The 71139-nt window shown below is 49.6% G+C and overlaps 2 protein-coding genes across 4 annotated transcripts in view; both read left to right on the top strand.

Annotated features, from left to right (window-relative positions):
- LOC139061316 (D-aspartate oxidase-like) overlaps positions 1-2963 on the top strand; it is a 49286-nt gene extending 46323 nt beyond the window's left edge. For both annotated transcript variants that reach the window (XM_070541171.1, XM_070541170.1), the window contains exon 11: positions 2621-2963. In XM_070541171.1, coding sequence (XP_070397272.1) covers positions 2621-2761 — 141 coding nt within the window. In that variant the 3' untranslated portion in view covers positions 2762-2963. The remainder of the gene's footprint in view (positions 1-2620) is intronic.
- Positions 2964-18968: 16005 nt separating this feature from the next.
- LOC139046993 (uncharacterized) lies at positions 18969-60597 on the top strand. 2 transcript variants are annotated; one of them, XM_070520920.1, is made up of 4 exons: positions 18969-19134; positions 55377-56313; positions 58755-59133; positions 60417-60597. In XM_070520920.1, the coding sequence occupies exons 2-4, from the start codon at positions 55474-55476 to the stop codon at positions 60422-60424; spliced, it is 1227 nt and encodes a 408-aa protein (XP_070377021.1). In that variant the 5' UTR covers positions 18969-19134; positions 55377-55473; the 3' UTR covers positions 60425-60597. The 2 variants fall into 2 exon arrangements, with proteins under 2 accessions (XP_070377021.1, XP_070377022.1); XM_070520921.1 differs by lacking the exon at positions 18969-19134 and adding an exon at positions 19326-19375.
- Positions 60598-71139: the final 10542 nt, after the last annotated feature.

The following is a 71139-nucleotide window of genomic DNA, read 5'->3' as shown; positions in this document are numbered from 1 at the left end:
TTTCTTGGCAGACATTCCTATTTCGACCATTTTCGCCTACTTTCTGGCAATATCGCGTTGGACGGGTCCTCCTGCGCTTAAGCTTTTGACTACAAATAAATTATTCAGGCGCGAGAACAGCGCACGTCCTGCCAGCTCACTACTTTCTCCTCGTGTTCCCAAACTGTCGAAGACATTTACAAATCCACTCGCCTATCTATCTGTTCATTTGTATGTATAGGGTGACGATGTATTCTTACTGGCGTCTGAAGTTAGTTGCACTGCTAGTCGCGTATGCAGCCGCGATTGGTTGGTCGATGGAACGCGTTCAGCGGTTTGAACCTATTTCTGAAGTGGCAGTCTCACGCGTTTATATTACAACAAAGGATAGTGTTACAATCGTTTTCGCGTAGCGACGGTGCTCCCGCGACGTGCTCGATATCAACTGTCACTTAAAGAGCATCACGTAATGCAACTTGCGTCGTAGCCCAAGATTAGTTCAGTACACATGATAAGAGGTGCAGTGAATATGTAAATAGAGAAGCTCACACGAATGAAACCCGTGAAGCGAGCACTGAAGAAAGTTGTAAGCAGCTTACAATTGCTTGTAGCTGCAAAATGTGAGACGTCCATATAACTACATCGTTTAAGCATTTAGTGTATACAATGCATTGTCTCGTTGTCAAGCTCTCGTGTTTACATAAACGACAAATACTTGTGAAACTTTGTCCTCTCTTATTAGTCTGACTCGTGCAAACACCAGCATGTTTATTCTTTAATATCTGGCATACATTTCCTCATGGAATCTTTACAGAACCCTAGGCATCAGAAATGAATGGTAAAGGGCCATGGGATCGGCGCACCGGTTTTGAATTCACTGGTCTGCGGACCAAGCGTGCGTACAATCACGCTTCCATATTGAAAACGAAAAGCAATATTCGGGCGAAATATGAAGTGACGCAACACATGCACCTTCTGCCTTCCACAGTTGCGCCCAATGAAAGGTGCAGTGTTTCGTGCTGCGAAGGCTTAGCGTTCCTGGATTTACAAACTTCAAGTTGCGCTCTGCGTGGCAATCGCATGACCCATACTACACAAATCGGCTGGAACTTTCTTTTTAATAAAATTGCCCTATTCCTTCTGGATCTCGCGTTAAGGTCTCCTAACTGCTCACAAAGACAGATACTTTTCAAGGGAATATCGCATGTAGGAGGCACAAGCATATAGCGTGGACAATCCAACCTAATAAATGTTGGCGATTCTCTAAATAGTCGACTAATCAGTCTTTCGGTATACGCATCATTCAGCTGATTTATCGATCATTAAATTATTCTATCGAGATTAGTCAACAACAGAACATTTGAGTGATCAATTGGTTGGTCGGTCGTTTGGTACGACGTACCGAGCAACCGAGAGTGAGCTATGAAGCCACTGATGCCACGTCATTCGGCAATATTCTCTATTGTTAGACCAGACGGTTCCGAGAGAGAGAGAGAGAGAGAGAGAGAGAGAGAGAGAGAAGAAATAGACGAGAAAAACAGGGAAGTTGACCAGAACTTACTATCTGGTTTGCTACCCTCGAGTGGGTAAATGAGTGAAGTGGAATGATAAAAAAAATTGACTCGCCATCCCGGCACTGTGGAAGTGAATGTCCAGCGAAGCTGTTGAAAACCACTACTACAACTCCTGAGGGGGTATGCAGTGCTTTATGGCTTAAGAGCAATGGTAGTAATAGGAGTAATGTTTATCTTGACAGCGCGCCACCGCAAATTAAAATTGGTGCAAGGCTAGTTATTCTATATACGAAAGGCTAGAGATGTCACTACTCATGTCGCAAGCTGCCGTCGCCGTGGCAACTTGCGCAACAGTGATCTTTACCGGGAAACGTATGCAGGGAGTGCTACGTGCTTCGCATTGTTATCAGGAGTGCCCTAACATCAATTAGGTGGTTCGGATGATTGGTTTGAGCTTGTCCTTTATTGAAAGATATGCTGTTTTGTATGTTGTATGCGTGATTTCAAAGAATGGATGCACTGTTCGCTTCACTTTGGTGATTGCTTGTATCGTCTGCAATACGAGGTTATAGGCCACTTCATTTTTTGCTTGCATACGGGAGTATGAACCATTGCTCGGTCCTGCACTGCTACCGGGATCGGCCCACCATTGTTTTCTGTCAACTTTACGTCACTAAGAAATGCCCGGATTCCAGCCACAGACAGCTTCGCTGAAAAAAATAATAACCAGATGCCACGGACACACGATCACAACGGATTACGATCAACGCTAGCTATCACAGCACAGGGCCACGTGCCACCATGACGAACAGTAATTCACCCTGTGGCCATTTGTGCCGGTCTGTTGTATTTAATAGATGTAGCAGTGCCTTTGCTGCCCCCTGCTGAGATGGCTTACGAGGTCAGCATTCTCAAATGGTTTGCTCTAGTTAATAGGTTGCTCTGATAATTGCAATGCGAAAAACCATGACCCGGCTGGTTCGGACAAAAAAAAAAACGCAGTAGCGTGAACTCAGTCAAGGATGTAAACACAAGTTCAGGACGGGTGCCCTTTGTTGTGTTAGAAACGGTACAACGCTTACGTAACGAGAAATGTCCTTTATTTTTTTTCTCTCGCCTCGGCGAAGGTTCCGGTCATTCACAACTACGGCCATGGAGGTTCGGGCATCACCATCGCCTGGGGATGTGCAGGCGACGTCGTTCGTCTGCTGCGGGACTCGATCCGCGAGAGCTCACCTGGCAGGTGTGAGACAAGAGCGAAATTGTGAAAGGCCGTTCGAGACGGCGGCCGCCGACAAGTGACGCCGACAAGTGACGACAAGTGACGACAAGTGACGACAAGTGACGACAAGTATTCGCCGAAGCCATCACGTCCCTCATGAAGGCTGAAGAATCGGTACAGGAAAGCATGAAGAGTGGCCAGATTGCATAATTGCTCTTCGGTACCAATAAACGAGTCGTTTTCACAAATTGCAGAAGCCTACAATAACAGAAAACGATAAAACTAAAGAAAACAGTTCTCCTACTACGTTTAACGTCACGTATTGCAATGACTCTTCGAAGATCATTAAAAATTTCACTATCAAATCGTGCTATTATGATGGTTAAAAAGCTGAAGTTAACTAGAAATTTTCTTCTTACGACGCTTACGATGCTTCAGCTTCTTCACGCGCTAGTAGGCTGACCATCAATTCACATTACTCAAAGTCTCCTTAGTTGTGTATAACTTAAACCCTTATACGCACAGAAACATGGAGTTGTCATTTCTAAGACAGCAATTGCAAGATTTGTAGTATAACACACGTATTATTCGATAAAGACTGAGAGTCGATCTGCTAATCTGGGGTGCACTCATTGAACATCTCGTGGCACTTTTTGTAAACATTGTGACTTCACTAATTTCCCCCAATCGGCTCAACAGGCGTCCTTTTTCTGTGGAGGGTGCCCTTGGACCCTGGTCGTGCACAGAAAAATAAAGACATGCTGTCACAGATCTTCATAATTTCTAGCAGATCGCGACTTTGTGCAGTCTCTTTAAAGGACAATTCATTATGAATGTGTACACTATCTGAGTCTGTACACATTTACCTGAACTGTAGTACTTGTAAGTGCTTTTTTTTCACGTGGTCTTCTGATTTTTATGCCGTGACTCAACTATCGAGGCCGTTTTTGTAATGGATGGATGGAAACAACTTTATTTTAAATCCGGCAAAGTTTAACGACTCGGGCTCAGGTCTCCCATGAGGCGACCTCGAGGCCTTGTCTCGTCGCCACCTCTCGGGCCTGCGGGACTGCCCACCCTTACCTGTTGAGGTTGGAGCTGCGCCGGGTGGCGGCCCACTTCGACGCAAGAGCTTCCGGAGCTACTGCCATTGCAGCTGACATGACTTGCAAAGAGCACTCGGGTATTGCCCGGGGAAAGTGTGCCGCAACCGCACCGGAGTGTGGAAGGTTTGTGTCTGCAGTTGTTGCCAGACTGCCTGGGGACGTTTCAGTTTGGGGTGAGGTGGGGGCAATATCCGCCTGGTAAGCTCATAGTGCTTGGTGGTGTCAGTATGTCTGACCAAGCGTTCTCCCGAGTTTCGAATGAGTTCCGAACTCGAAGAGGTGGTCTACGATTCTGCACGGCGGGTCAGTTCTCGCGCAGAGCGCTGTGCCACCTCGTTCAAGTTAGGGGGGTCTTCGTTGGTGGGCGTGGCGACGTGCGCTGGGAACCACCTGATCGCGCTGCTATCGAAGTGCGGTCGACCAGCTTTCCTTAGGATATGGAGAGCTTTGGAGGAAATGCGCCCCCGCGCGTAGTTACGAACTCCGGCTTGCGAGTCGCTAAGAGCTACCTCGCAGAGGGGGTCGGTAAGCGCAAGCGCAATCGCTACCTCTTCCGCTGTTTCTCGGTATTCCGTTGTGACACTACACGCGTGCGTAAGCCGGAAGTTAACGTCTACGACTACCGCCGTGAACCGGTGTTCTCCTGTGTACTCTGCTGCGTCTACGAAGCGCGTAGTCCTCTTCCCACCAAAGGAACGCAGCAGTACCTTTGCACGAGGCTGGTGTCGGCCCCCATTGCATTCGGGGTGCATGTTTCGAGGGATAGGGGCGACAATCAGCGTGTCGCTGAGGTCTGGTCGAATGAGCTGTTTCTAACCGTGTTGGACGTGGTAATTGAAGCAGAGTTTCTGCAGGATGTACCGGCCCGTGACTGTCAGCGACATGCGTTCGAGTTGCGAGGTTCTTTTCGCATCCACGATTTCCTGAAGCGTGTTGTATACCCTCAGCTGTAGCAGAGGAGCAGTGCTTGTGGACTCCGGTAGGCCAAGGGCGATCTTGTAAGTCTTGCGTATAAGGGTGTTGATTTTCTCCCTTTCGATGACGTTCCAGCTGTATAAGTCAGTCACATAAGTAATGTGTCCTCATTCATGCCCGTGTGCTTGTTTGTAATGCGTTTGATCAGATGGGTAGCCGCTGTAACTTTGCCTTCGACCTTGGGGATAGCTTATATGTTCGATCCGTTGGCTGCTTTATGCATGCCGAGGATGCGTATCTTCGGGACTCGGGGAATACAGCAGCTGTCTTGCGTATAGAGCATTATTTCGCCACATTGGCGCGATTCGCATGCAGGCTTTGGCCGGTGGCGCAGGTAATAGAGGAGCAGCTCCGATTTGAGTGGAGATAGTCGGAGGCTTGTGTCTCGGAGGTTGATTTAGACTGCAGAGAGCGCTGTTTGTAAGCTGTATTCTATCTGATCGTCACTGCCCTTATAGACCCACAGGGTGATGTCATCATCATACAAGGCGTTATGGAGGCCGTCAATCTCGTCGAGGTAGACCGAGAGACCCAGCATCACGAGGTTCAAAAGGAGCGGGGATATGACCGACCCCTGAGGAGTGTCGGTGCTTCCTAGTGCATGTTCATCGGATGTGATGCTGTCGACCGCGAGGCTGACTGTTCAGTGCGACAGGAAGTTTCTGATGTAGTTGTAGCTTCGCTCGCCCATGTTGACCTTGTTTATTCGGTTCAGGATTGCTGCATGTGCTACATTGTCGAATGCCTTTTCCAGATCTGGGCCGACGATAGTCCGGTTGCCGCTAGTTGTGTCGTTGATAATCTGGTGGTAGAGCTGGAGCATGACGTCTTGAGTGGAGAAGTGTGACCGGAAACCCACCATAGTGGGTGGGTAGGCTCCAGTGTCCTCGAGGTGGTGGTTGATGCGGGAGAGGAACGCGTGCTCCATCACCTTGCCAACGCAGGATGTGAGGGAAATGGGCCGCAAGTAATCGAGGGTAGCCGGCTTGCCTGGCTTCGGTATCAGGACTGCCTTAGAGCGTTTCCACGCCTCTGTGATGCGACCTGCTCGCCAGAATTTGTTGACGTATGCCGTAAGAGCGGTTATCGAGGCATCATCGAGGTTTCGTAGAGTCGCGTTCATAACCTTGTCGGGACTAGGTGCTGATTTGCCATTAAGATCGTGGAGAGCTGCGCGGATCTCTCACTCGCGAAATTCTTCATCGAGTGTCGCATTTGTCTCTCCAGTGTAATATCCGTGTTGAACATCGGGCCGCTGAGGGAAGTACTTGCCTTGCAGGCGCGTCACGAGCTGTTGATTACTCGTGGTAGCCCGTTGTTTGTGCAAAAGTCGCTGCAGATTTGCTCGATGAGCACACTTGCTCTGCGTTTCCCGCAAGAGGTGACGAAGGAGACGCCAAGTGCTTTCATTGTGGAGCTTCCCATCGACTGCGTTGCAGATGTCATACCACTTTTGGCGGCTTAAGGTCCGGCAATGTTCTTCTAGCTGGCGATTGATGTGTGCGATCTTCTTACGAAGCTTTCGGTTGTGCCTTTCCTTCTACCATCTTGCCTGTAGTGATATCTTGGCTTTCCAGAGGTGGGCTAGTCGGCTGTCGATCTTGTCAACCAGGACTTCGGCTGCGACCGTCTGTATCGCCTTGCTCATGTCGTCATTGAGCATCTCCATCCATGCCTCGATGTCATCGATGGTCTCCTCGCCTCTCTGTTCAACTCGCTGCTTTCGGAACTTGTCCCAGTCCGTCCAGTTGAATAGCTTAGGAGGAGGGGGTGTATCCGCCTGAGGAATTCGTGTTTATATGACCATGTGGTCACTACCAAGATCTTCAAAGGCATTGCGCCACGTTGCTTGAGGGATGTTTCGGACTGCCGTCAGGTCCGGCGTCGTGTCCAGTGCCATTGATATGCCCGTGCGGGTCGGTGCCGTCGGATCGGTCGTAAGAGTTAATGTTTTTGTAACGCTCGCGGCGAGGGACGCTCGTATTGTCGCCGATACAACGCGATTTATACTACTTAGCAGGCTACGCCCTAATAAAGTGACACTCTATTCTGCACTATTCTTGCTTCCTTTCGTTCTTTGTCTCGGTTTTATTTTTATTTTACTTGTTTCATGCGTTTCTTAATGGCTAGAAACTATTTTTGATGAATCGGATAGCCGGCTTTTCTGTAGCCTATTTTCACGTGGATCGTCCTTTGCCAACAACACCAGACGTCGCATTACCCTCACTTTCATGTGGCGGTAGCGATGTTAATTAAAACATGAGATACTGTTACATCGCCTCCCAGGGTGGTTGTTGTGAACCATGGCGATCTCGGTGAACAGCGCTACGTGATCAAGTTCTGTGTACCGCCTAACGAAACGGCCGCAAAAGCTCATGCCAATTTGACTCGTGCATTTGGTGAAGACCCATGGCGCAGCCAAGAAGTTATTTTCGGGGAAGGGAGCATGCAATTGACTTGGGATGGGTGGAGGGGGCGGTGCTAGGTAGACCAAAATTTCTGGGGAGGGGGAAAGGGGAGAATTGCCACTGTGCAGCCCCTGGTTGCGCCTCTGACGAGAACGCTATTTCTAGAGCAGGTTGTTTTCGGTGGTGCAAGGAGTTGGATTCAAAAGTAAGCAAGGGCATAGTGGATGATCCCAAAATGGAATGTTAGGGTGTTCGCCGTGGGGTTCCTTGGTGAATACGGAAGAGAATACTGCATTTAGAGCTTCTGCAACACGACTGTCGGCAATCGGAGTGTCTAAGTCATTTACTAAAGTGAAAGTTTGATTAGGGCTGAGATCAAATACTACTCAAAATTGTGTGGGTTTACTGTTGAGCATAGCAGGTAATGTAGAATAAAATAAGAACGCTTAAATTTAGTACTAAGGGATTCAAACTGTTTTTCGACTGTAAAATATTTTTCCCACACATACGAGGTTTTGGAAAGTTTAGCATAGTAAAAAAGGTTCTTTCTCTTGTCGTTCAGGCGTTTAAGAGTGCTGTTGAGCCAAGATTAAGACGACCGCTCCTTCACAGCGATACTGAGAGCATAAGTATTTATCAAATTTTGCATTTATTCTTAAAAAGTGGCCAGTCGATCGAGGCCGGCTATACCAAACTTCGCGTTCGGCCATGCGTGCCCAGTCTTCTCGGATACTTCAAGTTGCAAAGGTTCAGCCACAGTTCACAGAACTGTCGAGGCAACCCGCCTTGCGCCAAGTGCAGTAACAACGAATATTCCCGCGAAACCTGCAGTAAATCATGTGTGAACTGCGATGGCCAGCATGCCGCATACTCGAGGTCGTGACCATCATGGAAGAAAAAAGAAATTGTTGTAAGCAAAGTAACAGAAAAGATCTCATTCAAGGAGAAGAGAGAGAAAGAAGTTTAATGACACGAAATGCCGAGAGGTCGGCCTGAGGTATATTCCTCTAGCCAGCTACTCGGCATTGGGGGAAGGGGAAGAGGGAAAGAAAGAGGGAAGAAAGAGGTGCATGATGGGTGACGATGACGATAGAAGGAAGATGTAGAAGATATGGCAAGCAGTTTGGCATGCTCAAAGTCTGCAGTCCAGGCCCGTAATTTTTTAAAAGTTCAGTAATGCCTTGATGGCCTTGAAACTAGACTGAGCGTCTGGCTAAGAGCCTAAAATAACATCCTCCGACAACGGTGCGCTGTCGAGACGCGTAAGGTCCTTGACCAACCTATCACGCTCTTCCACAAACTTAGGGCAGTCACAAAGTACATGACCTATAGCCTCAGTCACATTGCACACCTCACAGTGTGGAGACTCGGTGCGTCGCATGAGGTGCACGTATCTGCGCGTAAACGCTACCCCCAGCCTTAGTCTGTGCAGAAGACTGGCACAGCTTCGTTGAATTTTTGGTGGTAGCCTAAAATTCATGGTGGGGTCCAATCTCTGGAGTCGTCTGCGGCGATTATCCGGGTTGTCCCAGTGCTTTGCTTTCAAGGAGGCATGCAGGCGGGTATTTCACCTGCCCAGAAAGAGCTTTGCCGAAGTGGCGCGTGAGGAGGCAGCGCCACAACGGCTTTCGGCGGCTGCCCGGGCCACACCCAGTGAACAGACGGCGACGCCTTCCGCACTCTTGGCGGCCGCAGCCAGCGCTGAAGCGCCGTCGCTGAAGGGGCCACCGACCTGCGGGCTGGTGGCCTCAAGGTCCTGCTCCCATAAGAGGCCCTCTCGTCAATGAAGCCGCTCACAAAAGCAGGCGTCCCGCGTCCCGCAAGAGGCGATGGACACGACTATCGGCTATCGGTCAAATGGCGCCACGGGTGCCCGAAGAGCGCCGATAATCTCTCGACCGCTCCAGAAAAGAGCACGCCCGCATCGCAGAGCCTGTGCGGGGCCCCGTAAGTTAAGTTGCACTTCCCATGTTAGACACACAGCACGCGCCTCTTGTGTAATATGAGCACACAAGTATGGCAGTAGAATGTTAGGGGACTTTTACACAATCTACATGAAATGAAAGAACTTCTGAACAAAATATTTCCAAAAGTGCTTTGTGTCCAGGAAACACACCTTAAATTCACAAAGACAAACTTTCTTAGGCAGTATGCCATTTTCCGGAAACACCGCGACAATGCTTTCACTTCGTTGGGTGGTGTAGCTATAATTGTAGCAAAAGATGCTGCCTGTCAACAATTGCAGCTCCCGGAGTACGTCCCTTGAAGCAGCTGCTATCTGAGCGCGGCTGCTGAGCAAGCTAGCCACAATCGCTTCCATCTACATCCCTCCCTGTAACTAACTGCACAAAACACAATTTCAGAGCCTTAATAATGAGCTTCCGGAACTCTATATCCTCCTAGGAGATCTAAATGTGCATAGCTCCCTATGGGGAGACTCACGTTATGATGCGAGGGGTCGCCTATTAGTGAACTTCCTTTTTTTCTGCAGGTGCATGCCTCCTTAATAAGAAAGAACCAACGTTCTACTGAGTTGGTTGCACATGGAACATTCTCGTCGATAGACATAAGCATAACATCAGGTACCCTCATGCCATACCTCGAGTGGAACGTCATCACGATCAATTACACAAGTGATCGCTTTCTACTTATTGTAAAGCTAACAAAATACGATGAATGCTGCCCACAAGTCCCTAGATGAGAAGTCGATTCAGGAGACTGGACGTGGTTTCGCCAACTTACGCAGTTGACGTGGCATGATGTTCGTACTCGCAGTATTGATGATGCAGTGGCATATTTCTGAGTGTTTGTAATTGATGCCGCATCAATATGTACCTCTCAGACTAGAGGTTTGGCCTGTGAACGATGCTTTCCCTGGTTGAATGAGGAATGTAAGGAAGCACGAGGGTGAAGGCCGCAGAACAAGGCGTTGTGCCTCCTACGGGACTCTCCTACGGCAAAGAAGCTGACAAGTTTTGAACACAACAAACAACAAGGCAGGCGAACATGACGGATTGCTTAACGCGAGAGCTGGAAAAAGTACGTCTCGGGAATTTATTCACATAGGAAAGAAAGAAGCGTTTAGAATAGTGTTCTCAGGGTTTGCCCGTCGTTGACAATCAAGGCAAGACCAGTTCAATGCCGTTTACAAAAATAATACAAAATGCCTTTATTTCCATAAACGTACAATTTATGGGGGATTTAAGGAAAAAGTTGCTCGCAGCAACTTGACGGGCCTTAAACCCGGTCTGAGGGCAGCAGCAGAAGGCACAGGCACTGATTTAGAACCGACAAACAATACATAAGCGAAAAAAAAACAAAGACAATGACAACTTGGCTTAGACAGTATGCCAGCAAACAGAAGTGCAATGGAGAAAAAGAAAAAAAAGGAAAAACGTTACAAATCATAAAAACTACGCGAATCCACAGTGTACAGTATTGTACAAAAGAAGCAGCAATAGAACAAGGTAATCATTTTAGGAAAGAAATAAGACATGATTTGACAGAGGCTAATATCAAATTGAGATGTGTGACGACAGTCTACTTCAGAAAACAGTCACAAACAACCCATTAAATCGTCTTCAAAATGTCACTGAAATGCTCATATAAATGCGATACAGGACAGGAGGTGACATCTATGTTATTACATTTAAGCGTGTTTAATAGGCGTGGTAAGCGGTGGTACAACATTTGAAGAGAATAGTTAGTGCGAGGGTGCGGCACATACCAGTGTTCAGGTGACCGTGTACTGTATTCTGTTCTGTTTCTAGTTAGCTGTGCTAACGATGTGATGTATGGCTGGCTTTGTTTTGCTTCTTTACGATAGGCTAGTAACAGCCTCAACTGCGACAGAGAATGCAGTGTGAGTAAATTCAACTGTTTGAATAGAGGTGCAGTGTGAGCGTCTACTGGAGCATTACAGATACTACGTATTGCCTTTTTTTGAAGCAAGAATAACCGGTTTATGTTTGTAGCAGACGTCGTACTCCACACGAGGCAGCAGTAGTGTACGTGACTCAGGAAGAGAGCGTTGTACAAAAGAAGTTTGACCTTGCGTGGCAGCGGTCTTAAGCTGAAGAGCGCCCCAGCTACTTGCGCAAGTTTGCCTCCAAGGAAGTCGATGTGATTAGTCCATAACATATGGCTGTCAAAAAAGACACCTAACGTCTTCGCAGACTGAACAAGCTCAATTCTTGAAGAACCTATTATAATGTCGGTCTCTAAGCTCACACCTTTATTTTTTGGTTGAAATAAAATAGCTTTTGTTTTGTCAGTGTTAATTCTTAAGCCATTATCCTGTGACCATGTGTGTATTTTTTTAAGAACAGAGTTTGCAGTTGAAACCAGCCTTTCAACGTTGTTCGATGAAAAAAGCAGCGTAGTGTCATCTGCATAAATAATGTATTTAGGTTCACTATCGACAAGAACAAGGTCATTAACGTATATGTTGAAAAGCAGGGGGCCCAATATGCTTCCTTGGGGAACACCAACTGTTACTTCCTTGAACTGGGAGCAGATGCCATTAATTTCAACGAGTTGATTCCGCTGATTTAAATAAGATTTCACTATATCCAAAGCAATACCACGAATACCGTAGTACTCTAGCTTCTTTAACAAAAGTTCGTGGTTAATAGAGTCAAACGCTTTACTGAAGTCGATAAGAACCCCGAGCGTGAGCAGCTTGTTTTCAAAGTTTTGCAATATTTGTTCCTTTTGTGTTAGTAACGCGAGCTGGGTTGACCGTCCCTTTCGAAAAGCATATTGACAGTCAGTGAACAGGTTATGTTTTTCAAGGAAATCTGAAATACGCCGAAATATTATTTTTTCAAGTCCTTTTGAAAATACTGGAAGTATGGAAATGGGTCTGTAATTAGATATCACAGTTTTATTGCCTTTTTTAAACAGAGCAAGTACTTTAGCTGTCTGCATTTTGGCAGGAAATACCCCAGATGTCAGGCAGAGGTTGTAAATGTATGTTAAAACAGGCGATATAATGTTCAAGACGTGCTTTACAGGTGTAATCTGTACGCCGTCAATGTCACACGACGTGGTATTACGCAACTCAGAAAATAAATGCACTAGCTCAGACTCAGTAGTAGGATATAAGAATATACTATCGGGGCACCTGACCTGAACATAGCGGGTGGCATTTCTGTGCACACATGAACCAGCTGCATTAACAAAGAAATTATTAAAGTAATCGGGAAGCATTTCATCCGGGATGATAATGCCATTTTTAAAAATCTCAATATTTGCAGGCGACGACGGCGCTCGGTTTAACAGAACATTTAGTTTTTTCCAAGTTTTGCGACTATCATTTTGACAAGACATGAAGTATTCATATTCATAAGAGGCCTTGGCTTTCCGAAGCTCATTTGTTAGCTTATTGCGGTAGCGTTTAAATATGTGTAGATCGGTTATATTACGAGACTTAACAAACTGGTTATAGAGCATGTTTTTAAACTTTATTTTGCGAAAGAGGTCATCCGTGATCCACGGTTTGCGAATGTGCGATGATCGCTTGCGTCTAGTTCGCAGAGGAAAGTTTTCCTGGTAACACGTGATGAAAATACGTAGAAATTCCTCATATGCTGATTGTGCACATTGTGTGGCATATACATCGCTCCAGTCAAGTAACTGAATCTGTCTGCGAAACGTTTCGAGACGGTTTGGTGTAATCACTTGGCTGGGGAAAAGACGCTGTCTGTTTTTTTCAGTGCATCGTTTGAAACAGAAAAAAACGGGCATATGGTCGCTCAGGTTACATGAAAGAACGCCGGCTTTTATGATAGCCGTTGAAACATTGGTGATAAACAAATCCAGGCAAGTTGACGCGGCATAGGTTACTCGTGTTGGAACAGAGATAACGCTTGAGCAACCATGCGACTGAAGCAGGATATGAAATTCCCGAGTTAAGCACGTGTCAGCTAGGAGATCAATGTTAAAGTCACCACCCCAGATTACGTCATACTTATACGTACATACATATGCAAAGAAATTTTCGAGAAAACTAAAGAAACGTGGAATATTGCCTCCAGGTGGACGATAAAACACCGAGTAAACGCTTCTGCCACTGACAAAGGATAGAACTTCGTAGTGATCTGTGACATATGAGAATTCTTCGATGTAGTCGACATTAATATTGTCACGAACAAGCAAGCTAACACCGCCACCTCGAGAGGTAGTCCTAAATTGGTTGAAAAACTGATAGCCCGGTAGATGCCAAACAAGAGAACTGTGGTTGTACCATGTCTCAGATAACATAACGAAATCGAATTTAAAATTAAGACTGGCAAATAACACATCTAGCTCATTATGTTTGTTTCGAGCAGACTGGCAGTTTAAATGAAAACATTTAGTGGATAGCCAGTGTTCCGAACCGATGAAGTCGAGTAATTCTGTAGGCGATACCCAATCTCCACTTGACATGGTGAAATGATGGCATGCAGATTACCTCGTCATTTGAGACTATTTAGATCAGATAGATTCTTTACGACATGGGCGCTATCTCCTTCTTCCTTCCTAATAAAGATCTTGCCACCACGGTGCCAGACAAAGCGGAATTCATTTGCTTTCGCCCATTCCTTAGCCTTCTTAAGTAGAGCCCTATTTTGCGTTGTCAAGTTTTCCATCACATGTAGGCCAGATTGAAGAGCCGGAAACGCTTTCCTTTTCTCTAACCACTTATCTCTAACCGACTGATTCGCAAAACGTATCAAGACGGCTGGAATTTTATCTGCTCTAGCTGGCAGCCTGTGGATTGCCGAAACTAACTGATCATTCAGCATGTCTAACTTGAGTTTGGATGCGATAGCGTTTATTTCTGTAAGCAGGCATTCGTCTCGAACGTGCTTAAGACCATGAACTTCGAGGTTCAGCTTTCTGCTCTGGTACTCAATGTCATTTACAGAAGAAGCAATGCGCTGCAGTTCCGCACCAGAGCCGTCTGTTTTTTCGAGCTTTGAAACCCTAGCGGTAAGACATTTAATCTCGCCTTCATGCCTGGTTACGTCACCAAGAATGGCATCGTACTTGTCAGACATGAGCTTGACCGAGGCCTCTAGGTCGTGAACCATCTTCTTCAAGGGAAGCAGCTCGTCAAGCTTTCTGTTCATCTCAAGAAGCAGGGCAGCAACAGAAGTATCTTCAGCATCTTTGGGACGGGAAACATTTGGCTCAGACTTTCGACACTGTGTACATTTCCACGATTTCTTATAGTCGTCGCCTTTCGACTTAAAAGTTTTTTCCGAGACTCCGGAGCACGAGCCCAAATGGAAAAGGCCTAAGCATTCACAGCACACCATGTGCCTGATATCAGATGATATATCTCTCATGCAGTTCGCACAGGTTGTATCGCTGAGATCGCTCATTGTAATTTAAGAGCACGGCTATCTGGTACAGAGGAAAATACTTCTCGAAAGGGTAACTGACAAGAGCTAGGAGCACTTGGAACATAAAAAATGCAGAAGAACCAGCGTGGCAGCAGCAGCGGCAGAGTACGTTAACATGAGTGTTTGCTAAATAAGTCAGCAAGTGTAAACAACCAACCTGCAAAAAGTTTTCAGCAGGTTTAGACAGCGTGCCAGGCCTCTCCGCTGCTACTGCCAGAAATGACGGCAGGCTCGTGGGGACGTCTTTTTATGCCTTGGCCTTGGTTCCCCTGGCGGTTCCGTCGTAGCGGCAATTATGTGGCTCTTGACGTCGAAGGAAGATATCTTGCGTGACTTCGGAGACTGCGCAGTAGTTGGGGCTCCGAAAACAGTTGATCGGTGGATCTGCAAAAAGTTTTCAGCAGGTTTAGACAGCGTGCCAGGCCTCTCCGCTGCTACTGCCAGAAAAATTGAGAGCATTTAGAGCGACTTTCTGCTTCCGAAAATTATTTCGGAGCTTCCTTGAAACAAGAGAATAATGCAGAAAGCAAGGCATTGAATCGCAATTCCAGTGGAAGGGAGCAATACAACCTTGCTTTTGGTTTAGCCGAGCTCAGAGCTGCTTTGAATACCTGCGAGAAGTCTGCTCCTGGAACTGATCGGATTATGTAAGTGAGCATCAAACATCGTCACCCTGACACACAAATAGCTATGTTTTCTCTTTTCAAGGCAGTGTGGGCGACAGGTCATATTCCGTTGGTATGAAAAGAGGGTATAGTAGTCGCTATCTTGAACCAGGGCAAGGATCCACCCTTCGTGGAAAGTTATCGGCCTATGCGCTAAGAAGCTGCCCCTGTATGCTATTTGAAGAAAAAAGATCCATCACCGGCTACTACATTTCCTCAAATAAAACAACTTGCTTGACCTGTATCAATGCGGATTTAGAGAAAGCCGATCCGCAACTGACTACCACGTGGGCGTTGAAGAGTACATTCGCGAAGCTTTCGTTCAGACGCAGTTCTTTCTGTTTGGCGCTCCTTGGCCTAGAAAAGGCTGCGTTCATTTGCGGGCTTCTTTTACGCTCGGAAAAACACTTTTACGTAGCACGTATTGAACAACAGAAAGCTGTATCGGGAGTTTTTTATGTCGCTCTACAATTTTCTCATTGACACTTTTCATCCTATTATAATATTTGAGAAGTTAATTAAATAATTAAGACAAATGTAGTTAGGAGGAAGTGAAAAAAATGATCTTAGGATCTCCAAGTGACGGCAAAAAACATTACTTTGGTTCTGTCCGGCTACTTGGCATTTGCATATTTTAAATGTTTAGCTCAAGTTACGTGGGACACCCTGTACAACTGTCCTAAGCGTGTTTTTGCTGCTTGCTAAAACTGTTTTGTCCCTGAAATATGAGGTAAATTTGCAGCTAGAGTAGTGGAGAGCAAGGTTCCTCTCTATTACCACTCTACTGCACAAGGTTTTGTGCTATTGGAGCATTTTATTGAGGTACCTCGCCGTTTGTGCAATGCAGAGTGCTTCACAAGACAGGGGAACGCTGTATACCACCCATACCTTGGAGTCAACGAATTTTATTTTACATGGTCGGACAGCACATTTTCCTGCTGGTGGTCTCTATCACAGTTCTCTATGCTGACTTTTTTGCACATATCCATTATCTACCGCGCTACCGCTGTAGAGTAAAACGTAACACTACGCGCTGATAACGTCTGAGCGTGAGAGGTGAACTAATACTACCTCGACGTCCCGCCACAGTTTGTTTCACCAAGGAAATTCGATACAAGACTGAGGAAAAGTGAAACAAACGTAGGCAGCGGCCTTTGTAGGTGGCGTGCTCGTTGTCCAGCCTCTACGGTTCAGATTGAACGGAAAGAAATACTGGGCAAACCATAACATGGTTGGCAGGGCATTAGTTTCATGAAGCAGCAAAGACAAAGCATTTAGCTTTTTACATCAAAGACGTTAACGAAGCAATCTGACCTCCTCGTGATGCTAAGACCGATCCACTGCAGTATTTTCCGATGATATTGTAGACGGCAGGCTATTATAACCGTGCGTCAGCTACTATGACTGACGGGAGCTGCTGCAGCTGCTTTACAGCAAAGCGTAAGGGTGCCCTGAAGTAACATCGCAGTCGGTGCATGTGTATGGTATTGCAGGTGGGTCGGAAACATTGGCGACGGTTGTGGTTCGGAATTTTCACGTTGGTGGGGAATCTGCCCATGGCGTTCTTGTAGGCACTGTGGTTTATAGAGAAGATTGGCAAGACGGGGAACAATCTCAGATCCATGGGATACTACAGGCACCACTGCTGGATCAAAATACACAGCCTGTAAGTTTTCATCAAGCGGTCATGCAGTCGAAACGTCCAGTAACAGTGATGGCGAAGTGCCGAGGACTCCAATTAACGGCTTTAACGCAGGCTATGTATGTGGGTGGATCTGAATTGGAGTATATGATTGACCGATGCAGGTGCCCCTCATGCAGCGATGCTAGAACAGCATGGCGATTGGAAGCAGGCAATTTTGAATGCTTGAAACAGAGCAGACTCTGCTGATTGCCAGTCAAGACACCGGCAGGATTTCTCAGTGGCGCTACTTCTGGCAGGGCTCAAAGGTTACATATTGTTCTGGTTGTTGGCTTGACAAATGCCACATTGCAACGACGGTGATGTGTAGCTTCCACGGTGTCATCTTTGGACTGGCAGGGGCACGCGAATTTCATGTGGCCTTGCCTGTATCATCAGCAGCAGCATACGACAGAGGGCTTGAATGGCTTAGAACGAAGCACGGAGTCGTACTAAAACAGACGTCCCATTGAAGAGTGCGGACCCTGTTAAATGAACAGGCACGTGTGTGCACGACCATGGTAATGAGCAGCAATCTCTTTATGTGTATTGCGTAATAGTTGACAGCGCAGCTTCTGAGGTTCGCAATATACGCTATCTCAGTCTGCAGTGTACGCCGCAGACGGCGTAGCGCCCGTAATCTTCGCCGAAGGCTAAATACGCCTCGACCGGAAGGACGGCGTCTTCCCGAGTGTGTACCTTCCAAAGTGCCTTGTGGGTATCAAGTGATTGCGACGAATGCTCCCTTACTGGGACTGCTTATTTTTTTTTTGGTTTGTGCAGAGCAAAGCCTTGAAACCTTGATGTATTGATGCAGGCGTCCTTAGCTGGCCGGATCACAGGATGGACAAAGTGGACATGTAGAAGCTGGAGCACACTTCACAAATTTGTACGATAGTGTAGCGTTTCGAGCTTCCGAAATGCGTTTGGAAGCCACTCTTCCGATGGCGAAGAAAAGCAGTTGCTACGAAGGCAACATGGAACAAAAATAAAAAGAAGTTATCTCGGTGGCGAGTAGCTGCATCCAGAACTCGCCATTTAAGTATGGAATCCGGCAAAATCCTTTGCACCAACATCACCAGTAAGTGATGTTGCACCAGGCACCATTTCACTTACTGGAGTTCTACGTAGCGCAGTGTGGTTTGGTATATTGGCAGAGGTCAGATGCGAGATCCCTGGGCTGTGTTATGTGCTATAAGAATCGGACCTCACATCGTCAGAACCCTGGCAGGGCACTCGGCTCAGCGTCGCATGGGCGCACTCTCCGACGAGGCGGCCTGCTTCGGGAATGAGACGATGTTTCGACCCCGGAGAACGTGACGTGGTGCGTCGGGCTTTAGTGGTGGCTGCAGCACTTGCCTGTTTGCAAGGCCTAGTCATTGAGCAGCACCGGTCAATAGGAAAGACGTTGAGCCGGTAGTAGGCTAGGGACTACGTGCCTTACCTTAAAAGTGGTAGCCGAGGGAACTTATACACCGACCACAACAGTCCAAAAAATGTTATCAAACACAATTAACCACGTGATTCATGGTGCAAATGAGAGAATTGACGACAAACATTTCACGTGGCGCGCAGGCCATATGTGTGGTTGGACTCGCTGGCAAAGAGCGTACCTTGCCTGCGCGAGTCAAGCATTCACAGCAACGCCAACGGCGCGAGCACATCTCGAGTGTTTATGTTCGGTGGCAAGAAAATATAACTGAACCTTTAATTAAACGGTTAACACATACAAAAAGTCGTGGAAGGCAGTGTTAGCGCTATGGGAGATAGTGTTACAGGCTGAGATTCTCTTTGTGCCAACAGAAACGAATAGCGCTATTCTCCCGGTGATCAAAAATGCTAAATCATCAGGCACCTGTGCCTGAAAGACACAATGCGTACACATACGTTCCGCCAGCTTTATTTGTATTCGTGAAATAGAACGCCTTTCAGAGCCGACTGCTGATTGTTGTCCGCGTAATTTAAGGCCTCAAGGATGGAAAAAGTCAATATTTAGGATAGCTGCTCTTCCACATTGAATGAAAAATGTCTGCGAATGGCGCTTGGTCTTGTACACGCTGCTCCCTGATGTCTGCAAAACAAAGGCACTGCAGCATAGTTTTACCGCCCATTCGCGGCTGCTGAATGGCGCTGTCCTCGATCCCTAGTTTGCCCGTACTTTTACAGGAGTTACCCGTACTTCTACAAAAGCGGGTAAGCAATGCTTACCAGATTTGGTCATGTCGCCACACCTCTGCGTCTGTGGAATGAATGTGATGCCTTTCACGTGCGACCACACTTAACCACCAGCAGAACGCCAAATACCTCATCAACTTGAATGCACCATTCCTGTAACAGCAGATGGAACTGCTGCAACACCCGTTTTGTCGACAATATTCGTAGTAGCCTACCCAAGTGTTCGCTAACCTTTTCACCAAGAAACAAATATATTAACGTAAGACACCATATGCATCGCTAATATTACTTTCGTCTAATTGGTTTCCACATTTCTCGCAGAATCGCTGTATCCTGAGAACGTGTTTCCGTCATTTATGCCAACAAATAGTTGTAATGCACGTTATTACTTAGCTTAAGTGCGTTTAGGATCACTTCATTTCTAGATCTATTTATGACCATGTAAGTGCCTACAAAGGATGATTTGTAGCCTTCAATATTTTTCCCCAGATTATCACATCCCTTGACTCAATATATGCCGAAGAACGCGCGTAACACACACCTTCTACTGCCCAGCCTTAATGATGGCTTTACTTACGCTGATGGGATGGGTTTGAATTTTTCTGAGCGGTGTTATATAGTGATGATACAAAAACAAAATTATATGCATGCCATTCACTGTTCATATCGGTAGTAAATGCGGCCTGCTATCGAGAACATTGGCTCCAGAACTGCGCTGTGGACGTTTATAGGGCCTTCGGACATTGCCGATCAGGGTGCATAAATAAACTGTTTGAGATTGTGCATTAAGCTCTCAGCCAAATACTTCTGCGTAAAGGCACAGGAAGACAGAGTATGACTCTGTTCTGCTGGGATAAGTAACTGTTCACTTCTAGTTCACAAATACTCGTACACAATAGAGGTCTATGGCTTAGTCAAGCTTTCGATGTCGGCAGCTTTTTTCTGGTGGTCTCGAGCATCACCTGTGTATTTGATGCAAATAAACATATTCTTATCAATATTATTATTACTAATGCAGTAGCGACGGCATATAAGCCTACAAAAAGAAATGCGGATAAAAGCCGGGTGCTTAAGCCGGTGGCGTCTAGTAAGCGTTGGAGGCTCCCGGCGTTAGAGCTCGTCCATATGCAGCACTTCTCTGTGTCCATGGCCGCATTCCGCCTGCATAAAAGACGGCGCTCACAGTTACCCCTCACTAGCGAACTGGCTGAGAGGAGTTGGAGGGTGGGGCTGTAATTCACCTGCCCCACCGTGGCAGAACAATGGGATATTGCTTAAAGATATTTATCAGCTATGAGTTAGGATACCTCTGTAGCATCAATGCCCTCTGCGACTTCGCAGCTCCTTGTAATGTTATGCTTGAAGCCCTGGAAAAGTAAAATGAGTAAAACAAAAATTTCCGCGAGTTGGAACCAAGAAAACTCCGGCTCCGAAGGGGATCCTTTAACATTATTGCACAATCAAACTTCTTTTATTACAAGGGAAAGAAAAGTGAAAAATATCACCTTTGGTTAACAAAATTCATGTTAGCACAAGTTAACAAAGTTCACAAGTTAACACAATCACTCAAACGTAAGATAGACATATGCAGTCATCAGCATACCATTCGGTGCTGGTTCCAGTGCAGCAGTCCCTTTTCGTACATACGTGGTGCCGTTTTATGAAACAATGGGTCCTTTCAATCGGAGATCAGGCGTGGAAAAGAAAAAAAAAAACATGTTTAACGTCGAGCTCTAGCTCCTCGAACGGTGTTCTAATACGCCGAGGCCACAAGGCGCGATGCTGCTACTGCGCAGCAAGGATCGCGTTTTGGCAGATACCAGGCGTGTTCCATTATATGACATATACAGGCATGTTTTACTTGGTGGTAAAACATCTTTGTGGAAAAGATGTGTTGGCACTGTATCATAGCTTAACTTTGCATAAGAGATTCACGGGAAGCTGTCTATGCCTGAACGGGATAAAACTTGCCGTTGTAGGAAAACAAATGAAAAAAAATAAAGAAAAAGTTAGATCTCAGGTTAAGCCGACTTTTCTTTGCATCAAATCAAATAGGTTTATGATGCCATCGTGGCATAGCCTAAATTTATGTTATTTCTGCCTTATTGCAGAAATTTTGCGATATATGTTACAATTTAAACCGTTTGCAATTTTGACGTCTAACACTGCACCGCCCACACGTGATCAATACAACAATGCGAATCAGGAGATTGCACAGTGTTCGACGTCTACTGTGCGATGTCACGAAGACAAAGGTGGTACTCGAGTACAAGGCTTGTCGAGTAAAGAGCGGTGATAGCACGTGCACGTACAGAGAAGTTTCACATTGGAAGCAATGTACATGTGGGGAAACCGCTCAGAATTAAGCGATTTATTTTATATATTTCAACAAAGTATGAGACGCAATAACATGCAAGCAGGTTTGCTGTTCAAAACTGCACAGTAGGGTGATCGCATGAAGAGAGACAGCTCATTCTGTGGAAGGGACCAGCAGGCTGGTCACGATCTGAGTGGGTATGTTGTAGAAGGGAGGGCCACACTCAATGAGAATATGGTGGGAACATCCTTCGGGGGTTTGCTCTTTCTTTTTCTGGTTTCGTCGCTGCAGGCTTGGTTCTGGCAGAAAAACTGCCCAAATGTGATAAGTTTTTTTTCTCGTGCTGCACAATGGTATCAATATAAGAGATCATCTTGTTGAATACTGTTCATTAGAGTTAAGTGGTGGTTATGTTCCTCAAAAAAATCGCGACAGCTGTTTCATTCTTTTCTTATCAAAGCTAATGAAACCGCTGCAAGCCTCGGTATTATAATTTTTCTCCACGAAAAGAGGGTCTTAAAGGGACCTCTGTTACTATAACTGCGGAGTTAGGCATCTGTTGTCACCGCCTCCCTGTGGTCCTCATAAATATAGACGTCCTCATCTATATTTTCGCCCATTGAAATTATATCCCGAAGTGCCTCTGCATCATATCCTTGAACTTCACATGCAGTGACGTATTCTGACGTAATAGTTATGCGGAAAACCGCAAGGCGGAGAGAAGTGTTCAATAAAGAGAAAATGAGACATCCAGATAAACGTAGCTACGTGCTACAAAGGAAACCCATACGGCTTCCTCGAAAGAAAAGCGTCGCAGTTGAAGAAAAATTTGTTCTAGTCCGGGACTCGAACCCGGGACCACCGCCTTTCCGAGGCAGCCGCTCTACCTTCTGAGCTAACCAGGTGGCTAGCGGATGGCACTTAGCAGATGACACTTAGTAGCACTTAGCTACGTTTGGGTGGGTGTCTAATTTTCCCTTTATAAATTACTTCACTTTCCCTTGCGGGTTTCCGCAGAACTATCTCGTCAAACTCTTGTATTTGCTTTGAGCTGTTGATAAATTTGACTTCTCCCTGCCATCTGCTAGCCGACTGGTTAGCTCAGATGGCAAAGCGGCCGCCCCGGAAAAGCAGTGGTCCCGGACTCGAGTCCCGGAGCAGGAGGAATTTTTCTTTAACTACGAGACTTTTCTTTCGAGGAACCAGTATGGGCTTCTTTTGTAGCACTTAGCTACGTTTGGGCGGATGCCTCATGTTCCCTTTATTAGTGGCGTATTGTGGCCATATGAGGTCTGTTAAGATTCGTAGCAAGGGACAACATTTTTTTTGAACAGACGCAGAAAATACATAGGTTGCACTCAAAGATTCTAAGTTATTGCGAGGTAATTCTAGTTATTGTGAAGTAACATTATTGTGAGTTAACTGATGTACCACTGAGGCCGGACTTTCATGAGTTTTATGAGGGGAGTTTTTTGACATCCGTGTGCGCCATGCAAGTGCTATTTGAACCGCAGGGCAACCTAGGGCCTACGAACGCTTGAAGCTATGCCCGTGCGCCAAAAATAACCTTAGTGAACAAAGAATACATTCACCATTCGACCTTCAGTAAAAGCGCTGCATTCGAGGGACGTCTGGTCGTGAAATGTAGGAGTGTACTATGTATTGCAAGGGGCCCTCATGTGTCAACTAGTGATTACTTGCTTAGACTGGCAAAAAAAAGAAAAAGAATTGGCCATCTCCTTTAATGTGTGATTGGATGTGCATGTTCGTTTTTTACCTTTATAGGCGCACGCGCGCTTATAGATAGATTTTTAGCGCCTTTATTATATTGCTACGGAATAGTATTACCGATGACGAAGAGGCGAGCGGTACGAAGACGACGACAACGATTAGAGGCTAGCGCGGGCTGTTGCCTCTTGGCCAAGTGCGGCGTATTACGTTGTAAATATACTTGTATATAGCTTTTCATTTGCGTCTTCTTACGTAACATATCTGGTGGAGGTGGACGTTCCCTGTACCTCGTCACGGAGCTTCGCAGTGGACGGTACGTCGAGCCTAGCTTCATGGCTCCCGGCGATGACAATTCGACTCAGCCGCCTCCGACCCCTCCTGCCACTTCGACGACCTACATCTCTCTCCCTGCTCCTCGTGATCCTGGCGTATTCTCGGGCAAAGATGGGGACGACGTCGACGACTGGATCAGCCTGTACGAACACGTCAGCCGCAATAACCGGTGGGACCCTACTATCATGCTCGCCAATGTAGTCTTTTACCTCGGTGGCACACCTCGAGTTTGGTTTCGGACGCACGAAGAGGAGCTCACCAGTTGGGATTCGTTCAAGCAAAAGCTCCGAGACTTGTTCGGCAACCCCTACGGTCACAAACTTGCCGCGCAGAAGGCGCTTTCCGGCCGTGTGCAGACGTCAACAGAGCCCTATGTCACCTACATTCAGGACGTCCTGGCTCTGTGCCGCAAAGTTGATGCACACATGCCTGAGTCAGACAAGGTATCCCACATCCTCAAAGGCATTGCCGATGACGCCTTCAACTTGCTCGTGTTCAACAACGTCGCGACGGTGGATGCTGTTATCAAAGAGTGCCGCCGCCTGGAACTCGCTAAAAGCAGACGTATCGATCAGCAGTTTGCCCGTTTGCCCAACACCCCAGCGACTTCTTCCTGTGCCGACGCTCCTCGTCCCAACAACACCGGCGATATTACCAAGATCGTTCGGCGTGAGATTGAGGCCGCCTATCCGGCTGCCTTCGCCTCCAGCCCCACCAATGCACCGGCAGTCACGGTTTCCCTGATCCAGGCAGTTGTCCGCCAGGAGTTCGAAAACATGGGCCTTCACACCATCTGCTCGGCCCATCACCCTGATACCCATCCGGCTTCTTCGATTCCGCCCCGTCCCGCATCGTCTTACCCACCGCGTTTCCGCAACCCAGCTGAATGGCGCACTGCTGACGACAAGCCCATTTGTTTTCACTGCCGTCGCATCGGGCACATTTCTCGGCACTGTCGAAGTCGCTGGACTTCCGCGACCCGGTCTGCTTATACTGCCTATTCTCGACCCTCGGGTGGCCCTTCTCGTCCTTATGCCGCACGCTCCGATAATGCCGCCACTGACTCTCCTGCGCCGAACCGCCCCTATTCTCGTTCACCTTCGCCCCAAGGACGACAATCTCGCTCTCCCCAGCCCCGTCGCTCCTTTTCGCCGACTCCCTTCGGACGCCGCTCCCAGCCGGAAAACTGAATGATGCAGCGCCTCGAGGTGACGCTGCATTGCTCCCTACGCCGCCAAATCCTCTACTGACTTTGCCCACTCATCTGAACCTTCTTGACGTGCACGTCGACGGTGTTTCCGTGTCTGCTCTCATAGACACTGGGGCGCATTTGTCCGTAATGAGCGCTGACCTTCGTAACCGGCTCAAGAAAATTATCACGCCCGCCACGACGCCTGTTGTCCGTGTCGCCGATGGCGGAACAGCCCCCGTTATTGGTATGTGTGCCGCCCGCGTCTCCTTCGCCGATCGCTCAACAGTCGTGCTATTCACGGTCATCGCCCACTGTCCCCATGACATCATCCTCGGCTTAGACTTCCTCTCCGCACATTCTGCTCTAATTGATTGTTCCGCTAGTAATCTCCGCCTTGACCTGCCTGTTCTGGATCCCGCTGAACCACACCCCAGTCGCCTCAGTTCCGTCGACTTTGTTCGCTTGCCACCTACGGCACTGACTTACGTTGACCTAGTGTCATCCCCACCAGTGCCCGACGGTCACTATATCGCGGCTCCTATACAAGACGTCCTGCTTACACACGGGATCACGGTGCCTCATACCGTTTTATCTATTACGGCTAATTGCGTCTGCCTGCCCGTGGTCAATTTTGGCTTGACGACACAAGTGCTGCCACGCGGGATGTCTCTAGCCCAGCTTTGCTCATTCCAAGATCACTCAATAGCATCTATTGAGGTAGACAGCCATTCAGCCGATCCTCCTCTACCATCTCAGTCGACAACTTGCACCATCGCCGACTTACAGAAAATGATTGCGCCCGACATGCCGTCCGAGCACGCTCGTGAGCTCTACCGCGTTCTGTTTTCCTACAACGATATTTTTGACTTTCACGATCGTCCTTTGGCCCAAACTACAACTGTTAAACATCGCATTAATACCGGCGATGCCCCTCCTATTCATCGCCGCCCGTATCGAGTGTCACCGGTTGAGCGTCAAGTTATTCACGCTGAAGTTCGCAAAATGCTTGCCAATAACATCATAGAACCGTCATGTAGTCCATGGGCGTCACCGGTTGTACTGGTAAAAAAGAAGGATGGCTCATGGCGCTTTTGCGTGGATTATCGGCACCTTAACAGCGTTACCAAAAAGGACGTGTATCCCCTACCTCGGATCGATGACGCCCTTGACTGCCTCCATGGTGCTCGCTACTTCTCTTCTATTGACCTCCGCTCCGGCTACTGGCAGATTGCTGTGGACGATCTCGACCGCGAGAAGACTGCTTTTGTAACTCCGGACGGTCTTTATCAATTCAAAGTGATGCCGTTTGGTCTATGTAACGCTCCTGCCACTTTTGAACGCATGATGGACTCCCTTCTTCACGGCTTCAAATGGTCCACATGCCTGTGCTACTTGGACGACGTCATAGTATTCTCCCCAACGTTCGCTACGCACCTCGAGCACCTCTCGGCAGTCCTGGACGTTTTTCGTCGCGCCGGTCTGCAACTGAACGCATCGAAGTGCCAATTCGGCCGTCGCCAGATTACCGTCCTTGGGCATCTCGTTGACGCGAACGGAGTGCAACCGGACCCAGGCAAGATCCATGCTGTTACGCACTTTCCTGTTCCGAAGTGTGTCAAGGATGTGCGCAGCTTCATTGGCCTTTGCTCGTACTTCCGCCGTTTCGTCCAAAATTTCGCGGCCATAGCACGACCACTAACCGAGCTTTTGAAAAAAGACGCTCCTTTCCAGTGGGGCGATAACGAGGCCTCTGCATTCTCGCATCTAATCGACGTTCTCACAACGCCTCCCGTTCTGGCCCATTTCGATCCTTCTGCGCCTACCGAAGTTCGTACTGATGCCAGCGGTCACGGAATTGGCGCAGTACTGGCACAACGCCAGCGCGGCAACGACCGTGTTATCGCTTACGCCAGCAGGCTCCTCTCACCCGCGGAGCGCAACTATTCCATCACTGAGCGTGAGTGTCTGGCCCTAGTTTGGGCGGTTGCGAAGTTCCGCCCATACTTATATGGCCGACCCTTTTCCGTTATCACCGACCATCACGCGCTTTGTTGGTTATGCTCATTGAAAGACCCTTCAGGAAGACTTGGTCGCTGGGCCTTACGCCTCCAAGAATATTCGTTCTCTGTCACCTACAAATCTGGCCGACTACACAAGGACACTGACTGCCTGTGTCGCTACCCGGTAGACGAGCCTGACGACGCCGACAGTAGTACCGCCGACGGCATTTTCTCTGTGTCTGCCTTCGCTAAGATCGCCGATGAGCAGTACCGAGACCTATCGCTGCGAGTACTCATCGAGCGTCTGCGCTCTACACCTACCGACGCATCCGTTCGCCGATATGTCCTCCAGGGCGGCATTCTGTACCGAAGGAACTTCCTTCCTGACGGATCTGATCTTCTTCTTGTCGTGCCAAAACATCTACGACAGACTGTGCTCTTTGAGATGCATGACGCACCTACTGCAGGACATCTTGGCGTAACCCGCACGCACGACCGCGTCCGCCGCCGGTTCTATTGGCCTGGCCTCGCTCGCTCCGTCCGACAGTATGTTGCTGCCTGCGATACCTGCCAGCGTCGGAAAACACCTCAGGTGCTACCTGCCGGTCATCTCCAGCCGATCACTGTCCCTGTGGAACCGTTCTTTCGTGTTGGATTAGACCTCCTCGGTCCCTTTCCCACGTCATCCTCTGGGAACAAATGGGTAGCCGTCGCAACTGATTACGCCACCCGATACGCTATCACGCGGGCTCTCCCTACCAGTTGCGCCACTGACGTCGCGGACTTTCTCTTGCGTGACATTATCTTACTTCATGGCGCCCCGCGACAGCTGCTCACTGACCGTGGTCGTAACTTCCTCTCAAAAGTTATCGCCGACATTGTACGTTCCTGCTCCACTCAACACAAGCTGACTACCTCATACCATCCTCAAACCAATGGCCTGACAGAGCGGTTAAACCGTACTCTTACCGATATGCTGTCAAAGTACGTTTCCAAGGACCACCGCGACTGGGACATTGCCCTTCCTTACGTCACATTCGCTTATAATTCTTCCCGGCACGACACCGCCGGATTTTCTCCCTTTTATCTGCTCTACGGTCGCGAACCGACCTTGCCCCTTGACACGGCACTTCCTCCTGCTTCGATCTCAACAAGCGAGTATGCGCGCGACGCCATCGCTCTCGCCGACCATGCACGCCAGCTTGCCCGTGCTCGACTGACGGACTCGCAAACCACTCAGCAGCGTCACTACAACGCCCGCCACCGTGACGTACAGTTTTCGCCTGGTGCGCTCGTGCTCCTCTGGTCGCCCTCCCGTCACGTCGGACTTTCAGAGAAGCTCCTTTCGCGGTACACAGGGCCCTACCGCGTGCTGCGCCAGGTGACGCCTGTGACGTACGAAATTGCCCCTGTGAGCTCAACCTCGTCATCTACTGTGGCACCTAGTGATGTTGTGCACGTCAGTAGGCTCAAGGCCTACTACACTGTTTCCAAGTCCGGCCTTTAGTCGCTCCGGGACGGCGCTTTTGCCGCCGGGGGTAGTGCTACGGAATAGTACTACCGATGACGAAGAGGCGAGCGGTACGAAGACGACGACAACGATTAGAGGCTAGCGCGGGCTGTTGCCTCTTGGCCAAGTGCGGCGTATTACGTTGTAAATATACTTGTATATAGCTTTTCATTTGCGTCTTCTTACGTAACAATATTACGTTGATCAAGCGGATATACTTGTGGTTGCCAAATTAAGGAACTCATTCGTAGTCACTGTCAAGTCCGGTTGTCCTGTTTGGAGCGCCGTTATTCCGTCATGAAACATTAAGAGCAAGCTAAAGTTGAGACCATTTGAATGTTCATACTTACTAAGGGACAGTATCGTTAAATTTGGAAGATTTACACCAATACGCTTCATTCGATCGGGAAAATGTTGATACTTTCCTTCTGTGCTCTTTGTATGCCCAGAAAAAAGAAACAAAAAAAAGTGTTTTAAGAATGTTTTTTCTTGTCCTGACACCTCTTCAAACCCAAAGACATAATTATTTGACACTTAAAATCCCTTTCGTTTTTGGCATTTCCCCTTTGACTGGGCGGATAGCTATATCCTTGGCAATATCACGCAAACGCAGATGACGCCTTGTTCAGTGAACTGAAGAAATTTAACATCCCACAAGTAACGTCGGAAGAAATAAAGAAAGCCTCGGGAGTTATGCAAAAAGGGAAGGCAGTTGGGGGAGGATCAGGTAACATCACATTTGTTGAAGGATGGTGGGCAGATGGTTCTGGAAGAACTGGCCACCCTGTATATGCAATGCCTCATAATCTCGACCGTACAGGAATCTTGGAAGAACGCCAACATAACATTCATCCATAAAAAATCGGGCGCCAAAGACTTCAAAAATTATAGATCGATCAGCTTACAGTTCATTGCCTACAAAGTTTTTACTAAGGTAATCACAAATAGACTCAGGAACACTTTAGACTTCAGTCAACAAAAGGCCCAGGCACGATTTCGCAAAGGCTACCCAACAATAGTTCACATTCATACTATCAATCAGGTGATAGAGAAATGTGCGGAATACAAATAACCCCTATATATAGCTTTCATTGATTACGAGAAAGCGTTTGATTCAGTTGAAACCTCAGCTGTGAAACAGACATTACGGAATCGTGGTGTAAACGAGCCGTATGTAAATATTGTAATGATGTTAATAAAACGACGATATTTATTGAGGGCGAACTTGTGCCCACAAGCAAATGTCAATGCGGTCGTGAAGAAATCCGGGGCAGTCGCGTTCTCAAACTGGCCTCGAACCGTCTTCCTCTTTCTCGCGTGACATCCGGGTCCAACCGGCTACCCGTGCCACGAAGATCGCGGCCTGTTGCTGAACACCACCACGGTACGGCGTGCACAGTGTCTAATACAAAGGGCGTGGAGCTTGAATGTGATAATGTTGTCGCGGCATTATCCCCTTCTTTACCGCACCGGCCCGATGCGTGAGAGGAAGTAGGGGTTACTGTGGGCTCTCACTTTTTTTTTGTTCGTTACCTTTCCTGGTAGGGTTTCATGCGGACGGCACGCGCAACTTCTGTGGGGTTTCGCCGTCTTGAGCTCTCGTGTCCAGCGGATTTCACTTCGTAAATGACGCTGCTTATACGACGAAGTATTTCTTAAGGGCCGAAATATCGGCGCAGAAGCTTTTCAGACAGTCCACGGCGTCGCACTGGCGTCCATACACACACCTTGTCACCGGGCTGATAATGAGCTTCACTACGGCGCTGGTTGTGCCGGCTGAAGTCGATGCGTTGTTGGCGGCGTATTCGGTACCGTGCCATCTGTCGTGCCTCCTCGGCTCTTTGCAAGAAATCATCGAGGTGAGATGAGTTATTCTTTTCTTCATCTAATAGCAACATAGCATCCATAGTTGTGGTTACTGCTCGGCCGAATACAAGTTCAAAGGGAGTGCCTCATATTGTTTCTTGAGCGGCCGTATTAAATGCGAAGGTGATGTACGGCGATATTTCGTCCCACAGCCAATGTTCAACGTCGACATACATTGAAAGCATGTCCGTCAATGTTCTGTTGAGGAGTTCAGTTAAACTGTTTGTGTCAGGGTGGTACGCCATAGTTCTATGACCAGTATGTGTCATTTGCAACAAGCATTTGATTAGGTCCGCAGTAAAGGCTGTTCCACGATCGGTGATAACTGTAGGAGCGCCATGCCTGAGCGCGGTATTGTTGACAAAGAATTTTGCAACTTCTATAGCCATTGCACTGTACAGAGAGTCAGTTTCTGCGTAACGGGTCAGATAGTCCGTGGCCACAACTATCAACTATTTGCTTAAAGATGGTGTTGGGAAGGGTCCAAGGAGGTCAATACCAACTTGTTGGAATGGGGCTTTTGGTGGTTTGATTGCCTGAAGAAGGGCTGCCGGTTTTGCGGATGGAGTCTTGCGCCTTTGACACTTGCGACAAGTCTTGACGTAGTTCTGCACTGATGCTAATAACTTAGGCCAGTAGTATTTCAGACGAATCCTGTCGAATGTACGGCTCACGCCCATGTGTGCAGATGTCGGTTCATCGTGACATGCGTGCAAAATTTCTCTCGCATAGCTGTGAGTACGACAAGTAAAAACTAAGTCTCGCTGTTCTCTAAGTTTCTCTTGTAGTGGACATTTCCTTGCATACAGAACGAGGATAGTTCTCTAGAGCAAATACGCAGGAGTTGAACGTCGAGTCCCCCCAGGCGCTTTATAAGTGGAAGCAATTCTGGGTCATCTCGCTGTTGTTGAGTGATTTGTGACGCGTCAACAATGCCAAGGAACGGGAAATCCTGTTCTTCTGACACAGTTGTCTCGATTGGTGCGCGCGACAAGCAGTCGGCATTGCTGTGTTTCCTCCCGGATCAGTATACGACAGTTATATCATACTTTTGAAGCCCGAGGCTCCATCTTGCTAGTCGACCGGATGGATCCTTGAGATTCACCAGTCAGCAAAGCGAATGGTGATCACTGACTGTTCTGAATGGTCTACAATAGACGTAGGGCCGAAATTTACATATTGCCGAAATGACTGCAAGACACTCTCAGCTGTTGCGTAGTTTGCCTCTGCTTTAGAGAGCTTACGGCTGGCATAAGCTATTACTTTCCCCTGGCCGTTCTTACACTGTACTAGTGTGGCACCGAGGCGGACGTTACTCGTATCGGTATGAACTTAAGTGTCGGTGGTCTCATCAAAATGGGCAAGGATTGGAGAAGCTTGCAGGCGTTTCCTTAACTCGTCAAAGGCGTCTTGTTGTTCGTTTTCCCACATGAAAGGTTGATCTTTTCTTGTTGGTATAGTAAGGGGCTCAGCAATTTGAAATGTTTTCCACAAATCTTCTCTAGTATGCGCATAAACCCGAAAAACGTCGCACTGACTTTTTGTCTGCGGGTGTCGGGAACCTCGCAACAGCTGCTGACTTTTCGGGATCTGGCCGAACGCTTTCAGCACTGTTAACGTGTCCGAGAAACCGAAATTTATCGAAGCCGAATTGACATTATTCCGGCTTAATTGCCACGTCTGCTGCGCGAATAGATACTAGTACAAGTCGCAGGTGCTCTAGATGTTGTTCAGATGTGGTGGAAGATACGACTACATCATCCTTAGCACGACTGCCATTTCAATCCTGCCAGCACAGTATCCATCATTCGATGGAACGTTGCAGGCGCGGAACAGAGGCCGAATGGAAGCGCTTTAAATTTGTAGAGGCCATCAGGGGTTACGGATGCTGTCTTATCACGGTCCCGCTCATTCACCTCTATTTCCCAATTTCCACTCTTGACATCCAGGGAGGAGAAAAACTTTGCACGTCGGAGCCGATCTAACGTATCGTCGGTACCCGAAAGGGGATATACATCCCGCTTAGTTACGCTGTTCAATTTGCGGTAGTCGAAGCAGAATCGAAGTGTGTTATCTTTTTTCTTAACGAGCACTACGGAAGACGCCCACGGACTCCTGGAAGGCTGAATAACGTCATTTGAAAGTATCTCCTCTATTTGCTTCTTGATGATCTCCTTTTCTTTTGGTGAAACTCGATACGGGTGCGGGCATACCGGCCTCGTGGTGTCCTCTGTGAAGTACAAACCCCATGCAAGCGATCTTGCACGCGACAGCGACAAGGGACGCGATGGAGATGGCTGTTGCGTTCGCTCGTCGCTCACAAGTTGTACCCCATGCGAACGATGACTTCATGGAGGAAGTAAACTGAGGAGAGGCCCTACCCCCTCCGCGCGCTAGGAGAAAAGTGTGGAGGAAATGACGTAGTAGGTTCTCCTCTTCCTTGCTGATTTTTAATTTCTTTGCCGTGGTGGCCACGCCTTTCAGGCCACAATGGCGGCTTTGTTTTGGTTCTGTGCGCTCACACGTGTTGCTCCGTAGGTTTCGTACCGTGGCAAAGGCGCCGTGCGGGCAGGTTTGCGTTGGTCTCCGTGTTTTGTTGCGCTGCGTTATCTGGACCATGCTCTACCGGATGTTGCTGTGGCCAGGTGGGACAGGAGGAACTAAAGTTCGTGAAATGAACGCGCATGCTACGCTGTACGCAATGTACCGCGCCACGGCAATGGCAACAGACGAAGGAATATCCGCGGGAAATTTTGCGCTCTTTGGCGGAATCATGCTAACGTGCTAACGATTGTTTAGCATTGCTGCGGAGCGCGCGGGTCCGAGCCGCATGGTTGCGCGCAGCGCGGTGTGGTTTCGCGAGAAATGTAAACAAGAGAGGAGAGCTGACGCGATAGACGGAGCAACGCCATGAACAACGCCAACTTCCGGCTTCACTTTAGCTTCACAAAGAGTGACGTCAGGGCGTCTCCCGGGTTTCCTTCCTCCGTGGATGACTTCGAGCGACGTCTCCCCATTGTTGCCGGTATGAGGGCAGCAATATAGGTGCTGAAACTAGCGTGACGCGTGCTTTATAACTTATGTTGATGTGTTTTACGGTAAAAAGCAGCACAAAATATTTCTGAAAGCCTTGCAGTAGGTTCTTATCCTTGCACGTATAAAAATTCAATCATTTGCTCGTTCCGTGCGACAGTCGAAGTACTTGAGTTATGTACATCCAGTTCCGGCTTCGTGCTATCGGCTAGTCGCTCATAGCCCTTCCGGGCGATGAACGATCAATTCTAGATTTGCAGAATCGAGCGATTGCGTGACAAGACCGAGAGATCTGTTCACGCGACGGCCCGATACGTCGCTCGAAGCCATCGCTCGTCGCTGTCGCGCACAAAATCGCCCACATGGGGTTTAGCCTTTATGCTTCCGTGCTTTGCAACAGACGTGCGCCGCACCTTCGAGGAGGAACAGTCAGAAAAATCCTTCATCAGGGCATAAATCTCTTGCTTTTGGGCTTCCAGGAGTCTCGGGTTGACGGTAACTGATCTTTCGACATTGCAGGTTCCTGGAAGGGCAGTTGACATTGTAGTTAGGCTGCTTAATTCTGTCGCTACGCAGCAGCAGCAGCAGCAGCAGCAGCAGCAGCAGCAGCAGCAGCAGCAGCAGCAGCAGCAGCAGCAGCAGCAGCAGCAGCAGCAGCAGCAGCAGCAGCAGCAGCAGCAGCAGCAGCAGCAGCAGCAGCAGCAGCAGCAGCAGCAGCAGCAGCAGCAGCAGCAGCAGCAGCAGCAGCAGCAGCAGCAGCAGCAGCAGCAGCAGCAGCAGCAGCAGCAGCAGCAGCAGCAGCAGCAGCAGCAGCAGCAGCAGCAGCAGCAGCAGCAGCAGCAGCAGCAGCAGCAGCAGCAGCAGCAGCAGCAGCAGCAGCAGCAGCAGCAGCAGCAGCAGCAGCAGCAGCAGCAGCAGCAGCAGCAGCAGCAGCAGCAGCAGCAGCAGCAGCAGCAGCAGCAGCAGCAGCAGCAGCAGCAGCAGCAGCAGCAGCAGCAGCAGCAGCAGCAGCAGCAGCAGCAGCAGCAGCAGCAGCAGCAGCAGCAGCAGCAGCAGCAGCAGCAGCAGCAGCAGCAGCAGCAGCAGCAGCAGCAGCAGCAGCAGCAGCAGCAGCAGCAGCAGCAGCAGCAGCAGCAGCAGCAGCAGCAGCAGCAGCAGCAGCAGCAGCAGCAGCAGCAGCAGCAGCAGCAGCAGCAGCAGCAGCAGCAGCAGCAGCAGCAGCAGCAGCAGCAGCAGCAGCAGCAGCAGCAGCAGCAGCAGCAGCAGCAGCAGCAGCAGCAGCAGCAGCAGCAGCAGCAGCAGCAGCAGCAGCAGCAGCAGCAGCAGCAGCAGCAGCAGCAGCAGCAGCAGCAGCAGCAGCAGCAGCAGCAGCAGCAGCAGCAGCAGCAGCAGCAGCAGCAGCAGCAGCAGCAGCAGCAGCAGCAGCAGCAGCAGCAGCAGCAGCAGCAGCAGCAGCAGCAGCAGCAGCAGCAGCAGCAGCAGCAGCAGCAGCAGCAGCAGCAGCAGCAGCAGCAGCAGCAGCAGCAGCAGCAGCAGCAGCAGCAGCAGCAGCAGCAGCAGCAGCAGCAGCAGCAGCAGCAGCAGCAGCAGCAGCAGCAGCAGCAGCAGCAGCAGCAGCAGCAGCAGCAGCAGCAGCAGCAGCAGCAGCAGCAGCAGCAGCAGCAGCAGCAGCAGCAGCAGCAGCAGCAGCAGCAGCAGCAGCAGCAGCAGCAGCAGCAGCAGCAGCAGCAGCAGCAGCAGCAGCAGCAGCAGCAGCAGCAGCAGCAGCAGCAGCAGCAGCAGCAGCAGCAGCAGCAGCAGCAGCAGCAGCAGCAGCAGCAGCAGCAGCAGCAGCAGCAGCAGCAGCAGCAGCAGCAGCAGCAGCAGCAGCAGCAGCAGCAGCAGCAGCAGCAGCAGCAGCAGCAGCAGCAGCAGCAGCAGCAGCAGCAGCAGCAGCAGCAGCAGCAGCAGCAGCAGCAGCAGCAGCAGCAGCAGCAGCAGCAGCAGCAGCAGCAGCAGCAGCAGCAGCAGCAGCAGCAGCAGCAGCAGCAGCAGCAGCAGCAGCAGCAGCAGCAGCAGCAGCAGCAGCAGCAGCAGCAGCAGCAGCAGCAGCAGCAGCAGCAGCAGCAGCAGCAGCAGCAGCAGCAGCAGCAGCAGCAGCAGCAGCAGCAGCAGCAGCAGCAGCAGCAGCAGCAGCAGCAGCAGCAGCAGCAGCAGCAGCAGCAGCAGCAGCAGCAGCAGCAGCAGCAGCAGCAGCAGCAGCAGCAGCAGCAGCAGCAGCAGCAGCAGCAGCAGCAGCAGCAGCAGCAGCAGCAGCAGCAGCAGCAGCAGCAGCAGCAGCAGCAGCAGCAGCAGCAGCAGCAGCAGCAGCAGCAGCAGCAGCAGCAGCAGCAGCAGCAGCAGCAGCAGCAGCAGCAGCAGCAGCAGCAGCAGCAGCAGCAGCAGCAGCAGCAGCAGCAGCAGCAGCAGCAGCAGCAGCAGCAGCAGCAGCAGCAGCAGCAGCAGCAGCAGCAGCAGCAGCAGCAGCAGCAGCAGCAGCAGCAGCAGCAGCAGCAGCAGCAGCAGCAGCAGCAGCAGCAGCAGCAGCAGCAGCAGCAGCAGCAGCAGCAGCAGCAGCAGCAGCAGCAGCAGCAGCAGCAGCAGCAGCAGCAGCAGCAGCAGCAGCAGCAGCAGCAGCAGCAGCAGCAGCAGCAGCAGCAGCAGCAGCAGCAGCAGCAGCAGCAGCAGCAGCAGCAGCAGCAGCAGCAGCAGCAGCAGCAGCAGCAGCAGCAGCAGCAGCAGCAGCAGCAGCAGCAGCAGCAGCAGCAGCAGCAGCAGCAGCAGCAGCAGCAGCAGCAGCAGCAGCAGCAGCAGCAGCAGCAGCAGCAGCAGCAGCAGCAGCAGCAGCAGCAGCAGCAGCAGCAGCAGCAGCAGCAGCAGCAGCAGCAGCAGCAGCAGCAGCAGCAGCAGCAGCAGCAGCAGCAGCAGCAGCAGCAGCAGCAGCAGCAGCAGCAGCAGCAGCAGCAGCAGCAGCAGCAGCAGCAGCAGCAGCAGCAGCAGCAGCAGCAGCAGCAGCAGCAGCAGCAGCAGCAGCAGCAGCAGCAGCAGCAGCAGCAGCAGCAGCAGCAGCAGCAGCAGCAGCAGCAGCAGCAGCAGCAGCAGCAGCAGCAGCAGCAGCAGCAGCAGCAGCAGCAGCAGCAGCAGCAGCAGCAGCAGCAGCAGCAGCAGCAGCAGCAGCAGCAGCAGCAGCAGCAGCAGCAGCAGCAGCAGCAGCAGCAGCAGCAGCAGCAGCAGCAGCAGCAGCAGCAGCAGCAGCAGCAGCAGCAGCAGCAGCAGCAGCAGCAGCAGCAGCAGCAGCAGCAGCAGCAGCAGCAGCAGCAGCAGCAGCAGCAGCAGCAGCAGCAGCAGCAGCAGCAGCAGCAGCAGCAGCAGCAGCAGCAGCAGCAGCAGCAGCAGCAGCAGCAGCAGCAGCAGCAGCAGCAGCAGCAGCAGCAGCAGCAGCAGCAGCAGCAGCAGCAGCAGCAGCAGCAGCAGCAGCAGCAGCAGCAGCAGCAGCAGCAGCAGCAGCAGCAGCAGCAGCAGCAGCAGCAGCAGCAGCAGCAGCAGCAGCAGCAGCAGCAGCAGCAGCAGCAGCAGCAGCAGCAGCAGCAGCAGCAGCAGCAGCAGCAGCAGCAGCAGCAGCAGCAGCAGCAGCAGCAGCAGCAGCAGCAGCAGCAGCAGCAGCAGCAGCAGCAGCAGCAGCAGCAGCAGCAGCAGCAGCAGCAGCAGCAGCAGCAGCAGCAGCAGCAGCAGCAGCAGCAGCAGCAGCAGCAGCAGCAGCAGCAGCAGCAGCAGCAGCAGCAGCAGCAGCAGCAGCAGCAGCAGCAGCAGCAGCAGCAGCAGCAGCAGCAGCAGCAGCAGCAGCAGCAGCAGCAGCAGCAGCAGCAGCAGCAGCAGCAGCAGCAGCAGCAGCAGCAGCAGCAGCAGCAGCAGCAGCAGCAGCAGCAGCAGCAGCAGCAGCAGCAGCAGCAGCAGCAGCAGCAGCAGCAGCAGCAGCAGCAGCAGCAGCAGCAGCAGCAGCAGCAGCAGCAGCAGCAGCAGCAGCAGCAGCAGCAGCAGCAGCAGCAGCAGCAGCAGCAGCAGCAGCAGCAGCAGCAGCAGCAGCAGCAGCAGCAGCAGCAGCAGCAGCAGCAGCAGCAGCAGCAGCAGCAGCAGCAGCAGCAGCAGCAGCAGCAGCAGCAGCAGCAGCAGCAGCAGCAGCAGCAGCAGCAGCAGCAGCAGCAGCAGCAGCAGCAGCAGCAGCAGCAGCAGCAGCAGCAGCAGCAGCAGCAGCAGCAGCAGCAGCAGCAGCAGCAGCAGCAGCAGCAGCAGCAGCAGCAGCAGCAGCAGCAGCAGCAGCAGCAGCAGCAGCAGCAGCAGCAGCAGCAGCAGCAGCAGCAGCAGCAGCAGCAGCAGCAGCAGCAGCAGCAGCAGCAGCAGCAGCAGCAGCAGCAGCAGCAGCAGCAGCAGCAGCAGCAGCAGCAGCAGCAGCAGCAGCAGCAGCAGCAGCAGCAGCAGCAGCAGCAGCAGCAGCAGCAGCAGCAGCAGCAGCAGCAGCAGCAGCAGCAGCAGCAGCAGCAGCAGCAGCAGCAGCAGCAGCAGCAGCAGCAGCAGCAGCAGCAGCAGCAGCAGCAGCAGCAGCAGCAGCAGCAGCAGCAGCAGCAGCAGCAGCAGCAGCAGCAGCAGCAGCAGCAGCAGCAGCAGCAGCAGCAGCAGCAGCAGCAGCAGCAGCAGCAGCAGCAGCAGCAGCAGCAGCAGCAGCAGCAGCAGCAGCAGCAGCAGCAGCAGCAGCAGCAGCAGCAGCAGCAGCAGCAGCAGCAGCAGCAGCAGCAGCAGCAGCAGCAGCAGCAGCAGCAGCAGCAGCAGCAGCAGCAGCAGCAGCAGCAGCAGCAGCAGCAGCAGCAGCAGCAGCAGCAGCAGCAGCAGCAGCAGCAGCAGCAGCAGCAGCAGCAGCAGCAGCAGCAGCAGCAGCAGCAGCAGCAGCAGCAGCAGCAGCAGCAGCAGCAGCAGCAGCAGCAGCAGCAGCAGCAGCAGCAGCAGCAGCAGCAGCAGCAGCAGCAGCAGCAGCAGCAGCAGCAGCAGCAGCAGCAGCAGCAGCAGCAGCAGCAGCAGCAGCAGCAGCAGCAGCAGCAGCAGCAGCAGCAGCAGCAGCAGCAGCAGCAGCAGCAGCAGCAGCAGCAGCAGCAGCAGCAGCAGCAGCAGCAGCAGCAGCAGCAGCAGCAGCAGCAGCAGCAGCAGCAGCAGCAGCAGCAGCAGCAGCAGCAGCAGCAGCAGCAGCAGCAGCAGCAGCAGCAGCAGCAGCAGCAGCAGCAGCAGCAGCAGCAGCAGCAGCAGCAGCAGCAGCAGCAGCAGCAGCAGCAGCAGCAGCAGCAGCAGCAGCAGCAGCAGCAGCAGCAGCAGCAGCAGCAGCAGCAGCAGCAGCAGCAGCAGCAGCAGCAGCAGCAGCAGCAGCAGCAGCAGCAGCAGCAGCAGCAGCAGCAGCAGCAGCAGCAGCAGCAGCAGCAGCAGCAGCAGCAGCAGCAGCAGCAGCAGCAGCAGCAGCAGCAGCAGCAGCAGCAGCAGCAGCAGCAGCAGCAGCAGCAGCAGCAGCAGCAGCAGCAGCAGCAGCAGCAGCAGCAGCAGCAGCAGCAGCAGCAGCAGCAGCAGCAGCAGCAGCAGCAGCAGCAGCAGCAGCAGCAGCAGCAGCAGCAGCAGCAGCAGCAGCAGCAGCAGCAGCAGCAGCAGCAGCAGCAGCAGCAGCAGCAGCAGCAGCAGCAGCAGCAGCAGCAGCAGCAGCAGCAGCAGCAGCAGCAGCAGCAGCAGCAGCAGCAGCAGCAGCAGCAGCAGCAGCAGCAGCAGCAGCAGCAGCAGCAGCAGCAGCAGCAGCAGCAGCAGCAGCAGCAGCAGCAGCAGCAGCAGCAGCAGCAGCAGCAGCAGCAGCAGCAGCAGCAGCAGCAGCAGCAGCAGCAGCAGCAGCAGCAGCAGCAGCAGCAGCAGCAGCAGCAGCAGCAGCAGCAGCAGCAGCAGCAGCAGCAGCAGCAGCAGCAGCAGCAGCAGCAGCAGCAGCAGCAGCAGCAGCAGCAGCAGCAGCAGCAGCAGCAGCAGCAGCAGCAGCAGCAGCAGCAGCAGCAGCAGCAGCAGCAGCAGCAGCAGCAGCAGCAGCAGCAGCAGCAGCAGCAGCAGCAGCAGCAGCAGCAGCAGCAGCAGCAGCAGCAGCAGCAGCAGCAGCAGCAGCAGCAGCAGCAGCAGCAGCAGCAGCAGCAGCAGCAGCAGCAGCAGCAGCAGCAGCAGCAGCAGCAGCAGCAGCAGCAGCAGCAGCAGCAGCAGCAGCAGCAGCAGCAGCAGCAGCAGCAGCAGCAGCAGCAGCAGCAGCAGCAGCAGCAGCAGCAGCAGCAGCAGCAGCAGCAGCAGCAGCAGCAGCAGCAGCAGCAGCAGCAGCAGCAGCAGCAGCAGCAGCAGCAGCAGCAGCAGCAGCAGCAGCAGCAGCAGCAGCAGCAGCAGCAGCAGCAGCAGCAGCAGCAGCAGCAGCAGCAGCAGCAGCAGCAGCAGCAGCAGCAGCAGCAGCAGCAGCAGCAGCAGCAGCAGCAGCAGCAGCAGCAGCAGCAGCAGCAGCAGCAGCAGCAGCAGCAGCAGCAGCAGCAGCAGCAGCAGCAGCAGCAGCAGCAGCAGCAGCAGCAGCAGCAGCAGCAGCAGCAGCAGCAGCAGCAGCAGCAGCAGCAGCAGCAGCAGCAGCAGCAGCAGCAGCAGCAGCAGCAGCAGCAGCAGCAGCAGCAGCAGCAGCAGCAGCAGCAGCAGCAGCAGCAGCAGCAGCAGCAGCAGCAGCAGCAGCAGCAGCAGCAGCAGCAGCAGCAGCAGCAGCAGCAGCAGCAGCAGCAGCAGCAGCAGCAGCAGCAGCAGCAGCAGCAGCAGCAGCAGCAGCAGCAGCAGCAGCAGCAGCAGCAGCAGCAGCAGCAGCAGCAGCAGCAGCAGCAGCAGCAGCAGCAGCAGCAGCAGCAGCAGCAGCAGCAGCAGCAGCAGCAGCAGCAGCAGCAGCAGCAGCAGCAGCAGCAGCAGCAGCAGCAGCAGCAGCAGCAGCAGCAGCAGCAGCAGCAGCAGCAGCAGCAGCAGCAGCAGCAGCAGCAGCAGCAGCAGCAGCAATAAATGACTTTATTGGGGTCCTGAGGAGCTAAGCGGGGGCCTGCAGGTCCCTACCCAGCCGCTGGCTAGTCCCATGTCGGAACAGAGAGGCCATGCCGCTCCGCTCGTTCACGGGCCCTCTGGACAGCCAAGAGCTGGACGTCCTGTCTCGGGTCTGTGATGGCCTTCGTCCAGTCTTCTTCTGTATTAAAATCCTGTAACACAGGGCACTGCCAGAGCATGTAATTTAATGAGCTAAATTCAGTGCCGCAATCCGGGCAGAGTGGATCGATGTCCGGGTGGAGCTTGTTCAAAAAGCCCCAAGAGGGGTAGGACCCCGTCTGGAGCATGCGAAGCGTGCTAGCTTGTGGCCTGTTAAGCTTATGATGGGGGAAAGGAAAACTCTGCCTATTCCCTCTGTAATAAGAGGTGATTTCATGAAAGGTAACCAGTGGATCACTGTGGACGAGCTCTCCCGAACTCACGCGAGACACCATCCCGTCGCGGCATATGAAACCTCGCGCACGCTCGTGTGCTATCTCATTGGGGTTCAGGTGACCCGGTAATACGTCTGGTCCCATGTGAGCTAGGAACCAGACTATGTGGTGAACAACGTCAGAGGGGTGTTTGCCGTTTAGAATCCTGGCTGCTTCTTTGGCTATCAATCCCGACGCGAACGCTCTAACGGCTGCTCGGGAGTCCGGGTACACCGTAGTGCGTTTTGAGTCCAGTAATCCGAGAGCTATAGCAGCCTGTTCCGCCACATCGACCGAGGAGGCTTTCGGCGAGGCTGCCGAGAGGAGTTCTCCCCTGTCATTGACTATGGCTACGGAGAACTTGTTGGCACTGGCGTGTCGCGCCGCGTCAACAAAGGTCTCCGTTCCGGATATGTTCTTTAAGAAAGTTCTAGCCCTCGCTAACCTTCGACCTTTATCGTGTTGGGGGTGGACATTTCTTGAAAAAGGGTCTACAATAAAGGAGTTCCTTGTCTGAACATCAAGTTGCGTGATATTTCCCTGATTGAAGCTAGGACGGAGGCCTGCCGCATCCAGAAGTCTTCTGCCTGCTTTGGAGTTTGATAATCTAATAATTTGTGCTGATCTTTGTGCTTCTATTAATTCCGAAGTTGTGTTGTGTACTCCCAATGTCATGAGTTTCTCTGTGCTAGCCGTGATTGGCACGCCGATCACCTTTTTGATACTTTTGCGCATAAGAGTGTCTAATTTATCCATTTCTGTTTTCGTCCAATTGAGGGCTGCGACTATGTAAATGACATGGCTGATGAGGAAAGCATGGTGAGCCCTAAGGAGTATATCCTCGCCTATGCCACCTTTCTTGTTGGACACTCTCATGATTAATCTAATAATGTTTTCAATTTTCGTTGTGAGTTGGGCTGTAGTCTTAGCGTTGCATCCCTTTGAGTTTATTGAAAGCCCTAGTATTTTGATAGAGTCTACTCTCGGGATGGTGTGCCCATCTCTGGTACGAACGCTAATTGGCACCTGATCGAGTGGGGTGAGTCCCCTAGCACCTCGTCTAGCCTGTCTGTATAGCAGGAGTTCCGACTTTCCAGGCGAGAGTGCCAGTCCCGTACCTTTCAAGAAAGACTCTGTAACATCTAGAGCCTCCTGTAGAGCTTGTTCGACCGTAGCCTCCGTTCCTCCAGGACACCAGATTGTAATATCTTCAGCATATAATGCATGACCTACGTAAGGAATTGCTGCAAGGCTTTCCGACAACTTGTGCATTGCTATATTAAACAGAAGGGGTGAGATAACTGCCCCTTGGGGAGTACCCCTGTTTCCGAGTGTGAAGTATTCCGAGACTAATTGCCTCAACTTTATGGCCGCCGTCCTGCTCTCGAGGAAAGATGCAACGAAGGAGAAGAATTTAACTCCTAAGCTCAAGGCCGATATCTCCTGAAGGATATAGTCATGTGCAATCGTATCGAATGCCTTGGATAGATCCAGTGCGAGGACGCCTTTTACATCTTTGCTTTGAGAGTCGATTATCTGTGTTTTGAGCTGGAGCATGACATCCTGCGTTGAAAGCAAGTGCCTGAAACCAACCATATTGTACGGGAATAGTTCGTTGCGCTCAATATGTCTCGATATCCTGTTATGCACTGCATGTTCCACTACTTTGCTAATGCAAAAAGTAAGGGAGATAGGACGGAGGTTCTACAAGCTGGGTGATTTACCTCGCTTGGGGATTAAGACCACTGTGGCCTTCTTCCAACTCTCCGGTACAACGCCTTCCTCCCATATTTCATTTATCTCCTTCACTAAAGCTTGAATTGCTTTGTCGTCCAAATTTCTTAAGAGCCGGTTTGTAACTCCGTCGGGGCCTGGGGCAGACCTTCCGTTTAAATTGTGCAGCACTTCCCTGATCTCAGCTTCCGAGAAGGGGACGTCCAGCTAAGTGCGACATTTGCACGGCCATCGCTTAAGTGAACAAGACCCCGAGCCGCGCATATACCTTTGTTGAAAAGAAGCTCTATGTTTTCATCCGCTATGCCTTCGCGGTCGTAAAATCTTTCATTCTCCACAAGAACCATTATACTGCAGCGTGGCGGCACAGTTGCGTCATCAGCGACGTGCAGTGCAGCGAGACGTCGCTCCTCAGATTCTTCCACAGGTATAGCTTGTTTTGTCGAGAGAGACACGCTGGACCTACGTAGGTTAATTATGGCGCTGTTGGCGTGTGAACATTCTGGCAGCACAATAAAGTCAGAAACGTAAATGAAGCCTTTTATTGTAAGTCTTGCGGTGCATCGGCCAAGGGGCGTAATAAGGCGACCGCCTGCCGTGCGTATCTGCGGACCAGTCCACTGCATCACAACTTTTTTCAGGTGCTTCGCCATGTTGAAGCTTACTACCGAATAACCAGCGCCGGTGTCGACCAAGGCATTCGGCTCGCATCCGTCTATTATCAATCGCAAATCTGACTTAATCGTTTCGTCCCTGCGCCTGTTTACTAGAGTTATCTCGTCCCCGCTCTGGAACCGCGTTGGAGGATCTTCACAACTCTGGTTATCAGCGGCCTCGCCTCCACAGGTCGCTTGCTTCAGTTTTCCTCGTGTGGGTTTGGTGAACGACGCGCCTAGGCAATCTTGGAGACGCACTTGGTCTAGGCGATCAGTAGTGCATGGGCGACGGTGACCATGGTTGATGTTGGCGAGGAGTAATGGGGCTTTGGCGCGTGGAAAGTATTCTTCGATATCCACTGGCCGTTCACCGTTTCGGGGGCATAGTGTGCTTAAGGGAAAACCCTTTAATCCATCTTGACGGTACGGGCAAAACCTATACAGGTGACCCGCTTTTCCGCAGTGAAAATACAGAGGCCTGCGCTCGTGGTCACGCCAGACGTCACTTTCCCGGGGCCTTTGTTCCACAAAGCGAGGTGCACTACGTGCTGAAGGCGGATAGGCAGACGGTGGTTCCAGCAGACGACCTGGCGCACTGCGTACTGTCGGTGGGTAGGGAACGGTTGTCACAACTGCTCCACTACTGTGCACCGCCGCTTGCCTGAGTACGTCGGCATACGTTGGGGTGAGCCGCATCGGATGTGGCTCACGCTTTGGTTCCCATATGACTTTCCTCAGTTCGTCCCGGACAACGTCGATGACAGATAGTGCAGTTGGAGCGTGAGGTGTTTGCAACTTGTTGAGCTCTTCCCTGATCACTGACCGGACGAGCTCCCGCAGGCCTTCAAGGTCGTTTGGCACGCCTCCAGAGAAGACAAGGGCAGGTGCGCAGCTTGCCTCGCGGTTGTATTGCCGAGCCCACTGTTCCAGCGTCTTTTTGATGGTCGTTGCTTCGTATCTGAGCTCGGTGACCGTGTGCGGTGGGTTGCGGACGAGAACTGCGAAGAGTTCCTGCTTTACTCCACGCATGAGATGGCGCGCTGCTTCTTATCTCCACTCATGTTTGGATCAGCACGTCTGAACAGGCGGGACATGTTCTCGATGTACATCGCCACGTTCTCGATTGTGAGTTGGTTCCTAGCTTGAAGTGCAATTTCCGCCTTTTCTTTACGATCCGTGCTGGCGTACGTTGCTAGCACTTGTCGACGAAATTCCTCCCAAGAGGACAAAGAGGGTGCGTGGTTTTCATACCATGTTTTTGCGAAGTTTTCCGAAGCAAAATATACGTTACGGAGCTTCTGTTTCTCATTCCATTCATTAAAGCTCGCCACTCCCTCCATCAGTTCCAACCAGTCTACCACGTCTTCGAGCTAGTCGCCATGGTATGTTGGCGGCTAGCGAGGTTGGCCTACGATCAGCTGTGCCGATGTTACCTGGCTAGTCATTGTGGCAGCGTCCGTTGCCTGAGTTTCCCTTGGCATAAAGAGAAGAGGGCAGAATTCGGGCGACTCACTTCGAAGACAGCGGCTGGTCCGCTGGTGTACAGGTGTCAGGTGTCAGGTGTCAATGTCACCATCATCATCATCAGCAGCAGAGCCTGGTTACGCTCACTGCAGGGCAAATGCCTCTCCCATACTTCTCCAACTACAGTGTCAATATTCAGTGTGTATACCTCAGCAGAGTATACGCGAAAATAGAATAAAATTTATTGACAGGAAAGACAGAGAGGTCGACATGAGCTAGTGTGCTCTAGTCTGCTACTCTGCACTGGGGAAGAGGGAAGGGCAGTGAAAGTACTGGGATGGGCGATGATGATAAGAGAAATGGTGAGTGCTTATGTACATAAGACACTTGCCTTGCTAGACGATGAGAAAAAGATGAACAAGGTGAATGCAGGAGCCAACGTTTCGACAAGTCCACTTGTCGAAACGTTGGCTCTTGCATTCACTTTGTTCACGTTTTGCTCATCGTCTTGAACTTTCATCTCCAGCGTTCCCCGCCTTTGCCTTGCTAGAGCCGCTCGTCGAGCTTGGTGTCCTGCAGAAAATTCAACAACACTCTGGTGTTACACATTGAAGTTGCAGTGTCAGGCCATGGGCCGAGGATAGCTTCCTGCGACAGTGATTTCCAACGACAAGCTTTCCGACAAGCTTTCCAACGTCCTTCGCTGCAGCATATATGCTGGGCAGATATATGCTGGCACAGTATGTGATCCAGTGTTTCAGGAATCTAGCACTGTTCACAATCAGGGCTGTTCCACTGGCCGATGAGGTGCGCGTAGCGACGGGTTAAATCAACGCCCAGCCGAATCCTGTGTAGCAATGGCGTTTTGCTCCGCGTAACCTTCGGGGGCAAACAGAATTTACCGTCTTCGTTGATCATGTGTAGGCATCTGTGAATGTTGTTATTGTAGGTTCTGTATGCTTTTGAAAGGTGCTGCATGAGTGCCTTGATCACAGAGTTGGTGTCAGGTCGCGATCAGGCAATCCGTACTTCCTCAGGGGAAGAAAAGGCTGATCTTGCCTCACTGTCAGCGAGTTCATTGCCAATCACACCACATTAACTAGGCACCCATCGAAATGTGATCAAATGGCCACTTAACTCGGCACTGTCATAAAGTTCGGCGATTTCCAACTCGAGCAGCTAATACGGTCCTTTCTTTAAAAAGCATTTCAGTGCCTGTAGCACTGATTCGGCATCGCACAATACCGTCCATTTATGAGTTGTCTGCGTTCTCAGAAAACTCACAGCCTCCCGTATTCCCGCAAGTTCAGCAGCCGTAGATGTCTATTTGTGGTGTAATTGAAATCGGCGAGTAATTCGAAGTAGTGGGATGATAAATGCGGCCGTTATGGCAGATAGTGTGACTGAACCATTAACAAATACTTGCACACAAAAGTATGTAAAAATACTGAAAGATGTCTATACCGGCTCCACGGCCAACGCAGTCCTCCACACAGAACGCAACAAAATCCCAATAAAGAAGGACGCCAGGCAGGGAGATACGTTCTCTCCAATACTATTCACAACCTGTTTACAGAAGGTATTCAGAGACCTGGATTGGGGAGAATTGGGGATAAGAGGTAATGACAAATGCCTTAGTAACTTGCGATTCGCTGATGATATTAATAAACGCGTGTGATATTTGATTCTTTTAACAAGGCGCGCGGGTGCTATCACTCGAGAAAAGACGAGGAAGAACGAACTCGTCTTTTCTGCGTTGAATACGGCCACCTAAACCAAATTAATAAAAATGACGGTTACCCTTTACCACAAATCGACGACGCTGTTGATTGTCTTGACGGTGCCAAATACATTTACTCCATCGACCTTCGATCTGGTTATTAGCAGATTTCCGTCGATGAGCAAGAACTATAAAAGAACGCTTTCGTCACTCCACATGGCCTTTACAAATTCAAGGTTATGCTGTTCGGTTTATGCAATGCCCCCGCCATGTTAGAACGGGTCACCGACTCTCTGCTTCAAGGTTTCAAATGGTTAACTTGCCTTTGTTACCTTGAGACTTCGTCTGTTCTCCTACGTTTGAGACGCACCTTGAGCGCGTCGCAGCTATCCTTGACGTCTTCAGCAAGGCTGGGCTTTAATTAAACTTATCAAAGTGCCACTTCGGGTGCCGACAGATTACATTGCTAGGCCATCTAGTCGATGCGTCCGGAGTACAACCCGACCCGGAGAAGGCTGGAGCAGTAACGGCTTTTCCTGTACCTCAGTTTGTCAAAGACGTCCTGAGTTTCTTGCAGCTCTGTTTTTATTTCCGACGGTTCGTGAAAAATCGCTCCACCACTCACTGAACTTCTGAAGAAAGACGTGCCGTTTACGTGGGCTTCCCCTCAGGCTGCCGCATTTTCACACCTTATCACGATTTTCACCAATCCATAGGTCTTGGCCTACGTTGACCCGTCCGCACCTACAGAGGTCCGAACCGATGCCTTTGGTTGTGGAATCGGCGCCATCTTACCGCAACGCGAACAAGGATACGACCGCGTTATAGCCTACGTTAGCCGAGCGCGAAGGTCTTGCTTTCTTCTGGGCTGTTTCAAAGTTCCGCCCATACATATATAGCAAGCCCTCCTCAGTAATCATAGACCATCATGCGCTCTGTTGGCTTTCGTCGCTCAAGGATCCTACTGGGCGACTTGGTCGTTGGGTCCTCCGACTACAAGAATATATCTACAGAGTGACTTACAAGTCGGGACGCCAACACCAGAACGCAGATTGCCTCTCTCGCTACCCAGTCGAAGACTTGACCTCCACATCTGATACTGACACCAGCGCCTGTGTTCTCTCTGTTGTTCCACTGCTCCATGTCGCCTACGAGCAGCGCCAAGACCCGTCCTTGCCTATCATCATTGACCGCCTGGAATCGTCACTTGCCGACAGTTTTTTGCGCTTATCCACACTTCCAAGATGGCGTACTCTAACACCACAACGTTCACCTCGATGACCCTGCAATACTTCTTGTGATCCCTAAACAACTTCGCTCGGCTGTTCTCCATGAACTTCACGACTCCCCACCGCAGGTCACCTGAGTCTGTCACATCCCTACGACCGGATCCACCGAAGCTTCTTTTGGGCTGGGCTTGCTCGCTCCGTTCGAAGATACGTAGCTGCGTGTGAGAAATCCCAGCGACGCAAGACACCATCGACACTCCTTGCTGGCTGCCTTCAACCCGTGGACGTTCCCGAAGAACCATTCTTTCGAGTTGGCCTGGATTTACTTGGCCCTTTTCCTCTTTCTACCTCTGGGAACAGGTGGATCGCTGTTGCCACAGATTACGCCACGCGCTACGCCATCACACGAGTGCTTCCTACAAGCTGCGCCACAGATGTCCCCGATTTTCTTCTATGCGACGTGATCTTATTACATGGAGCTCCGCGACAACTACTCACAGACCGTGGCCGGACATTCCTATCAAAAGTTATCGCGGACATCCTGCAGTCCTGTGCCACAAGGCACACGCTAACCACTTCATACCATCCGTAAACAAATGGCCTACCCGAGTGTCTCAAATGCACTCTCACCGATATGCGCGCGAAATGTGTCTCTTCAGACCACACAGACTGGGACCTAGCTCTACCGCTTCTCTCATTTGCATATAATTCCTCGCGCCACGACACCACCGGTTATTACCCATTTTAGAGCGCAGCTCTTTGGCGTCCGTTCCTGGGTTTCGCGTCGTCGTCGGCGTTGTCGGCCTCGTAACCAGCTCCGCCCCCCTTCGCTGGAGTGGGAGACGAAGGACGCGAGCCGCGAATGGCGGAGACCAATGAGAGCGGCCCCTTCAGTGACGTGCGCGCGCGATGCCGGTGTCATGCGGACCCTCCTTACGGCTCGATGCGCACTCATGTCTGGTCTCAGCCGATCCGCTCGTTTCGTACTATCGTCTGCTCGCGCCACAGCTCTCGCCCGCGCCTGTTTGGTTCTGTTGGGTCGGTCTCGTTCGCGCTTGTTTTGGTTGTTATTGTGTGAGATTGTTTCTTAATCTGATTGTATGCGCTATGCGAGTTGTATAGTACTTTCTGGAAGCCATGCGGCACCAGCGATCACACTGGAACCTTTGACGAGTCATGTATAAACGCCGGCTCGCTTGATCCGTAGATCAGATTTTCGACCATTACCGACTCTGCTACATGTCTCTCTCAAATTCTTTGCTTCAAAATATCGCGAAATGGAAACACGTATAGAGCTGCGCTCAAATTTCGCATTAGGGAGTATCGTAATCGTCGGATATTTTTTCTTTCTGTTCAGTCGAAAACCAGCATTGCCCCTCGACACAACCCTCCCTGTTCACGTGGCACCGACCAGTGAATCTGCACTTGACGCCATCGCCCACTCTGCCCACGCAAGGGAAATCTCTCGCACTTCCCGCCTGGTTCTTTGGTGCTTCTATGGTCTCTGTCGCACCAGGTAGGCCTGTCAGAAAAAAGTGCTGTGTCGTTACACAGGTCCATACCGCGTGCTTAGTGCGTGACTCCCGTCACCTACGAGGTCGTCCCTGACGCCCCATTTGCTCCCCAGTCCAGTGATATTGTGCACCTTACACGACTGAAGCAGTATCACCTTCCCTGTGATGGCATTTAGACGCTCCGAGACGTCGCTTCTGCCGCCGGGGGATTATGCTACACGCATGTGATGTTTGATTGTATGAAAGAGGTGCGTGGGCGCCATCACTCGAGAAAAGCGTAGGAAGAACGAACTGGGCTCGGGCTGTGAATATATCTGTTCAGTGCTGCAACCGATATTGTAAATATAACCTGTAAATAGTTGCTCGCCTTACTGACTCATCTTTTGCGTAACAATATTGCCTTCTTTAGTAACTCAGAGTACCAATTGAAATGCATGCTCGCTGACCTGGACAGGCAAACCAGAAGGGTAGGTCTAAAAATTAATCTGCAGAAAACTAATGTTTTGCAATCTCGGAAGAGAACAGCAGTTTGGAATAGGCAGCGAAGCACTGGAAGTGGTAAGGGTTCCTTACTGGCTATGGTGTTGAGCGTCTGAGCACGAGGTCGCGTGATCGAATCCCGGCTAGGGCTGCCGCATTTAGATGGGGGCGAAATGCGAAAACACCCGTGTACTTCAATTTAGGTGCACGTTAAAGAACCCCAGTATGTAAAAATTGCCGGTGTCCTCCACCACGGCGTGCCTTTTAATCAAAAAGTGGTTTCGGTACGTAAACCTCCATAATTTAACTTTCTGCTTTCAAATGGATCTAAAACATGTACAAATGGGAATACGTTAGAGAACAAGTGAAAAACTCTCATCTGGGTGTATTTCTCTTTACAGTGTAGGAGTAGTGTTCCTCGCCTCTGGTGATATCGCACAGGAGACGCGGGCAGGCCTGCGTAAGAAGGCCGAAAAAAATCTCTCAGTAGCATCGAAGTTCGCGTTGACGTTAGCATGGCGGTACATACTATAAAATCCAGTATTTGCGCGGCATTCTTCACTACGTGGCACGCATAGCGCGCCCGCGACGCAAGGCTTCACGGAGGCTAGACGGACTATGCCGTTCTTTCACATCGGAAAATAAAACGGCATTCGTGGCACGCACGCTGCTTCGGCTTCCAACGAACCTTGGAGGGTTTTGCATCCTATGTATTAAAAACCAAGAGCTCCGTGCTCGTGTTGCGATGATTCTATGGCCTCGTGAACAACCTCAAACAATATTTTCTAGGAATGTCTAGGTAACTTTTAAATTTTGTCAACATTTTTTTGCAGTATTCAGTCCATTAGTATACCCGATCTAGCCTTAGTAGGCAGATTGGCAAAGGAGGTGTGCGAACTGTGACCCCGACTTCAGCGGTGAAACATCGCAGTGATATGGCAATAGCCGCTTGGGCAGATTGGCCGTCCTTGATCGGCAGTATAAATCCACATGTTGCTACAACCCACCAACATACGAACACTGGGTATCTGCAACTCGCTGTCTGTTGGTCTTCAGTAAACATCTTTGATGCCAACCTGGGTCATTGAGTATATACCACTCGGTCTGGGCTGGTCTTCAAGTCACCCTTCTTTCAATTCAACTTGGGAACTAGGTCCGGATGGAAAACTGGGCCGTGTTGATTCAGGATATTCTGAGTTGAAGGGCGCGTAAACGTCGATGCACATAAGAGATCTAGATACACGCAGTAGCTGCCACTTCCAATAAAATTTATTTCCAGAATCCGGGAGTGCTTATATGCACAGTGCGCTGTCACAGTTCATCGGTGCGCCGTTCCGTTTATCTTCAATAGTTGGCTCACTATATTGATTGAATATAGGGCAATTTCACAGCCATCGTAAGATGGGTGTTGCCACTTTTTAAACTGAAACAAAATGATTAGGCTGCTAATTAACTCATGCAACCAAGTAACTCATGTGACAGATTTTTTACGCAGGCCATGCAAGCAAGGCATGTAGAGAATACCTCTGCTTGAGCGTTTGTGAGAATATGTAGTAGTAATCCTCCATCCACAGTCCTCCTAAAACCCTCCTCGACACCCAGTCTATAGTTTTTCAGCATATCTACAGTTCTGAGCTACTCTGGCACTCTCCTGTCCATACTCCGCGACATGCAAGTGGATTTCCTGTGCTATATTCCCACCGGTGTAGATTTAAACGATCAGCCCAAACCCACCGATGATTGAATGCACGACATCGAAAACCTGGAAACGCTGTCTGACCGAGTGGATCCTCAATCACACATGTGCAATGAGAATCGTGAAACCTACATCTCCCATCACCGAGCCGGTATTTTGCCTATTGTCGGTCACGGTTCTGGTGGGTGCTGTACGAATAAATAGAGCATTTATATAAAATAGTTTTTCTTATATTTGTAACTCTGGGGCACCCTATATAGGCCGTACGTTTAAGGAAGCATGGTTTTCGTAATTGTCTCTGACCCTCAAGGAGTGATCTGCAGAATGGCGTGAGAAAGTAGATGACAGCGACGGGGATGTACGTCGTCATTTGAGGGACAGGGAGCACGTTTTGGACCATGTCACATTCAGAAACCGAAATAGCCGCACGGAGGTCTTTAGAGGTAAAAGGGAAACATTTATGGAGCTTTAACATTTTGTGGAGCATACGTGCGGATGGCCGCTCCTCTCGCCTGGGCTGCAGCATTGTGACTTTTTCCAGCAAACATAACGCTTGCTCGAAAGACGTGAAGTGCTGCGCGAGGTCTATACTGCAGCCGCCTGAAAGATATTTTTGTCATCCTATGATTATTACGAGAGCCTCGGCTGGCATCCGAAATGCATGGCACGCTGGTGTGTCGGAACGCTGAGAAACGTGATTGCGGCTCCCAAGCGCCTATCTTGCTCTTCTTTCTGGGCACGCTGCGCCATCCAGTGGCATTGCCAAGAAGCCGGCGCGCGGTTGTGGCGTTAGAGTACGCCATCTTGGAAGTGTGGATAAGCGCAAAAAACTGTCGGCAAGTGACGATTCCAGGCGGTCAATGATGATAGGCAAGAACGGGTCATGGCGCTGCTCGTAGGTGACATGGAGCAGTGGAACAACAGAGAGAACACAGGGGTTGGCGTCAGTATCAGACGTAGAGTTCGCGTCTTCGACTGGGTAGCGAGAGAGGCAATCTGCGTTCTGGTGTTGGCGTCCCGACTTGTAAGTCACTGTGTAGATATATTCTTGTAGTCGAAGAACCCAACGACTAAGCCGGCCAGTAGGATTCTTGAGCGACGAAAGGCAACAGAGCGCATGATGGTCTATGATTACTGAGGAGGGCTTGCTATATATGTATGGGCGGAACTTTGAAACAGCCCAGAAGAAAGCAAGACCTTCGCGCTCGCTAATCGAATAGTTGCCCTCGGCAGGTGTCAGGAATCGGCTAACGTAGGCTACAACGCGGTCGTGTCCGTGTTCGCGTTGCGATAAGACGGCGCCGATTCCACAACCAAAGGCATCGGTTCGGACCTCTGTAGGTGCGGACGGGTCAAAGTGGGCCGAGACCTATGGATTGGTGAGAATGGTGATAAGGTGTGGAAATTCGGCAACCTGAGGGGAAGCCCACGTAAACGGCACGTGTTTCTTCAGAAGTTCAGTGAGTGGTGGAGCGATTTTTCACGAACCGTCGGAAATAAAAACAGAGCTACAAGAAACTCGGGACGTCTTTTGCAGACTGAGGTACAGGAAAAGCCGTTACTGCTCCAGCCTTCTCCGGGTCGGGTTGTACTCCGGACGCATCGACTAGATGGCCTAGCAATGTAATCTGTCGGCACCCGAAGTGGCACTTTGATGAGTTTAATTAGAGCCCAGCCTTGCGGAAGATGTCTATTATAGCTGCGACGCGCTCAAGGTGCGTCTCATAGTGACTTCGAAGACGGCGGCTGGTCCGCTGGTGTACAGGTGCCAGTTGTCAGCTGTCATCATCATCAGCCTGGTTACGCCCACTGCATTGCAAAGGCCTCTCCCATACTTCTCCAACTACAGTGTCAGTATATAACAGAATAAAATTTATTGACAGGAAAGACAGAGAGGTCGACACGTGCTAGTGCGCTCTAGTCTGCTACTATGCACTGGTGATGAGGGAAGAGGAGTGAAAGTACTGGGATGGGCGATGATGATAAAAGAAATGGTGAGTGCTTAAGTACATAAGACACTTGCCTTGCTAGGGCCGCTCGTCGAGCTTGGTGTCCTGCAGAAAATTCAACAACATTCTAGTTGCACGCATTGAAGTTGCAGTGTCAGGCCATGGGCCGAGGATGGCTTCCAGCGACAGTGATTGCCTGCCAACGCTGGCTAAGAAGCTTTCCAACGTCCTCCGCTCCAGCATATATGCTGGGCAGATATATGCTGGCACAGTATGTTTTTCAGTGTTTCAGGCATCTAGCACTGTTCACAATCAGAGCTGTTCCACTGGCCGATGAGGTGCGCGTAGCGACGGGTGAAATAAACGTCCAGGCGAATCCTGTGTAGCAAGGACGTTTTGCTCCGCGTAACCTTCGGGGGCAAGCAGAATTTACCGCATCGGTCGATCATGTGTAGGCGTTTGTGAATGTTGTCATAGTGGGTTCTGTATGCTTTTGAAAGGTGCTGCATGAGTGCCTTGATCACAGAGTTGGTGTCAGGTCGCGATCAGGCAATCCGTACTTCCTCAGGCGAAGAAAAGGCTGATCTTGCCTCACTGTCAGCGGGTTCATTGCCAATCACACCATATTAACTAGGCACCCATTGAAATGTGACCAAATGGTCACTTAACTCGGCACTGTGGTAAAGTGGGGCGATTTCCAGCTCGAGCAGCTAATACGGTCCTTTCTTTAAAAGCATTTCAGCGCCTGATGCACTGATTTGGCATCGCACAATACCATCCATTTATGAGTTGTGTGCGTCCTCTGAAAACTGACAGCCTCCCGTATTCTCGCAAGTTCCGCAGCCGTAGATGTCGATTTGTGGTGTAATTGAAATCGCCGAGTAATTCGAAGTTGTGGGATGACAAATGCGGCCGTTCTGGCAGATAGTGTGGCTGAACCATTAACAAATACTTGCACACAAACGTATGTAAAAATACTGAAAGATGTCTATACCGGCTCCACGGCCACCGCAGTCCTCTCCTCCATACAGAAAGCAACAAAATCCCAATAAAGAAGTACGTCAGGCAGGGAGATACGATCTCTCCAATACTATTCACAACTTGTTTACAGAAGGTATTCAGAGACCTGGATTGGGAAGAATTGGGGATAAGAGTTAATGACAAATGCCTTAGGTACTTGTGATTCGCTGATGATATTAATAAACGCGTGTGATATTTGATTCTTTGAACAAGCCGCGCGGGTGCTATCACTCGAGAGAAGACGAGGAAGAACGAACTCGTCTTTTCTGCATTGAATACGGCCACCTAAACCAAATTAATAAAAATGACGGTTGCCCTTTACCACAAATCGACGACGCTCTTGATTGTCTTGACGGTGCCAAATACCTTTCGTCCATCAACCTTTGATCTGGTTATTGGCAGATTTCCGTCGATGAGCAAGAACTAGAAAAGAACGCTTTCGTCACTCCACATGGCCTTTACAAATTCAAGGTTATGCGGTTCGGTTTATGCAATGCCCCGCCATGTTCAAACGGCTCACCGACTCTCTGCTTCAAGGTTTCAAATGGTTATCCTGCCTTTGTTACCTCGACGACTTCCTTGTGTTCTACATATGAGACGCACCTTGAGCGCGTCGCAGCTATAATAGACGTCTTCCGCAAGGCTGGGCTCTAATTAAACTCATCAAAGTGCCACTTCGGGTGCCGACAGATTACATTGCTAGGCCATCTAGTCGATGCGTCCGGAGTACAACCCGACCCGGAGAAGGCTGGAGCAGTAACGGCTTTTCCTGTACCTCAGTCTGCAAAAGACGTCCCGAGTTTCTTGTAGCTCTGTTTTTATTTCCGACGGTTCGTGAAAAATCGCTCCACCACTCATTGAACTTCTGAAGAAACACGTGCCGTTTACGTGGGCTTCCCCTCAGGTTGCCGAATTTCCACACCTTATCACCATTCTCACCAATCCATAGGTCTCGGCCCACTTTGACCCGTCCGCACCTACAGAGGTCCGAACCGGTGCCTTTGGTTGTGGAATCGGCGCCGTCTTATCGCAACGCGAACACGGACACGACCGCGTTGTAGCCTACGTTAGCCGATTCCTGACACCTGCCGAGGGCAACTATTCGATTAGCGATTAACGCGATTCTTCTTCGCGTTAAGGAACGGCAATTGGAGTATGCAATGTGAGCTTTTAAAGTAGTCCTCCTTTTTATTGATTCTTCTCGTGTTGTTTTCCCTCTTGACTTTATTGTTCTTCAGCTAACAAGTGTTTTCTATATGTGTTTGGCAGCGTGAGTGTGGTCAGCCTCTTCGCCGAAGTGGTCCTTCGGAGCGCCACACTGCGGAGCCTGAGATTACCTTCGACTTTCTGCGATTGCCATGGCGTAATGTGCAGCCCCATTGCCCAGCTACCATATCCGAACGCCGCGCCATGCATGGAGGCCTGGCTTGCAGCCCTGCGAAGGCCGAATTTACTGCTCAGCAAGCTCTGCATTGACTTGCAGTGTTTCGGCGAATCTGAGTGCCACGCCTTCTTCGGTGCAGTTGCTGAAACGGACGCTCTGAAGTCTGTGGTCGTTCTCTCCTTGCCCGGAATCGACCGGCCGGACAGGGTCTGCGCCACCATCCAGGAGCGAGGACTGAACGACCGAGTGGTCATCCGCGGGGCTTACATGCGCAACGCAGAATGTCTGCAGCAATGCCCACAAATCGGAAGTGCAACCATCAGAGTGGCCCATTTTAACTACAATGGCAGGCTCAGTTTGCAGCCAGTTATCTCAGCTCTAGAAGCGGTCGGTGGCTGCTCTCACATAACGTCGCTCCGGGTTAAGTGCTATCATTTCGATCGCAGGGTGTTCTCCGCCTTGGCGGCATGTATAAGAGCTTCGTCCACGCTTACTGATATAGACATAAACTTCGGTTACTTTATCACCCGCCTGACAAAAGAGAATCGTGAGGTGCAATCGGAACTAGTGGGAGCGCTGGCCTCCAACCTCAATCTTGTCAGCGTCAACGTCAAGGGAGTACTGCTGTCCGACGACGACTTCAAGTGGCTCGCGCATGGTGCCAGCAAGAGCCTCCGCCTCACAGAATTCGCCATGACTCCCGCCTGTATCCTCAGGGACGGGCACGGTGCAGTGCATGGACCGGTGAGCAGCTGTTCGGTGCACAGGGCCGAGGCCTGGACGGGAGTGTCCACCAAGAACATCGCACTGGCCGACATCTTGGTACGTCTCAGTGCTATCCTTTGTTGAATCGTTTCCGATCGTAAGTAAAATGATGAGCTACTGAGGACAGTGCACGTGTACTATGCGCCGTGTAGTGTTTTTCTGCGCAGATCGCTTGAAAGAAATCTGGTGCTACGTGTGCACTAGTGCACTACTAGTGCAGTAGTATTTGTGTAGTAGTAGCTGTGCACTACTATAGTGTACCAGTAGTGAAGCACGCCTATTTAGTGTTGCTGCGAAAGTGCGGCTCCAGCAGCATGGGAATGAGAGACCATTGCATGGATGTGGCCTATAAGCTTTATACTTGTGACGTCGAACGGTTTTTGGATTTTGTAAGCTGACTATATCCATCAGTACAATGCGCCATGAGTGCGACAATTTCCAATGATTACGTGCATCTGCAGAGACTAATTGGTTTGCTGGGTTGGACAAAAGTGAGCGCTGAGAAACTTAGGAAATAGCGTCACAGATTACGCCGCAAGGTTGGTAGAAGCCACAAGTGAACACAAATAGACAAATGCGGATATTAACATCATTCTCTGGGGTAGCTAAATGGTAACAGCCCCTTAGTTTTCTCTAGTAATATTTCTTGAAATCTGTCTGGAATTTAGCATAATTAAAAGGTTGTTAGCTGTGTACGCGTTAAAGGAGTACCGAGACAAAAATTTTCGATCTTGTTTTTTCTGCTGCAATAAGTAGCTTATGACCCAATATTCACGGCAGGAAACATCAATTCTTCGAAGCGTCACAGTAATTATTTGGAGTCTCGTATGTAGCAACCCGTCCAAGTTTCGGAATCATATAGCAACGAGATGGACCAAAAAAAGGATGCAAACGACCTTGGGCATGTAAACGCGCAAAACTGACGTAGGCATGCCAGTGCGCTCGCTGGCGTGCGAGCTTCGTCTGCTACGTCTGCACGTGCTTTGCGACGTCGTCGCTATCATCGTTGTTCTCACTCTCTTCCTCTAGCGGCGACTATTTCCTGCAGGCTGGAGTCGCTGCCCTATGAGACGTGGTCAATCACTTTTAAAGCGAAAGCTATACTGGTCGCGAACTTGCGATTTCGCCGGGGTGGTATTCCGAGAAGACGCATGACGTCACAACGCGTGCCTCGCTTCGGACATTTCTCTCTCGCTTCCTAGTCACTACTGCGCAGCGCCGCGGATTAACTCCGCCGCTATATTGTATGACGTCACACTGCTTTCTTCGTCGTTGCGCTCGCCTCCTCTGGCTTCGCCAGATGCGTCGAATGCCTGATAACGTGGCGGAGGATTGAAAAGCAGAGCTCGCCCACGCCGCAACCACAATTGAGGTGGCAGTATGGACGGCGGCCATTCTTATAAGCAGGAGGAGGCCCGGAATCGACATCGGAACGAGATGAAGAGGAAACAAGTAGGCCAGGAAACAGATGAACAGCGCGCCAAACGACTTTCTAAACGGCGCCACATAGCTAGACAACCAGACTAACCTGGACTTGCAGTCTAAAGTAACAAGGCTAAGCAGACTACCCCCCCCCCCCCCCCGACGGCAGCGCAAACACGTGACGCAGCTTATTCTTGGTTGTTTGCATCTCTGCTTTGATGTCTATGTAACGTGGTGCGGCGTTTTGCGGTTGGCTGCCTGCATGTACTAAAGCGAAATTCACCATTGATATTTAGCAGATGATGTGTGTGTGCCCAAATAAATCGTTCAGACAGGTTAACTCGACTTCGAAATTTTGTGTCAGCACTCCTTTAACGAAAACATTTAGGAGTGGTACAGACAGATAGGTTATATTCGCTTTTTTCTTTTACGATGAGTTTTACTATGTTTGCAATGAGTGTCCGTATTTCTCAAAGCAAAAGCTTTCAGGGGTTGGGTGAGAGGTCGTCCAATGTGATGCGCGTACGATTATTTTTTGCACTGCCCTATAAGCTATCGAACCGGCCGATGCTGTCTATCGCAGTGCGTTCCATTTAAAACAAGACATATTGGACTCACTGCGGCCTTCAGATCTGGCATCGCACATGAGAATCCTGACGCCTACGCATTCGCAAACCCGCAAAAAAAGAAAAGAAATACAGCGAACAAGTATTGATTTTTTTTTCGTGTACACTCGTTCCAATTTTTAAGCTAATATCCTCGTGCACCCAACAACAGAAGTCCCCTGTGATGCTTGCGTAACAGATTACTGTATTCGAAATCTTACGTTTACAGTTGATGGCTCTTTACAGTAGAATGTTGATCACATGTTGCTGAGATTTCTTATTCACGATTTTCAACATGCTCTGATTCTGGCGCTGCGTTACCGCTTTTCAAGCGGAGCTCATTGAGATTTCTTTACATTTTCGCGCACACACTCTGATACCAGTAAAGCGCTTGGAACTTTTGACGCTTTGCAAACTCATCAACGTTTCTTCGGCTTTAAACCCCACAACGGCTCATTCTTTTACCTGCAGGAAGCGACCAGAAGGAATGCCTCCGCCATCTTGGCCGCAGCTAAGTTCGTGTTTGGCGAGGAAGATGGCCTCGAAGCCGCTCGTTCTATCGAGCTGATGCACGACCATCCTCGTCTGCTCGAAATGGTGAGCGAAGGCGCTGACGTCACCAAGGCCGCCGCCAAGGAGATGATCAGAAGCGCCCTGCTTCGTGTTGGCCACTTGAGCCTCGACGAGTTCATGCGAATGACCGGCGTCGTCAAGGAGACGGCGAAATGCCTTGCAGATCCTGGTGCCAGGCGTCAGCTTTCTGACTTGAACCTCGACTGCTGGCTACACATCCGCCGTTTCCTGAAGATAGCGGACGTTCTGCAGCCTCGAGCCGATCTATGTGTAACATGTACGAGGGGGTTCTTACCATCCTTTTATTTTGCTAGTGGGGTGTGAGAGGTCAGCTTGTGTACTGCATTAGGAGGAATGTGGATATGAATAACTGTTCGTCAAAAAATGGGGAATTACAAAAAAAGGGTCATTCGGCTGCAACATGAAGAGCAGGAAGATTTGTTATAAATTCCCTATGGTATTGGGGGGGGGGGGGGAGTGTCTACTATGAATCGTCAGCTTCCCAACGGCCAGGTATTTATGAACCTGCGATTAATTTTTTAAATACTATACTTTTGTTTCCTAAGAACATGCAGGCCACGTGCGGCGCAAGTTAGGCCGCAAAACTGTTGAGTCTACATAATCCGCAATAACCAACGAAACAAGTTACAAAGCCTATCCCGCGCTTCAATTATTGCGAATCCAGCAAACGTGACGAGGCTTATGCATCGTAAAACGTCTGTACTAGCTTGGGTTGCCCTTCAATCACACCTGGGAGGACAAAGCAAGCAGTACCTTTTCTTTTTATTGTTTCACTCCTTTTCAATTATATTCATTGAGCTGCGGTTTTAGATGTCCACTGAATTACATAGCTTGCATAATGTTGGTTCTTAGGCCTACTTGCACGTGGATGAAAGAGAAAGACTTTAACAAAAGACGAAGGTGCCAGCCAAGTTACGCAGGACTTTCTACTTCATTGGGATGATATAAACGGTATGAACGGCAATAAAAAAAAGAAATAAACGAGAAAAGTGAGCAACCTAACTTGAGGCTTGAGATTTGTGTAGTCTTTGCAAAGAGTGTTGTGTTTGTGAGCAGAGACCTCGCATGTCAATGTATAGTTTTGATCTTTTATGTTAAACGAATATCATCGACCTAAACAATATAACGCATCCTGACAAGCCCTGGGGGCGCCCCGAACATGTTACCATGATTATTTTTTCACTATTAAGGTTTCGATTTCCGAGAGATCTGTATAACGTGATGTGACGGTGAAGAAGGCGGTCCCATTGGTTGAGAATGTCGTGATGTTTTGAAAACATTACGACGTGCGTTTTAAACATAGCGTCGCAAGGTTTGCGCATAAATAACTAAATAGGTGAATGACTAATTAATTCATATCTGTGTAGAAATTAACTGGGTATTGAGTTCCCGTAAATCAAAAAATAAGGTAATGCTGGTGATATAGCCGACCTTTCTGTTTGGAGCAATAGGGCACACTTATTCAGTTCGCCTAAATATTGCTCCCGCACATGTCTTGGTAATAATGCCTCCGTACCTTTTCTGAATATTCTCTTGCAGGCTGGTAGTCGCCGTCAAGAGAGCAGAGCTTTCAACCGTCTTCATAGAAGACAGGCCAGGTCCCTATGGCACCGACGTACGACTGAATCAAGAATTCAATAAAAAATTCAGTCAATGAGTCAATCAATAATTAATGTCTGTTTCCGCATTGGAGAGCGAAGAAAGTTTTGGAAATGCAGATCTTCCACTCATGTATGCACTATAGAGACAATAAACTGGATGTTGTGTTACGCAGACATCTTTATGATATGGAGAAATGTATTTTTTCATCGACTACGCATGATGTGAACGAGTCTATTGTGGTACTTTAGCGACGATAATTCATTTTCTTGGATCTAGTACTTGGAAGTGTTAATTTTCAAGTAAACCTTGGGGCTTTCCCAGGCACGTAGCCAGGAGTTTTTTCTCTCAAATCTCTCCAACCAAGAGCAAAGTGATTCACCTGTGCCGCGGGTTGGCCCGAAGGTAGTGCAATGCCTGGACCACCCGCGGCAAAGTTGAAGCAGCCGTTAAGCACTCACCATACCTGGGCTGAACCCGATGGTAGTGCGATGGCGGCCCACCTGCGCCGAAGGTGAAGCAGGCGTTGAGCGCTCCGCATACGTGGGTCCATGCCGAACATGGTTAAATGCCGCCGCCGGATGTGGAGAATAATTCCGTGTGTTTTGAATGACGCTTCTACAGTTATCAATCGAGCCGCCTGACGTAGCCACTTCCCTGTCGTGCTATTGGGGGTGTTTTTCAAACCATCCGTGGTGGGCGCAGTACGTCTAGAAACGCAGCGTCCTGCTCTCTACGCGGTTTTACGGGACTCGAGACCCCGCATCATTACGTAACTTCCCAAACAACAACGCGAGTCGGTTTTGTCACTTGGTAGAGCAGTAAACGAGGGATCCAAAAGAACTGTGATTGTTGCAAAAACAATCATTTCTCGGTAATTCTTCCAGAGCTATCTCAAAAAATGCTACTACAAATTTTCATTTTGCACTTTCGCCTGTTAACTTGTTCTTGGCAAGTTTCTTCCTCCCCATCTTTCATGCGCGAGTCCATTTGATTTGGTTCGCTGTTTGCCAAGTAACGAAGAGGTGTATCTCGCAGGCATGCCAGTGAGAAACACGTTATTTAAATTCTCGTTTGCGGGTTTACTGGTGTTTATGGCGAATGGTGGGGTTATTCACATTTGTACTAGTAAAAGTTACGTGCCTGGAAGCTGTTGCTTTCTTGCACGCCGTGGAAAGAGCATGGAAAAAGAAAAAGCGGCGCAAGAAACTCGTTTGGACTTTTCCATCGCCTCACATGTGCACAGCGCCCTCTGGGGCTCCATGGCAGTCACCACGTTAGCGTCTCCACAGATGTAATTAGCCGTGACCCCCCGCAAACGCATTTAAGAAATCGTAGAGCTCACCTTACTACTAACGTGCAAATCGAAAGGGGAGCTATATTCAACGCTAGCGAGGAGGATAAGAGGAGGCAGATATTGGGTAGAACTTACACAGTCGCCAATCGACTACATAACAGCTTTGCCACTGTCGCAGTTCCTATGCAGGGGTAGAGCTTGGGAAAGGGAAAAACTGACGTTTAAGGATATTATAGTAATACATTTATTAATTCAATTTCATTACAACGTTTCATATTTTCCTTGAATAATTAAATTTAATTAAACAATTAGGCGGAATGCAAACGATAATCTGAGCATTTCCGAGCGACGGCAATAAACGCTACTACGGTTATGTCCAGCTATGTACAACGGTAGACTCGCTTGAAGCAATCGAATCATTCGCGCACATGCGCAACCTGGGTTCCTTCCAACTTTATTTGTCTTGGTGATTTCAACGCACCGGGAATTCATCTGCCCTCTCTATCGACGTGTGGTCGTGATGCCCTTTTCTTATAAATTTTAGCCCAAATTTGGGGATAAAATTTCTTGGATAAACAGAGATATACTACATCTTTCACGTCGTGTTCACAGGCTTAGACGATTGAAGGAATCCCATAACCCAGTACGCATTGCTAGGTTTGCTAAGCCGAAGGAGGATCCTTCGTACAAAAACCAAATCAGCTGAAGGCTTTTTGTATGGCATGCAGCTGCCGCTTTTGTTGAAAAGTAACCCGCATAAGTTCTGGTGTTCCATTTTGCCTCGTGCAAACTCTTCTACATCTTTATGTGTGAACATGAAACAAGTAATGATTCATTATTAATCTTCAACACCTTCAACGCATACTATGAGTCAATTTTTCCTTGGGATAATCATACTTTCCTCCTTTTTCAGATGTTCATCCAAGTTGCCCGATTATTGACATCTTAGCACAGAATGTGTCTTAAACCTCATACGAAATCTTGAATCAATAGAAAAGTGAAGAGCCTGATGGGATCCCAAATTTGTTTCTCGTTCGGCACGCCTTATGAACTTAACGGTACCTTACTTTAACTTCAATAAATCGCTAACTTCCAGCATAATACCATAATACCTTCGTTATGAAAAATGGCTAAGGCGCTTCCGTTACATAAGTCAATTCGTAAGCAACATCTTACTAACTCGTGGCACACCCTGCATGCGCAAGTGAAGGCGCTGTGCATATCGTGCTTTTGGTTCGACTCCGATCACCCGAGATTCGCTCGAATGATGGTCGGGAGGCTGGTTTTGTCGATGCCGCCATGAAGAGAGTCTGACGCAGTACGATACTTTGGCCTGGTGTGATAAAATGGTTTCAGCGAACAACTGCACGAGCTGAATCACCGGGCAACTGTTGGCGGGAGCTGAGCGTCTTGTCGGTAATCATATTGACCCAGTGTTATCGCGCCCGCGAAGTCATGCACGCGCTGGCACCCCTAGCAGCTGAGTACCAACGCTGCAAGAAGATGACGTCAGCAACGTGACATTTTTGAACTTCGCATTTCGCGTGCGATGCTACTACAGCGTGATAGAGGGCATGCCATGTGGTCTGATATCTCCAGTATGGGATTGTTTGCAGCTGTGTGCGTTGGAGCGCTTTCGTTTTTTTTTTACGGGGAAACATTTTCCCGAGATTGGGAGGCGCGGTCTTTGCGCGCGTCCCTTCATAAAGGTTTAGTGACGAATCGGCGGGTTCAGTGCCTATGCCCGGTCGCACCGTGAAAAAAAAATGCGGATTGGTATTTGCTTTCATATTCTATGGGGAACCTGTCCGGAATCACAGACCCCCTCCCCACTCCACCCTCCCCCATAGCGCGAATGAGCAGTTCAGCAAAATGTTAAGGATAAAAAAAAAGTCCAAGAAACGAGGCAGGGGGCACAGTCAGGCGTACCTAACTGGCCGCCTTTGTACTGGTCTCGGGAAATTCTCGCTGGAAAGTCAAGACTTTCTACGAAGGGGGCAACTTTGAAAGTGGCAAACGGAGGAAAGGGTACTCTCTCCCATTCCCCTCCAGACACGAGTCCCCGGAGTCTTTTGGACGGGCGCACCAGTTTTCGACGCGGAAAGCTACCATGTGCAGGAGTACGAGACAACGTTCAAGCAGCCAGGCTACAGAAGGTGAGCGAAGAGATTGCGTTTTGTTTTATGCGTGATATTCCAACAAAAATTACAACGATTTTCTTGATGACTCCGAAATTAGCATTGACGAAAACTTGATGGGGACGGTGCTGTGTCTACAGTACATATTCAAAGATTACTCCCATTTTCAGAACAAATCGTGCGCAAAGCTTTTTTTGTTGCTTTAATTCATGCAATTTATTTGAAGAGTACTGCCCACCCCTGTTGAGAGTCCTTAATCAGTACCGGTTACAGACATGAGGAAGAATGCATTTAATACAAGGTGCGAAGCGTGAGTAGAATTAAATACGACTGAGTGTGTAAAAAAAAAGAACTACATGAACAGTGTGTCATTTGGGAAAAGGTGAAATTTACCGCTACCTGTTTGAAAAATGTCAGAACAAATGCGAACTGCACTTAGCGCTAAGTTTACGAACATTAAGAAACAGAGAAACAGAATAATATGATATGTATATTACGCGTAGCAAGCGCTTTCGAAACATACATCCTGCTAGAAAAACATAATGAAATTAGGTGTGTAAAAATGGTTAGCCGTAGCAGATGCATCAGAACACACGTGAGTGCTATCTCACGGAAGGGTAGGCTGAAACAAAAGAAACAAACTTGTAGAATTTCTATAAGCAGTTTTAAGAATGAGTCAATGGTGTCGTCGGTAACCGCCGCAGCAGAAAGTAAATTCAAGTCCCTAATGGTTATATGCACTATGAATTTCTAAACGCTTCAGTTTTGCAGTAGTGGCCTTTCAGCTTCTTAGCGCGGCTAGGCTGAGTGGATCGACAAGTCAGAGGCTCAGTATATATGTCCTTGTCAATGCGTAGTTTTCGGCGATTAAAAAGATACATGTACTTCAATTTTCCTCTATATCGTCGTTTTTGTAGGGTAAATAATTCGGTTTCGAGCATCGCACTTGGTGATGCATACAGGCTAAATGAATTGAACACAAATCTTATCGCGCCTCTCTGAATTCTTTCTCTTCATTTTGTATTTTAACTTCGCTACGTGGATCCCACTAGATGTACCTATACTCGGGTACTAGGAGGACGAAAACATTGCAATACAGTAGTTCTGTCTCACGGGGTGAATTTCTCAAGCAACGCCCCAGTGTAACCAAGGCTTTGCGGGGCTTTCTTTTCCATCAGCGACACGTGCTCATTCCACTTCAAACGCAAAGTGATAACTACACCAAAGTGTTTGTAGCTTGTCACTATGTCTAAAATTTGTCCACCGATTAAATCGGGATTGTTAAATGGGTGTCGTTTGTGCGTCAAGGTCATGGCAACAGTTTTTTTCATCGCGTTTATTTTTCATGTGCCCGGCGCTACACCACCACGAGGTGTATAGGGGCGATTCCTCAGCGAGACTACCGATTTGTTTATATAAAACCCTGTGAGGTTGTATAGACAGATGAGCCAAAGCGTTCGGTTACGAGATCAGTGTCCTTGATCTTTAACGAAGTAGGTGAAAAATTTGATGCAAACTAATGCAATAAAGCTATCGCACACGAACCACATTCTCTGCCTCACAACCGAGTGTCAGTGCTTGTGCATCGTAGTGGACGCAGAATGGTTAAGGTGGGGCAATATTCTTAATTAAGCAGCTGCGAAATACGTTGCAACCCAGCTTCTCGTTGATCGTACTCAAGCGGGTGCGTTGCGCGCATTCAAAGCTGTATATGATGTCATCCTTATCAAAACTCCGGGCGTCAAATGATAAGCTGGTCATAAAAGTTATTAAAATGCGCCTATTCACGTAGTAAGAGCCGGGAATTAACAAAATTTGAGATATGGACCACCTTTCACCGCTTAATAATTTATTTGGTTAAGGACGAACACGGCGATAAAGGCGCGCCCAGTTTCGGCAGTCGCAATTCAATGACGTCACACTGTTCGTATACCTACGTTGTGATGTCCAATTGTTGGGCGTTACCGCCCCGCTGTCACAAAAACGCGCCTGCAGGTATTGAGCGACGAAGATTGTTGGTCGTGAGAACAAGTTTGTGAATGTTTCGAGTGTTTTGTTTGCTGACTTGGTCGCCGTTGGCAATGCACGTGGGTTTCAGGTGAAATTTAGCGCTGAGAAATAGAAAGAGTCAGGAGACGTCCTATCTACAGTCTTGGTCAAAAAACGTGAACCCGCTGTGAACGGCCTCGGAGCGGCTGCGCCGATGATAAAGAGGGCGAGGGTACCATGTCTCTTACCCTCAAGCACCCTTTGATAACAGCGCTCGTGAAAAACTAGTGCGACGTCCGTTCTGCCAGGTGCGAGGTAATTTTGCGGCCGCCGGGGTTCGGCGATTCGTTCCAGTAAATGCTCCCATCTTTGCAAAACTGCCCGGCTTCCATGCAGCGCATTATGCAAAAAAATTGCCTATCGTCGAAACTTCACATTACAATTTCGTCCTACACATTCAAAGGCGAGAGCCTTTGCATTATGCCTTGAGATATACATTTTGAATATGTTTCGAAGTGGGATGAAAACAAAAGGTAGAATATAAACTGACATCTCACTGCTGTTTAGCATTGTTCCAGCTTTTTTTGTAATATGCGGGCCATTCACTCATCGTTCGTTTAGAAAAGACCAGAAGCCGTAATTTCGCCTACGAATGCTCTCTTCGGAAAGGGCCTGTAATACCATTGCAATATTTTAAATATGTTGACCGCACTTATAATCTAAGCAATGACCACAGAATTGCGTTTGGCGATGAAGTTCTTGGAATAAACCCACGGTGAGATTATGAAAACTTTTTGCTGAGTAGGCGATTGAGATAGAGGCATTCCCTCGTCATTTCGGAAAATGCCCACAACCTCGGCTTTTTTCGTATCTTCGTGCATAGTGCCTCATTGCCGTTAGGGCCAACTTTCAAGCACATACGAGGGGTGTGTAAGTTCAGCCCGTTTGCATTGGGCATCGGACGTTTGAATCACGCAAAGTAGACCACGGTCACGAGATTGTAGGATTCTTGCACAGTGAAGGCGTCGGACGGGCGGCGCTATCGGTTTTGCGGGTTCACTGGAAGAAGCATTTCGGTTATAGATTACTGTGGTACCGTTTGTCTCTACGAGAAAGGGCCTCACAGGTAGGTAAAGAACGGGTTATACGTAGCGTCCTTTCAGCCAGAGACATTGGTTATTTTACAATCAAATCACATGGGCAAGCTGGAATTGCACGGGCCAACCATAGACAAAACCACACTCAATGCCTTGAAAGCATGCTCCCCCCTGTGATTACTTCGAGAGATGCAAGTGCATCCCTGAAGCTTATGCTTTCTTGACTAATTCGCTACTTGTGACATTCATGATGACAATTTCGTGATGCCATTGTAGCACATGATTTATTATAGCAGTCATCTGCTGAAGTCCGATCTTAACTACGATCCTCGCAATGTGCCCCTGTTCGAGCATGCCCAGGACCACTCATAGCGCTGTTCCTTTAATGTCGTCCCGAAAAAACATTAACTGATGATTACCATACTCGGATCTGCGAAATTTGACTGTACAATCTAAATAAAATTTACACCGTTGGGGGTGTACATATGCCACGCAACAATAATCGTCATCTGTCATGCTTGCGTTTCCTGCAAGGCGGATTTAAAGTGGTGGCGAAGGTTGGGCCGAAAAGTGGTTTAGCGCGACTGCAGCACAACCAGAGGACGGGGGGCAAAACACTCATATAAAGAAATGATAAAGCTACAAAATTGGAATGTAATCTGCCAATAGAAAAGAAAAAATATATTAGCACCTTGTTTTATGAAAGAGGTAAGTCATTTTATTAAAACCTGGCAAATTTTGTATTTTTGCAACACTCTTGACCTGCCCCCTATTCATGAGTGTGCGGTGCATTACAGCGCGTCTTTGCAGGCCTTGTTTCGATATCCGGCTAACCCGGCCACAGTGGCGGGAGCTTACGAAGCGATGTCTTATCGCCAGCTGTCTGCGATGGCGCGCCTGGTAAAGCGTATGAATTTAGCTCGCCGGTCTCAAAATGCTCCTTTTGCGAAGTTTTCGTCGTCCTTGCACGTCGCTTCTTTGTCACCGTTCGGTAAGATTTGCAGCCCGCTGCACCGCTGCGGCAGTTTTCTCGGTTTTGTCGTTTCCTTCGGCGTGCGGCCAGTGCGAAGTCTTTTTCCGTCTTTGCACGCTTCGCGCTCTTCATTTCAAGATGAGCTTGCGGCATGTGAAGAAACGATGCTCCGTGGTACACTGCGAAGCGCGGATGCCGCCTTTGCCGATCAGAGCCAAGTTATTTTGTACTTAAGTGTCAAAAATCCTGGAGAAGGTGACTTTGGGAGCCAGTCAGTTCCTACACCCTCGTTTGTAGCTTTCATCAATGCTTGCGAGCAGGTTTTTGTCGCATCTGGTTCCAATATTGTGGGAAAAGAACAAGTAGGGCATGATCTGTGCATGTTGCTTCATGCCAAGCTAGAAAAATCGCTGACTGTGTGTGGTGATGACGTTTATGATGGTTTGTTTGCCCTGTTCGTCAGGGTGAGGCTGCATTGGCTTGCACGCAGAAAAAATCTTGAACTGCACAGTCAAACTACTAAACGGAAAGCCACGAAGCAAGCACTGAGGCTAAGCAAATGAAAAGGATGCAATTCCCGAGCTGTTGGCTGAATATTTTGTGAAGTTGCAGGCTATTGTGCAGCCTGTGCAACAAATCAGCTTAGTCTGGTTTAACGGTTGCAAAGGGTTTTTTTCTGGTTCACAGCCTGGTTTCATTCTTTTATTTTTTACTTGTGTATTTTGATTTGCTAGGATGTGACGTGGTGCTCACAGGGGCAATGGTTTAAGAATGTAGCATCTTTCATCGTTCATTCCATTATGTCACTCTTTTAGGGTAATTTTATGCCATGTACAGCCTGTTCAAGTGTCACCTATGTACTTGTGCAATATTGTCAGATAAAACGCCATACCGGTAAAGCGAATGCCTCTGAAAGGAGACTTTCTAGGCAATGGATTAACCTAGTTTCCGTGGCGCTGGGATTAATTTTTCCACCTGCTCGCCCCCCCTGCAGTTCCGTGCTGGCAGGAATAATGAAATCAACCATTGTCATCATAACTACCACTCGGCACCACTGGCTACCAGGCCACCTTTTAGCAGGCTAGATGCATCTCAGAGTTTTTAGTAGGATCTTTGTCAGCGCAACGAACAGAACAGCGCTGGACTTTTATCTGGCTATATTGTAGCGTACAGTACACTGATTACATGCTTTACTGCCCCGCGAATGTCCTTGCACTTCACTGTACGCTGTACTTCATGTGTGCTTTTGTTGACGTAAAATTACTTCAAATTTATCCGGCTAACGACTAGAAGTACTCTGGAGATGGTACGCCGGCTCAATGTATGGTACTTGCTCCTACGTTGAGCACGTTTGAGGGTGCTAAAGCTGGCTTTAACATTGTCTTGCAGATGTAAACGCACCTGCTATATTCTTTCAGCTGAAGAAATTAAATGTGAAGAATAATCCCAGTGTGCTCTATGGTCTGTGTTGATGCGCCTACTTATGTCATGTTATGTTTGCTTCAATTGAAGCTGTCGTAGCATTGTTTCCTATACTTCTCAATTTCCTAACTGACAACGTTCGTGGCACTTCAGGCCTTTTTCCTATCTGCACTGTGACTATTGAGATGATTAGCCAACTTAAACAATACTGTTTGTGCTGCCTGTGACATGCATTTTTTGTTTGTGTGCCAAGGGTGTGCTTTGTGACTGTATTTGTTTGGTTGCTGCAATAAACAATGAATATGAAACTATGAAAACCATACTTGCCGTACACTCTATTGCGAACTGTGCACTTGAGCCAGTGCTTTGTGCATCATACCTTGCTGTACTCAAAAGCTCTCAAAAGTACTAGCACCAGTATTTGCACTACGAATCATGCATGCTTCGCCAGTGTCTGGAAGTGTTGCTGCCTTTCTATGGTGCCCCTCCTTTACCAGTCACTTTCATTGCGTTCCCAATTGTACATTAACAAGGCCATAACTAGCAGGAACTCGAGCACATTTGACTGGCAAAGGTTGGGGCGCGCTGAAAGGCAGCAACCTTCGAGAGGTACGGGCTCGAAAACGCGGATTCTACAGGAAGACCGCTTTATAATTCGCGCCAAAAGCATACGTATGTGCGACGTCATTCTACGTCACGTTTGCGTAGTTTGCCCCCAAAATCCAGGGGGCGCTGGAGTGCCCACGAGCCGCCATTTTTGGACCAATGGGCGTCTATGGAGCCTTCGCTACCAGTACATCTACCTTGTTTCCTGTCTTGAAAATGCTGCGCTCGTTACTTTCCTGTCGGTATGCTATGAGATGCTGATAATGCGCATGGCGCTCGGTACTGTGAAGTACCAGGCTCGTTAAAGACCGGAAATGTGGGCAAGACAGATGACGATTATCATTTTGTGGCAAATGTACACTCCAAAGGGTGCAACTTTTCTTTAGATTGTCTCGCGTTTGGCAGCGGCCACCAGAGACCCGCGCCCGCTCATCCAGCATACGCTGCAAACGGCATGGTAGCCGGTCGGGTGGCTTCCCATTCGCCACCGCCACATGAGAGACATGCTTCTCTCGCCCTCTTTATCTTCGGTGATCGCAAGCAGCGGCATGCGCCGATGGTGGCAGCGCCACGATAGTGAAGCGCAGCTGTTCCCCGGCCCATCAGAGCGGGTTCAAGTTTTTTGACCAAGACTGTGCGTTTTCGCCTTACCTCCGGCGATGCGAGCGCTTACATCGTCGCACGACGGGAACGTTTTGCGTAAAAGTGGCAATAATTTGCGGCTTACGTGAACGGTTTGTAGTTGTTCTTTACTAAGGCCTGCATATTGGTAGGGCGGCTTTTTTGTCTTTATAGCTTTGTACAAAGGACCGTGTTTTCTGTTCTTTGTTAGGTGTAACATATTGGATGTTCGGGGACGGCTATCGCAATATTATTGGCTGCAAAGGCAACAACGGCAAAGAAATACAATATACTTCCATAGCAAATTGTAGTAGTAACGGAGGCGGAGCTCAATCCGGAGCACGGAAATGCACGAAATTTCAATATAATCATTGCGTTATTCATTCCCAGGCTGTGCCTCCGATTGTGTTTCTTTTGATATGAAAATTGCGGCAGCCGCCGGTAGCGTCATTGACCTTTTCTGTAGAAGATTCAGTGTTTGGAATTTACTTGTAATTATCTTCTGTGTATTGATTTCGCA

The sequence above is a fragment of the Dermacentor albipictus genome, chromosome 6 (assembly GCF_038994185.2).
Source record: "Dermacentor albipictus isolate Rhodes 1998 colony chromosome 6, USDA_Dalb.pri_finalv2, whole genome shotgun sequence".
Taxonomy (NCBI): domain Eukaryota; kingdom Metazoa; phylum Arthropoda; class Arachnida; order Ixodida; family Ixodidae; genus Dermacentor; species Dermacentor albipictus.
Note: the sequence above shows the minus strand (reverse complement) of the source record. Positions and strands in the feature narration are given on the sequence as shown.

Bases quoted from the DNA above. Each gene is read 5' to 3' on its own strand.
- LOC139046993 (XM_070520920.1), top strand. From the start codon at position 55,474: ATGTGCAGCCCCATTGCCCAGCTACCATATCCGAACGCCGCGCCATGC. The intron at 56,314-58,754 runs GTACGTCTCAGT...TTTTACCTGCAG, and splicing joins TCGCACTGGCCGACATCTTG to GAAGCGACCAGAAGGAATGC.